The following is a 57,254-nucleotide window of genomic DNA, read 5'->3' on the forward strand; positions in this document are numbered from 1 at the left end:
TTTCCTGCCAACTGCTAAGTCTCTTCGACTCGCCACATTTTAGCCCCGTCTTTATGGCTGCCCGCCAGCTCTGGCGAATGCTGGTAACTGACTCCCACGACTTGTGATCAATGTCACAGGATTTAATTATAATAAAAGCAAAATACTGCGGATGCTGGAAATCTGAAATAATTATTATATCACAGGATTTCATGTCGCGTTTGCAGATGTCTTTAAAGCGGAGACATGGACGGCCGGTGGGTCTGATAACAGTGGCGAGCTCGCTGTACAATGTGTCTTTGGGGATCCTGCCATCTTCCATGCGGCTCACATGGCCAAGCCAACTCAAGCGTCGCTGACTCAGTAGTGTGTATAAGCTGGGGATGTTGGCCGCCTCGAGGACTTCTGTGTTGGAGATACGGTCCTGCCACCTGATGCCAAGTATTCTCCGGAGGCAGCGAAGATGGAATGAATTGAGACGTCGCTCTTGGCTGACATACGTTGTCCAGGCCTCGCTGCCATAGAGCAAGGTACTGAGGACACAGGCCTGATACACTCGGACTTTTGTGTTCCGTGTCAGTGCGCCACACTCTCTTGGCCAGTCTGGACATAGCAGTGGAAGCCTTTCCCATGCGCTTGTTGATTTCTGCATCTAGGGACAGGTTACTGGTGATAGTTGAGCCTAGGTAGGTGAACTCTTGAACCACTTCCAGAGCGTGGTCGCCAATATTGATGGATGGAGCATTTCTGACGTCCTGCCCCATGATGTTCGTTTTCTTGAGGCTGATGGTTAGGCCAAATTCATTGCAGGCAGCCGCAAACCTGTCGATGAGACTCTGCAGGCAGTCTTCAGTGTGAGATGTTAAAGCAGCATCGTCAGCAAAGAGGAGTTCCCTGATGAGGACTTTCCGTACTTTGGACTTCGCTCTTAGACGGGCAAGGTTGAACAACCTGCCCCCTGATCTTGTGTGGAGGAAAATTCCTTCTTCAGAGGACTTGAACGCATGTGAAAGCAGCAGGGAGAAGAAAATCCCAAAAAGTGTGGGTGCGAGAACACAGCCCTGTTTCACGCCACTCAGGAAAGGGCTCTGATGAGGAGCCACCATGTTGAATTGTGCCTTTCATATTGTCATGGAATGAGGTGATGATACTTAGTAGCTTTGGTGGGCATCCAATCTTTTCTAGTAGTCTGAAGAGACCACGTCTGCTGACGAGGTCAAAGGCTTTGGTGAGATCAATGAAAGCAATGTAGAGGGGCATCTGTTGTTCACGGCATTTCTCCTGTATATGACGAAAGGAGAACAGCATGTCAACGGTCGATCTATCTGCACGAAAGCCACACTGTGCCTCAGGGTAGACGCGCTCGGCCAGCTTCTGGAGCCTGTTCAGAGCGACTCGAGCAAAGACTTTCCCCACTATGCTGAGCAGGGAGATTCCACGGTAGTTGTTGCAGTCACCGCGGTCACTGGAATGAACCGGACCGGAATGAACATCATTGCAGGGAGATTTGCTAGTGCTGTCGAGGAGGGTTTAAACTAGCTTGTCAGGGGGATGGGAACCTGAGGGGTAGCTCAAATTGGAAGGAAGCTGATAACGGGAGGTAGAAAAGTAGCAAGCGACATTAGAAGGCAGGCGAAACAGAGGTGAGCATCAACTAGGCTAAAAATGCAGAATGTCAAGAAGACAAGGTTAAGGGCACTCTAACTGAATTCACGCAGCATTCGCAACAAGGTAGATGATTTTAAGGCCCGAATAGAAGTAAATGGGTATGATCTAATTTGCCTGTCCTTCCTAAATGTCAAATATCCTTGAATATTCAGTTCCCAGTCCTGGTCACCGTGTAACCACGTTTCTGTTATGGCAATTAGATCATACCTATTGGTGCTAAGAAACAGCAAGAGGCAGAAAACATTGGTAGGAGTTGTTTATAGGCCAAACAGTAGGGGTTGTGTGGGGCATGGTATTAATCAGGAGATTAGAGAAGCATGTAGTATGGGTAGCATAATAATCATGGGTGACTTCAATCTGCATATAGACTGGGTAAACCTAATGAGCACTAATCCTGTGGAGGACGAGTTTCTACAGTGCGTTAGGGATGGTTTTCTGGAGCAGTATGTTGAGGAACCGACTACAGAACAGGCTATTTTAGATCCAGTTTTATGTAATGAGAAAGGGCCAATTAATAATCTTGTTGTAAAAGAACCTTTAGGGATGAGTGACCATAATATGATGGAATTTTACATTCTGGTTGAAAGTGAGGTGGTTCAGTATGAAGCCAGGGTGTTAAATTTGAACAAAGGAAATTATGAAGGTATGGGGGGCAAATTGCTAAGGTGGATTGGGAAAATACATTAAAAGGTATGACAATACATAGACAATGGACAGTCTTAAGAATTATTACATAGTTTACAGCAACTATACATTCCTTCAAGGTACAAAAACCCCAAAAGTTAAGGCAGTCAACCGTGGATAACAAAGGAAGTTAAGGATTATATAAGATTAAAAGAAAGGCTACAAAGTAACCAGAAATAGTAGCAAACCTGAGGATTGGGATTATTTTAAGAATACAGCAAAGAAGGACCAAGAGACTGATAAAGGGAGAATAGAATATGAATGTAAACTAGAAAAAAATATAAAAACGGACTGTAAAAGCTTCTATAGGTATGTAAAAATGAAACGTTTGGCCAAGACAAATGTGAGTCTATTACAGGCAGAGTCAGGATAATTTATAATGGGGAATAGAGAAATGGCAGGGAAGCTAAATTACTTTGTGTCCGTCTTCACTGAGGAAGATACAAGAAATCTCCCAGAATTAGAGATCCAAGGGATTAGGGAGAATGAGGAATTGAAGGAAATTTGTATTTGTAAGAAGGTTGTATTGGAGAAATTAATGGGGCTGAAGGTTGTTAAGTCCCCAGGACCTGATATTCTACATCCCAGAGCATTGAAAGAGGTAGCTATGGAGATAGTGGATGCATTGGTGATTATCTTCCAGAATTCTATAGATTCTGGAGTGGTTCCCGCAGATTGGAAGGTAGCAAATGTCATCCCACTATTTAAGAGAGGGAGAGAGAAAACAGGGAATTAGAGACCTGTTAACCTGACATCAGTCGTTGGGAAAATGCTTGAATCTATTTTAAAGGATGTGATAAATGGACACTTGGATAATAATGATCTGATTGGGCATTGCCAACATGAATTTATGAATGGTAAATCATGTTTGACGAATCTGTTGGAGTTTTTTGAGGACGTTACTAACAGAATTGATAAATGGGAGTTGGTGGACATTGCATACTTGGATTTTCAGAAGGCTTTTGATAAAGTCCTCCACAGGAGGTTAGTTAGCAAAATTAAATGGGATAGGAGGTAATAGACTGACCTGGATTAAGGATTGGTTAACAGGCAGAAAACAAAGTAGGAATAAATGGGTCATTCTCACATTGGCAGGCTGTGACTTGTGGGGTACCACAGGGATCAGTGTTTAAGCCCCAACTGTTCACTATATCAATGATTTGGACGTGGGGACCATATGTAGTATTTCCAAGTTCTTGGATGACACAAAACTAGGTGGGATTGTGTGTTGTGAAAAAGTTACAAAGCGGCTTCAAGGGGATTTGGACAGCCTTAGAGAGTGGGCAAGAACATGGCAGATGGAATATAATGAGGAAAAATGTGAGGTTATCCACTTTGGTAGGAGGAACAGATGTGCAGAGTATTTCTTAAATGGTAAGAGATTAGAAAGTGCAGATGTACAAAGGGACCTGGCTGTCCTGGTCAATACGTCACTGAAAGCTAACATGCAGGTGCAGCAAGCAATTAAGAAAGCTAATGGTATTTATTTTTATTATTATTCATTCATGGAATGTGGGTATCGCTGGCTATGCCAGCATTTATTGCCCATCCCTAATTGCCCTTGAGAAGGTGGTGGTGAGCTGCCTTCTTGAACCACTGCAGTCCATGTGAGGTAGGTACACCCAAAGTGCTGTTAGGAAGGGAGTTCCAGGATTTTGACCCAGCGGCAGTGAAGGAACAGCGATATAGTTCCAAGTCAGGGTGGTGTGTGACTTGGGAGAAGAATTTGCAGGTGGTGGTGTTCCGATGCATTTGCTGCTCTTGTCCTTCTAGTTGGTAGAGGTCACAAGTTTGGAAGGTGCTGTCGAAGGAGCCTTGGTGAATTGCTGCAGTGCATCTTGTAGACGGTACACACTGTTGCCACTGTGTGTTGGTGGTGGAGGGAGTGAATGTTTGTGGATGGGGTGCCAGTCAAGTGGGCTGTTTTGTCCTGGATGGTGTCAAGCTTCTTGAGTGTTGTTGGAGCTGCACCCATCCAGGCAAGTGGAGTATTCTATCATACTCCTGACTTGTGCCTTGTAGATGGTGGACAGGCTTTGGGGAGTCAGGTGGTGAGTTACTTGCCACAGGATTCCTAGCCTCGGACCTGCTCTTGTAGCCACGGTATTTATATGGCTACTCCAGTTCAGTTTCTGGTCAATGGTAATCCCTAGATGTTGATAGTGAGGGGGGTTCAGTGATCATAATGCCATTGAATGTCAAGGGGAGATGGTTAGATTCTCTCTTGTTGGAGATGGTCACTGCCTGGCACTTGTGTAGTGCAAATGTTACTGCCAGCCCAAACCTGGATATGGTCCAGGTCTTCCTGCTTTTCTACACGGACTACTTCAGTATCTGAGGAGTCACAAATGGTGCTGAACATTGTGCAATCATCAGCGAACATCCTCACTTCTGACCTTATGATTGAAGGAAGGTCATTGATGAAGCAACTGAAGGTGGTTGGGCCTCGGACACTACCCTGAGGAACTCCTGCAGTGATGTCCTGGAGCTGAGATGATTGACTTCCAACAACCACAACCACCTTCCTTTGCGCTAGGTATGAATCCAACCAGCGGAGTTTTCCACCTGATTCCCATTGACTTCAATTTTGCTCAGGCTCTTTGATGCCATAACTCTGTCAAATGCTGCCTTGATGTCAAGGCCAGTCAGTCTCACCTCTTGAGTTCAGCTCTTTTGTCTATCTTTGAACCAAGGCTGTAATGACGTCAGGAGCTGAGTGGACCTGGCAGAACCCAAACTGAGCGTCACTGAGCAGGTTATTGCTAAGCAAGTGCCGTTTGACAGCATGGTCAGTGACACGTTCCATCACTTTACTGATGACTGACAGCAGACTGATGGGGCGGTAATTGGCCGGGTTGGACTTGTCCTGCTTTTCGTGCACAGGACATACCTGGGCAATTTTGCACATTGCCGGGTAGATGCCAGTGCCGTCGCTGTACTGGAGCACTGGTCTTCAGTACTATTGCCAGAATGTTGTTGGGGCCCGTAGCCTTTGCAGTATCCACTGCCTTCAGTCGTTTCTTGATATCACACGGAGTGAATCGCATTGGCTGAAGTCTAGCATCTGTGATGCTGGGGACTTCAGGAGGAGGCCGAGATGGATCATCAACTTGGCACTTCTGGTTAAAGAGTGTTGCAAATGCTTCAGCCTTAACTTTCACACTGAAGTGCTGGGCTCCCCCATCATTGAGCATGGAGATATTTGTGGAGCCACTTCCTCCAGTTAGTTGTTTAATTGCCCACCACCATTCACAGCTGGATGTGGCAGGACTGCAGAGCTTAGTTGGTTATGGGATCGCTTAGCTCGGTCTATTGCATGCTGCTTACGCAGTTTGGCATGCAAGTAGTCCTGTGATGTAGCTTCACCAGGTTGACACCTCATTTTGGCATGCCCTCCTGCACTCTTCATGGAACCAGGGTTGGTCGCCAGGCTTGATGGTAATCATAGAGTGTGGAATATGCCAGGCCATGAGGTTACTGATGGTGGTTGAGTACAATTCTGCTGCTGTTGATGGCCCACAGTGTCTCAGTGCTTCCTCCAAGTGGTGTTCAACATGGAGGAGTACTGATTCATCAGCTGAGGGAGGGCAATAGGTGGTAATCAGCAGGAGGTTGCCTTGCCCATGTTTGACCTGATACCATGAGACTTCATGGGATGTGGAGTCGATATTGAGGATTCCCAGGGCAACTTCCTCCTGACTGTATACCACTGTGCTGAGTTTGTCCTGCCTGTGGGACAAGAAATACCCGGGGATGGTGATTGCAGTGTCTGGGACATTGTTTGTCAGGTGATGCCATGAGTATGGCTATGTCAGGCTGTTGCTTGACTAGTCTGTGGGACAGCTCTCCCAACTTTGGCATAAGTCCACAGATGTTAGCAAGGAGGACTTTGCAGGGTCGATAGGACTCGGTTTGCCATTGTTGGCTCTGGTGCCTAATTCGATGCTGGGTGGTCCTTCTGGTTTCATTACGTTTTAGATACAACTGTGTGGCTTGTTAAGCTATGCCAGATAAGGACAGCAGATTTCCTTCCCTAAAGGAGATTAGTGAACCGGATGCATTATTTACAACAAATTGACAATAGTTTCATGGCCATTAGACTAGCGTTTAATTCCAGATTTGTTAATTGATTTCAAATTCCACCTTCTGCTGTGGTGCGATTTAAACCCATGTCCCCAGAGCAATACCCTGGGTTTCTGGGTTACTAGTCCAGTGACAATACCACTACGCCACCACGTTCATTGCAAGGGGATTTGAGTACAGCAGTAGTGAAGTCATGCTTCAATTGTATAGAAGCTTGGTTAGATTACACCAGGAGTACTGTGTGCAGTTCAGATCCCCTTACCTTAGAAAGGATAATGTTGCAGTTGAGGGAGTAATACGCAGGTTCACCAGACTTGTTCCGGGATGGCAGAACTGTCCTATGAAGAGAGATTGGGGAAACTGGAGCTGTATTCTCTAATTTCGAAGAATGAGAGGCGATCTCATTGAAATCTACAAAATACTTAAAGGGATAGACAGGGTAGGTGCAGCTAAGATGTTTCCCCTGGTTGGAGAGTCTAAAACCAGGGGACACAATTTCAAAATAAGGGGGAAGCCACTTAGGACAGAGGTGGAGAGAAATTTCTTTACTCAGAGGGTTGTGAATCTTTGGCATTCTCTACCCGAGGGCTGTGGAAGCTCAGTCATCAAGTATGTTTAAAGCAGAGTTTGACAGATTTCTAAATGCAAATGACATAAGGGGATATGAGGATAGTGTGGGGAAAAAATGCATTGAAGTGGAAGATCAGCCATGATTGTATTGAATGGCGGGGCAGGCTTGATGGGCTGAATGGCCTACTCCTGCTCCTATGTTCCTACAAGGGTGACTAGGGAAAAAAAAAAACTCAAGCTCTGGTTGGTGACTTTATCTATGAAATTCAAGGTTAGGTACACATCTTAAGGCAAGATGGACACTCAACTATAAGGTAATCCAAAAGAATAATTCAGTTCTTCGTCCAGAAATTGGTCTTTAAAAAAAAAAATTGTTTGTTTCTTTCTTCTTTCCCAGAGGAGAAACCTTAGATCTTCAGGGAAAGATAGCTTGGCTCAAGCAATCTAGACAAAAGAACCACTACCTCGGGTTACTCAAAAGTCATCAATGCCTTGGTTGACAATTTAACACCAGAGCTAAAGTTGGGCATACAGAAACAAACATTGTAATTGTGGTTAATGAAAAAAAAATACTGCCACATTTTAAGAAAGCCTCAATGACCAACAAAAAACAAAATTTTATTCAGGCTAGCATGTGTGCTGACAAGCAGGGCCTTGATTTGAACAGTCCTTGTATGAGGATGGCCTGGATCAACACTGCCCTACAATAGATTTTTTTTTAAAAAAAGGCTCCATCCAAAAAAAAAAATCAAAATGTCCATCAGAAAGCAGTTCTAATTAAAGTTGGAGGTTAAGTTGAAGTTGTACAAGGCTGTATTTCCTTTAAAAGTCTCTCATGCCATACAAGCCAACATGAAACCAAACTGACCAGTGAATCCTTGCAAACAAAATTGTGCCAACAGTTGCTTATACTATGTTTTCTCTGAGGCTGAAGTCTACTGTACTGTCTCTGCACAAGGATAAAGAGTTTCTAAGAGGGGATCCTGGTAATTTTCCAGGGATTGTTTTAAGACTTCGAGCTGAACCCAGAAGTGTCCTCAGAGAGATTGCATAACATTAGTGAACACCAGAGTTAAACAGTCCTGGGCAAATTTTGAAATCAGTAGTGTTGACATCCAACAGAAGTTGCGAGTGTAAGATTAGACTGGGCATTCTTGGCTCATGTTGGCACTGGATTAGCATAAAACTTTTTAAAGAAAATTAGAAAAATTCCCTTTGCATTAAACTTCAAGTTATCCCCCCTGTATGCTCAAGAACTTGAAGGAAAACATCAAACTAGTTCAAAGCAAATCAAACATTCCTGGTCTGAGGTAGCAGAGCACTACCTTCTATCTAAAACCAGAAAACAGACTGCATACGTCAAGCTGGGGCTGGTTGGGTGGTGGTAGGGGACAGGGGCCGGGGGGGGGGGGGGGTGGAAATAGGGAGACGTGGGCAATGAGCAGATGGTTACCCAATGGCTAAAGTAAAATTTTCTACACAAGGTAGAGTGCCACTAATGACAATCCCTATCTTCATAAGTAACAGTCAACAAATGAAAATGAATAGAAAACAGTAAGAATACAAATCAAATGCTTTTTGCAGTATTTCCACGAGTAACCATGCCTAAAAGTAACACTGCATTTTTTTTGTTGAAAAAAAACACCCTTACTTCCCTCACAGTAGGATGTTAAAGTGCAATTAAACTGGTATTCTTTGCCAGCTCAAGAGGAAAGCATCTCACTTTATAAGAGGCAGACATCCCTCCCGTTTAGTATTAAAGGATTTCTAAAATATTTGCTCTAAATCTTTAATGTAGTACTTTATTCAGAAATAAATTTTCATAGTTGAAAAAACAGAATTGCCTTCAAGCCAATATATTTAGTTATGACAGTCAACTGATTCTGCAGACCACTCCGAATAGTTACAATGGGCCAAAAATCTAAATAGGACAGAAATGTACACTGAACCACATAAAATATCTGACAGTGCTAAACAACTTCAGTATAAACAGACAACAAAAGTACACAACATTTACAAAGTATGAAAAACTTGTAAAATTGAGTCATATTTTTAACATGCAAAGCATTCTGAAACAATAAGACATTTATTCCACATTTTAACTAGGGACAAAACTCAAATTTAAAAATAAAACTTCATACATATATTATCTTAAACCAACAAAATTTACTGTCTTCGTGACAACTTGCTTTTATCAATATGGAAGGCGGCTTCTTTTAGTTTTACAAAATGTTTTACTAAGTTTCACTACTAACAAAGTTTAAGACTTTTTTTTAATAAGTTTATATTTTTCATTGATTTTATACTAGATAACATGAAGGAAGTACTGACCCTGCTGAACTCTGGAAAATGTGATCCCTAATTCAAAGTTAAAATTGGAATTGTCATTAATATTTTCTATACACAAATGATTTTGGTTTTGGTGTCACAGTATTAAATCACAAGCCCAAGTTGGTGCCAGATTACCAAACAAGGTCCAGCATGGTTAAAACACACTTTAAAGAAAAGCTCCAATTAACCTATATTTTACAGAGCAGAGAACTCCAATATTCAGTTCACAGTAGATTCACCATTTTAACTAAAAATATTCTTCAAAATGAGTATTTTCCTCCTGAATGTTTGTTTTAAAGAAAATCAGTTGTAAGCTTTGAAACCAATTACTTGAATTTGATGGGCAAGTCAGAAGCATAAAGTGTTTTAGTTAAAATTAGGAACTTTCAGGAAAGATTTTAATTAAGTCAGATTAAAAACCTATGCAAGATGGCTTTTCACTGGGAAAAAAAAAAACTTTAAATCTCCTAACATTTTCAGGTATTTCAGGCAGCCTAAAGTAGCCAAACATAAGTTACAAACAAAAAGAGGCCTATAAATTTACAAAAAAATGGTTAGCTAAGTAGAAAAAAAAATGTGGATTAAATAATTTCAAATCAAAACCAATGTTGCTTGCAACTAAATATTGGACATATACTCTGGAAAAAATACAGGTTGCTGGTAGCCTCTAGTTTCATTTGTGAGTAAAGCTGTTATTAGTTTACAGTGGCTAAATTAAAAAGATATAATTTCAACATATTAAAAACAGACCCATTAAATTACTGTGGGTCACAGTTCAAAATTGCTTTTTTTGTGAAACTAAGACACTGTAAAACAGAATGTTAAAAATGTTTGTTGGATAGAACTGAGTTTTAAATGAGAGCTTATAGGTGATTTTTCAAGTGTTTAGCCCATCAATAGCAAAAGTCAACTCATCCATATAAAATGGTGTGCATATAAAATACAGGATCAGAATCACATGATTTGTAGTGAAATCTCAATATTTGGTCAAGAGAACCTTAAGTATTTTAATATGCATTTTTCTTGTTTAACAAATAATGAAATTCTACTACAATATGTGATATCTACCACGATGATAAAATCTATATTTCCTACAGTTATGGTAAAGCTTCATTTAAACTGTTCTGTAGCTGCTTATAGACATGAATTTTTAAATAAGAGTATTGCTCATAAGCAAGTTGACACCACTATATTTCTCTTTGGGAACCATAAAAAACAAATTTGTAAGGGGATTAAAGAGAAAAATATTGCAAATCTAAAAAAAAAATGAAGCAAATGGCTGTTCCCTCCACAGATGCTGGTTGGCATGCTGCATGTTTCTTTGACTTTCTGAAATTTGCAAACTTTTGTTTAAAATGGGGGTTTCAAAACAACAAATTTATACCAGGATTTTACATTTTCTTATAATTTAGCTTTGGGTGCTAAAAATTATATTCGAGAATCATGACAATCTGAAGGTATCACAATCAATTTTACCACTTTTAACTGTCATTAGCACTCTCATTTAATTCAGACTCAACTATGTCATAGAAAAGACAGACTAATAGGAAAGTAATTTAATCTTGTGGTTTATGATATTCATAAACCAGCTAAGCTTCGCTATTATAGCTAATGTCATCAAAACATAAAATAAATTACAGTATTATTTCACACTGACCCCAAGTTTGTACATTAGAATTTAGAAACATCAGAGAAATATAAAGTGGGTCTACTATCAATCAATCAAGTAGATAAAGAGTGATTCAACTGGAATGTGACCAGGAACACACTTATTAGTGCTTCCAGTAGGAAAATGGATTTTAGTTTTACATGATCAAAAGTGCTGTATGACAAGACCAACAATAATAATGTAGCCCAGCCTTAAGGATCAACAGTATTGATATTAGCAAAGATCAGATTTGAACATCAGTTAGTTTCATCCATCCTGTAAACAGGACCAGTTACTTCACTTCAGATGCTGCTGGACTACTTTTAAACTGTAAACCTGTGTACTCTTTTCTCCTGAAAAGGAAATAGCAAAACAAAAATTAGCAAATTTAAAGTTTGCTTTGACACTATCTTTTTGCAATGATTTATTAAGCATAACTGAACATTTGGCTAACTCGAAGACCCATTAATACTATAAAATGGAAGAAATTACTTCAGACTTATTACCCTTGCAATAATAATTACCTGTAAAGTCTAGTTTGCAATTTTACATAACTCAAGAAGTTGAATGATTTCATTATACCAGAAGTTGCAGTGATAAACAAAGGCAAGTAATAACATCTATATAGTGCTGTTAACTTAATGAAATATTCCAAGGCACTTCACAGGAGCATTATAAAACAAAACACAGGACAGTCACAGAATGAACTATTAGGTCAGATGACCAAAAGTTTGGCCAGAGGTAGGTTTTTAAGGAGTGCCTTAAAAGGAGGAGAATGAGGTAGCCTGACAGAGAGGTTTATGGCAGGAATTCCAGAGCAATGGGCCTAGGCCACTGAAGGCACAGCCATTACTGGTAGGTGGGGGGGAAAGGAGACAGAGAGAGAGAGACAGAGAGAGACAGAGAGAGAGAGAAAGAAAAAGAGAAAGAGGTGCGCCATGGAGGGATCTGAACACAAGGATGAAAATTTTAAAATCAAGAACGTGCTTGACCAGGAGCCACTGTAGGTCAGCAAGCACTAGGGTGATCGGTGAATGGTACTTGGTGAGAGTTGAGACACAAGCAGCAGAGTGGGTTGGATGACAAGTTAATGGATAATGAAATATGAGACCAGCTCGGATTGCATTGGAATAGTCAAGTCTTGAGGTAACAAAAGCACGAATGAGTGTTTCAGCAGCAGATGAGATAAGAAAATAACCCTGTTTATATTGTGAAGTGCATCACCACTAGATTAATTAATTTTATATGCATCAAAAGGTGTTAAGCTTTCAAAATATTGAAAGTTTTTGTTTACATTTGAAAAGGAAAGAGTCCATAATTTTTCTTTTTAAAGATATACATATAAAATAGTGGACAATGCATTCATTTCCTGTCCACAAACCAACTCCCCATTAGGACTTTAGAGTCAACCTTTCCTATTCTAAATGTCATATTGCGCATGCAATTTCACATTGCCACGAAGTGCCTTTGTGGTATAAAGGCCAAGAGATTCTGAACCACTGTCCAACACCAGCCACCAACGTGTCATCTTCTTTGTTGTTGTTCACAGCCTATTCACGGACAGAGATGAGGAGAAATTACTACACTCAAAAGCGTTGTGAATCTTTGGAATTCTCTACCCCAGAGGGTAGATGCTCCATTGTTGAATACATTTAAGGCTGGCAGAGAGATAGATTATGGGGAGCAGGCAGGAAAGTAGAATTGAAGCCCAAGATCAGCCAAGATCATATTGAATGGTGGAGCAGGCTCAATGGGCCATATGGTCTACTTCTGCTCCTATTTCTTTTGTTCTTGTATTCATTTAAGTGCGTGGGACCCTTTAAAAAATTTTCCACGGCTGTGCACAGTAACTTAAAGGGGCCAATAAGCTCGACCTGCGCAAGAACTTCCATGTTGCTGCGGAGCTTGTGGAGACCATTGCTGGACACAATTTCTTTGTTATACTTCTCAGATGGCAATTCATCTTTAATTTAGTCTGAGTACTGGCCTGGTTCCTGGGGATGTGGCCAGCTTCCAGCTCTATTCCTTTGCCTGCAGTCTTTGGCCTCCTCCCACCCCTCAACAGTTGGTTATGCCTGGGCACTGCACATATACTGGGATGCTTGGCATCTGCCCACTTTCCTTGATGGCCAACATATGCTCTCAATCTAACGCAGACCTTTTAACAGCCTTGCAGCTCAGCCTCCATCTCCATTCTGGTCTTTGCTATGGTTATTTCTAATGTGGTTGCTTTTCTTGCTGGCTTCAATCCTCTGAACCCCTCAGTAGCCTTGGAACCGACATTCCCTTGAGCTGTCGTTAATAGTTGCTGCCTACTTATAATCAGGTTTTCAATAAAACAAACTTTATTTAATTATATTAATAAAAGCAAAATACTGCAGATGCTGGAAATTGGAAATAAAAAAAAAAAATACTCAGCAGGTCTGGCAGCTTCTGTGGAGAGAAGAGCAGATTTAACATTTTAAGTCAACGACCTTCCATCAGAACTGGCAAAGGTTAGAAATGTAATAGCTTTTAAGTAAATAAAGTGGGGGTAGGACAAGAGATAACAAAAGGGAAGACGTTGATAGTATTCTTTGTGACCCTCTGTCCTGACAAGACAGTCATGGAGCAAAGGCAAAGGGTGCATTAATGGTGTGCTGAAAGACAAAGCATTAGTGCAGAGCGGGTGTTGATTGACAGAAAAATGAACAGCCCTGGCCAAAAGCACAAACATGAAAACAAACAGTGGGCAGGCACATGGTAAAAAAGTGAACAATGAAACAAAAAAAATATTCTGTCATGCTCTGAAATTATTGAACTCAATGTTCATCTGGTAGGCTGTAGCGTGCCTAATCAGTAAATGAGATGGTGTTCCTCGAGTTGCGTTAATGTTCACTGGAACACTGCAGCAAGCCCAGGATGGATATGTGGGCAGGACAGCAGGGGCGTGTTTTGAAATGGTAAGCAATCGGAAGCTTGGGGTCATGCTTTTGGACTGAGTGGAGGTGTTCCGCAAAGCAGTCACCCAATCTGCGTTTGGTCTCCCCAATGTAGAGGAGACCACATTGTGAGCGGCGAACACAGTAAACTAAATTCAAAGTGAAGCAGCGATTTTACTTGTACTTTCAAGGAGTGTTTAGGGCCTTGGATAGTGAGGAGAGAGGAGGTAAAAGGGCAGGTATTACACCTCCTGCGATTGCAATGGGAAGGTGCCGAGGATAATGGAGGAGTGAACCAGGGTGTCGCGGCGGGAATGATCCCTTTGGAAGGTTGATGGGGCGGGGGAAGATGTGTTTGGTAGTGGCATCACGCTGGATGTGGCAGAAATGGCAGAGGGTGATCCTTTGGATGTGGAGGCTGGTGGGGTGGAAAGTGAGGACAAGGGGAACCCTGTTGTGGTTCTGGGAGGCAGGGCAAGGGGTGAGGGTAGAGGTGCGGGAAATGGGCTGGACACAGTTGAGGGTCATGAACCACAATGGGGCGGGAATCCTCGGTTGAGGAAATAAGGCATATCAGAAGCGCTGTTGTGGAAGGTTATCAGAGCATATGCGCCAGAGATGGAGGAACTGGGAGAATGCTTTACTTATATAGTACCTTTAACATGAAAAAAAAATATTTTGATCATCCTTATGCCTTGTGAACACAGACAAAGGAAGATAAATTAGGAAAGGTGACAAAAAGCTTGATCAAGGTGAATTTTAAGGAGGGCCTTAAAAAGGAGAAAGAGACGGTAAGTACCAGGAAGGAATTCCTGATCAGAGCAGAGATGACTGAAGACACAACCAACAGTGGGGCAAAAAGGTCTGCAGGTGGTAGGGGGCAGGTGCTAGAGAATGCACATAGGCCAGAACCACTAAGAGTTCAATGGATGCTGTGGTGGTGTTGTAGGGCTGGAGGAGGGATGAAGCAGTGATTGACAATATTAGAGCAAGTAGACAGTCTGTGATGGACAGTAAATGGGATCAGAAGCTCAGCTTGAGGTCAAATAGGATACCACGATTGTGAACAGTCTGGTTCAGCCTGAGATAACAGTTGAGGGGCGGGGGTGGAGAGGAAAAAGACAGAATTGATAGCAAGGGTATGAAAATTGTGGTGAAATTATGGTTTTGGTCTTCTCAATCTTTAACTGAAGCTCATTCATGACTGATATCAGTCAAGCAGTTATGGCTTCCAGGGAGCAGAGGGAATCAAGAAAGGCAGTGGAGAGATAAAGCTGGGTGCTGTCAACAGAAGATCAATGGGCAGCATGTATATGAACAGGAGGGGGCTAAGGACAGATCCTTTGGGGGACTCTGTGGGGGGAGAAGCAAAGCCATTTCTGGAAAGGTGACTAGGATTGGATACGCAAAAGGTAGAACAAAGCAAAAGCAATTCCACTGATTTGGGAGAGAACAGACATTGGTGAAGGATGGCGTGATCAACTAAACCAAAAGACTGCTGAGATCGAGGTTAGAGTCACACAAAGGACGGCACAGTGGTGCAACGGTTAGCACCGCAGCCTCATGGCTCCAGCGACCAGAGTTCGGTTCTGGGTACCGCCTGTGCGGAGTTTGCAAGTTCTCCCAGCGATCGAGAGAGTTTCCTCCGGGTGCTCCGGTTTCCTCCCACATGCCAAAGACTTGCAGGTTGATAGGTAATTTGGCCATTGTAAATAAATTGCCCCTAGTGTAGGTAGGTGGTAGGAGAATTGAGGGAAGGTGGGGATGCGAGGGGGAAAAAAATGGGATTAATATAGGATTAGTATAAATGGGTGGTTGATGGTCAGCACGGACTCGTTGGGCCAAAGGGCCTGTTTCGGTGCTGTATCTCTCTACGACTCAGAGGATAACACTTATCATATTAGTAGGCCATTTCAGTGCTGTGACTGGGGTTGAAATCTGACTGAAGCAATTCAAACATGGGCACAGATTTTGGAAGTGACAACATATCCTTGAACTTTGGAGTAGAAAGTTTTGAAAGAAACAAGGACAGTACCTGAAAATAATTTACAATGTCAGTTAGCATGGAGGCCAGGAAGGTGGGTGGTCAGCAGTTTAGTGGGAATGGGTTCAAGAGACCATGAGACGAGTCCCTCAGACAAGATGGGCTGAATTTTACCAGCCCTCCGAGGGTTGTGGCGGAGAGGTCCAGAAAATACTTCCGGAGAAGCCCACCACAATCCGCGATGCCGGGTAGGTCCCAGCCTATTGTACCGACGGCGGGACTTTGGTGCGGCCCACCCCCAGCACCCCAATTAACATATGTAAAGCACTAATTACCTTGCCTGATTATGCATCTTGCTGCCTCTCATTCCACAGTTCTGCATTTTTCATTGAATGGGCAGCTGTCATGTGCCATCCTGTTGACTAAGGAGAAAACCCAGCAGGACAGAAGTAGGAGTCAGACAGTGCAGACAAGTCTGGATGTACTGGGGTCTCAAAACTGCAGGCATGAAGGAGGTGTGGGAGGATGGTATTATTGGGGGCACAGCTCTGCAGGCCTGAAAGGAGGTACTGCGTACCCTCCCTCTGTAAACAGTGGCCGCTCTATGCCTTTGTTTGAGAGTGTGAAGGAGCAATAGCACTCCAGACACCCTGTGTGAGATGAGGATGCCAGAAACAGTAGGCGTGCAAAGGTTATCTGGCTGGTGGGGCAATCAATGCAGCTGTTACAATCTTAATGTTGTCATGTTGTGCCACTTAGTAGGAACCAAGACGTGCAATGCCATGCCATAGTTGATGCATGAAAGCACCTGATGTATCAGTCAACATCAATGGCTGCCCTGTTGGGAACCTTCAAAGAATTGAAGGAACACAGAGTTTATCACTTGGAGATGGGTATGGTTCATCCTACATTATCTGATCCGCTTCTAGTGAGGATCCATATGCGCCGCAGGCAAAACTAACAGGCAGGTGCAGCCCACAGAGGCCCCCGGTCGTGAGCAGCAGCTACCCCCAAGGACAGCTTGCCACTACAGATTGCCGCGCATCTATATACCTGCAGATGTCGAAGCGGCAATGTCAGAGGCGACTGCAGATATCAAGAGGTTTAGTTTAGTTTAGAGATACAGCACTGAAACAGGCCCTTCGGCCCACCGAGTCTGTGCCGACCATCAACCACCCATTTATACTAATCCTACACTAATCCCATATTCCTACCACATCCCCACCTGTTCCTAAATTTCCCTACCACCTACCTATACTAGGGGCAATTTATAATGGCCAATTAACCTACCAACCTGCAAGTCTTTTGGCTTGTGGGAGGAAACCGGAGCACCCGGAGAAAACCCACGCAGACACAGGGAGAACTTGCAAACTCCACACAGGCAGTACCCAGAATTGAACCCGGGTCGCTGCAGCTGTGAGGCTGCGGTGCTAACCACTGCGCTGTGCCCTGCTCAACGTTGGCCTGCAGCCCATGGGCTTCAGTGGACATCCTATGCCTGTGGTCTAAGTGACAGTGGCTTTTAACTTTTAAGCCTCTGCATCATTTCAGGGGCCCACCGGAGACCATTGTGGGGTGACACAGTCAGCAGTGCACCGCTACCTCAGGAAGGTCACCGATGCCCTGTACCGATGGGCCGGTGACCATGTCCGCTTCACGACGGACCCTGGGAGCCAGAGGGCCATCGGTTTTGGCTCCATTGCGGGATTCCCACAGATGCAAGGGGTCAGACTTCACTCATGTGGCCAACAAGGCTCCTACCGGGCAACCAGCTGCATTAGTAAACCATAAGCGCTTCCACTCGCTCAATGTAGTTAATATGTGATCACTGTAACTGCTTTGTGCAACTCTGCACCCACTTTCCTGGCAGCTACCATGACGCCTTCATCCTGCGCCAGTCCCAGCTGTACACTGAACTGGCTCAGATGGAGGTGTGGCTTCTTGGAGACACAGCTCCTGACACCAGTGAGACACCCCACCATGCAGAGATACAACGCCAGCCACGGAGCTACAAGAGTCATCATTGAGCAGGCAATTGGCATGCTGAAAATGCACTTCTGCTGCCTGAATAGATCAGGCATTGCCCTGCAGTACAAGCCAGAAAAGGGTAGCTCATATTATTGCTGTTTGCTATGCTCCGCACAACTATGCACTCGATTGGGGGGGAGGGGCCCTTGCAGGATGAGGAAGACATGAGCAGGATTCCTCCACAGACGATGAGGACTTACAGCAGGAAAGGTGCATGGGAGGACTGAGCGCATCCAGGCATTGCATGCAGGGCGAGCAGCGAGCAAGGGATGCACGACAATGCCTTATCAAAAGGTTCTCCACACCATAGGCTCTGCAAACCACATAGCTCCCTCATTCACCTGTTATGTTGCAGATGCAGACTGCTGCCTCTTTGCGTCCACCATTACTGGCAGCAGCATACTGAACCATTGTCCATGTTACTGCATCCGTGGAGACTCACATGAGTAATACTGGCATGGCAATGATGTTATTCCATACTTTGGCAGTTCTGAAAGGCCAATGATGTAATGGGAGGAGACACGATCAGTACATGCTGGCACACTTCATTCACACACTAAAAGCAACAGGTTATGAAGATTTAGAGATTGAACTTTTTACAGTGTTGCGTCACCTGTGCAGACCCATTTGTGTAATGGTGTTTTTTGGAAACACTTGCAGGTGCTCCGTTGCAATGCCACTTCTGTGCTAGCAGCCAGACTGGAGGAAGGCTGATCAGATTGCCCTTTGGTTGTGGATAACTTTGGCAGTTGTCCTCTGTGCATACAAGGCCTGGAGGGCCAGGCTGGCTGGGGGAAATGATCGTTCACCCGCTTCTAGCATCCTTTGACGCCAGATGGCCCCACAGCTATTTACCTCCTCTGCCACCTCCAGCTCGGCGGGAGGGCCTCTTATCATCACCTTGCCCGAGATAGAGCTGTGAAGCATCGCTGAACCATGGGGCCACCCTGGAGCACCCCTCTGCCATCTTCAGTTTTTTGTCTGGTCCTTTAAATGGAAAAGGTTTTTCCAGTGTAACTGCTCTAACGTCTGGCTGCAAGTTTTAAAACTAACGCACAGCTAGTGAGGAAATCTGTACTGTTGCCCTGGTTTTTCACCTGGCAGATAGACACAGAAATAAGTGTTCACATACACTTTGCTTCTGCACCAGTTGATCATAATTCTTCTTTGGCCTCCTGGTCTCAGGAGACAATGGGTAAGCGCCTGGAAGTGGTCAGTGGTTTGTGGAGCAGCGCCTGGAGTGGCTATAAAGGCCAATACTAGAGTGACAGACTCTTCCACAGGTGCTGCAGAAAAAATTGGTCGTCAGGGCTGTTACACAGTTGGCTCTCCCCTTGCGCTTCTATCTTTTTTCCTGCCAACTGCTAAGTCTCTTTGACTTGTAATTATAATTATTGATGCAATATTTCAGGTCTGCAATGCAGCTAGAAGGGAAGCAATTTCCTGGTTCTTTAAAAAAAAAGTTTCAATTCTAGTTGCATGTCTTCTCACTTAACAGTTAGCTACGAAATGAATAATTCCAAATGCATGTTAGTTTGCAGCTTTTCACATTCAGAAAGTTAAAAGCCCATAGTATGCAGATATTATTAAATGATGCTTCTATTTATGAGAGTGTATTTGCCTTTTATGATACAATTCAGTCCCACTTTCTGGTATGTGCAGATTTTCACCCAGGTGCAGCAAGCCTACAAGAACAAATGTTACACTTGAGTGGAAGAGGATCTCAACTGCACAGGACTCTGGGACAAAGCAGAGTAAGTATTTGGTAGAAAAACAGAAAATGCTGGTCACAGACCTGAAAGTTAACTCTGCTACTCTCTCCACAGATGCTGACAGTATTTCCAGCACTTTCTGCTTTTTTGCCAGATTGTCAGTATCCACAGTATCTGCAATGAGCTAAGTATTTGGCCCCAGCAGCTGCTCCTCAGCTGAGCCAATGCCGATCATGGCACTGGACGTCCCGCCCCTGCCACGTATTTTTTTTTGGGGGGGGGGGGGGGGGGGTGGAGGTGGAAAAAGGGGGTAGTTGCAGCATGTCTCCGTGATAATGAGCCGCCATGCAGAATATCACGGTGGCTTCGCAACGGGCGATCTGCCAAGTGCGCCACCTAAAATTCAGCCCGAAATGTGACTGCAAGACTGGTGAGACAAGGAGGGGTTCCATTTCATGGGACACTGGCAACAGCACTGTGACAGTAAAGAGATATTTCACTGGGACAGATCTCATTGGAACCAGCGGGACAACTATCCTAGCAGAGAAGGACAAATGAGTCTTTTTATATGACTTTAAACTAGTAAGATGTGGAGGGATCTGGTGAAAATAAGTCTGAAAATATAAAATGTCAGTGAGCAAATACAGTTACAAGACAGAAGCATAAAAGTAAAAACAAATTTAACATCTGTATAGCAATGTATACAGCGTTCATTATAAAATGAGGGAACTGGAAGTAATAATGCGTGGTGAGGAACCAGATGTAGTAGGAGCACCTCAAATATGGCTACATAAAGAAAAGGACTAGCAACTAAATACTAAAGATTACAACATAAATCAGAAAGGAAAGTGGGGTAGCTGCACTATTTAAAGATGACAATGGCAATAGAAAAAAGGAACTTAAAAATCAGAAACAATTTTGTTGAAATAAAAGATAAGGGATTGGTCATGCTAATAGGGGGATAGTACAGACCATGTAATAGTGAAAAGGAAGTGAAAAAAAACTATGCAAAATTAGTAAAGGATATAGAATCATGGAAGATTACAACAACCCACAAATAAAGTGGCAAGAGATAGCGAAAGGGATACAGGACATCGGGGGTCATGGCAGGGGGAAAACATCTCCTGGAGAGGCATGCCACAGGCCTCAACAGTGGGCACGCCCTGCCCCATTTTACTGGGGGCAACAAGGCCTCAGGGCAACTCCCCGCCACTCGGCAAAAAAAAAAACAATTTAAACATGCTAATAAAGATGAATGAATTAATACTTACCTTGTAGCGACAGCCGTCCCACGACAATATACCGGCCGTTGGCCGTAAGTCCTGCGCCTTCAGATCTCCTTTCAGAGAACCAAAGTGCAACACTGGTGGTGGGGGGGGGGAAAAGAGAGAAAACGAGTGAAGTTTTCAGGGCGGGGAGCAGGGAAAACTATTACTATTGGCTGAGGAGATGGTGAAGGGGTTGAAGGGCAAAGATGTCTACGTTTGGGGGTGAAAGTTCGGGATGGGGCAGGGAAATAAATAACTTGTTAGGCCATTGGGGTGGGGGGGGGGGGGTTTGAGGGTGAAAGAGGGGCTTCATTCGTTTATTGAATGTGTAAATTTAAAATCACACTTATAGTTCTCTTAAAAATGTAAGTGTCTTGTAAGGACTTGAAGCCCTTTAAAAATGGCACCAGCGCCTGCACGCCTCCACCCCCTCCATGTTCACGAGCCGCCACGCAAAATATTGTGGCAGCTCTGCTGCGCACATCTCGTGCGCCACGCCAATCTGGAAGCTCACCGGGAAGCTATAAGAATTCAGCCCAATGTGTGCAGGACTCCTTTCTTTACCGAGCATTTAAAAAGCACGAGAGGGAGGGCTGCTGGATCTAATAATGAAAAGCAAATGTAGGAGAACATCTAGGTAATAGCTATCACACTGAATAAGATTGAAGATAAAGGTGAAGGACATAAGACATACAAGAACCAAAGTAAACATTTGAAAAAATGATGATTTTTAAGGACATGAAATGGAATTTGGAAAAGTAAACTGGAAAAGTTTACGTAGAAAAACAACAGCAGTGGGAAACATTGAAAACAGAGTCCAGGAGAAAAATATCCCACTGAAAAAGAACAAGCCAGCAAAGACACATCATGGATGAAAAAGGTAGTAAGGGAAAAATTAAAAGGTAAAGGCATTCACTATGTACAGAGACAATAGTGGGGAATGAGGTTAGGAAAGAAATCGAAAATAGGAATGCAAAAGGGAAACTGAATTATGAAAAAATGTATTCTGCAGACACATACAAGAATAGGTCCGCTAAGGGATACACACAAACTCAGGTAATGACAGCTAAATGGCAGAAATATTAAGACATTACTTAGCCGCATTATTTACCAGGGAGACTAATCAAACATAAGGATAAAAGTTCATTAAATGTCACAGACCTGAAATGTTAACTGTTTCTCTCTCCACAGATGCTGCCAGAGTATTTCCCAGCACTTTGTTTTTATTTCAGATTTTCAGCATCCACAGTATTTTGCTTTTATTAAAAGATAAAACCCCTGCTCCAGATGGACTGTATCCTTGCATATTAAAAAGTTAAGAAATACCAGAGGCACTATTACACATATTAAAATTAATTATGAAAGGGAATCATGCCGGAGGACAGCAGACAGCTAACACGATTCCTATATTTTAAGAAGGGAGACAGAATAAGTCCAGGGAACTATAGACCAATTAACAAGTCAGTGGTAGGCAAGATATGTGAATCCTTACTCAGATGTATAGAAAAACATTTCAAAACTGAAGATATAATAAAAGTAGTCAGCATGGATTCCAAAAGGGAAGGTCATGCTTCACCAACCTTTTGGAATTCTCTGAAGCAGTAACAGAAGGGTACATAAGGGTAAAGCAGCACACATAATAAGCTTGCATTTTCAAAAGGCATTTGATAAGATACTGCAGAGTAGACTCACGACCAAGGTCAGAGCCAAGCGATTAGTAGCAGAATAGATAACAAGGCAGTTATTCAGACTGGCGGAAGGCAGGAAGTGGTGCTCTACCAGGAGTGGTGCAAAGACCACTGTTACTCACAACTTACATAAACAAAGAACAAAGAAAATTACAGCACAGGAACAGGCCCTTCGGCCCTCCAAGCCTGCGCCGATCCAGATCCTCGATCTAAACATGTCGCCCATTTTCTAAGGGTCTGTATCTCTTTGCTTCCTGCCCATTCATGTATCTGTCCAGATACATCTTAAAAGACGCTATCGTGCCCGCATCTACCACCTCCGCTGGCAACGCGTTCCAGGCACCCACCACCCTCTGCGTAAAGAACTTTCCACGCATATCCCCCCTAAACTTTTCCCCTCTCACTTTGAACTCGTGACCCCTAGTAATTGAATCCCCCACTCTGGGGGAAAAAGCTTCTTGCTGTCCACCCTGTCTATACCTCTCATGATTTTGTACACCTCAATCAGGTCCCCCCTCAACCTCCGTCTTTCTAAATGAAAATAATCCTAATCTACTCAACCTCTCTTCATAGCTAGCGCCCTCCATACCAGGCAACATCCTGGTGAACCTCCTCTGCACCCTCTCCAAAGCATCGACATCCTTTTGGTAATGTGGCAACCAGAACTGCACGCAGTATTCCAAATGTGGCCGAACCAAAGTCTTATACAACTGTAACATGACCTGCCAACTCTTGTACTCAATACCCCGTCCGATGAAGGAAAGCATGCCGTAAGCCTTCTTGACCACTCTATTGACTTGCGCTGCCACCTTCAGGGAACAATGGACATGAACACCCAAATCTAACAATTTCGACTCAGCAACAATTTCAAAATTTGTGGACGACACCAGATTTGGGGGTGTAGCTAATGCAGAGGACTGCATCAATATACTAGAGGACAATAAACTTGTGGAATGGGCATGTAATTGACAAATGAATTTAATTATAGGTAAATGAGAGGTGCTACATAGTGGTAGGAATAATAAGGTGGCTATATACTCCTTGAAAAGTATGGGTCTAAATGCTGGTAGAGGAGTAGAGGCATCTCAGGGCATTGATACACAAATCACTAAAAATGGTGACAGGTCAGTAAGGTCACAAAAATAAAATCAAGGTCCATTAGCAGAGGGACAGAATTGAAAAGCAGGCAAGTTATGTTAAACTAATACAGGATTATATAGGAATGCAGAAACAGGAATAGGCCATTTAGCCCTTCGAGCCAGCTATGCCATTTGATATCATGGCTGATCTGACTGTGGTCTCAAATTCACTTTCCTGTCTGCCCCCCATAATCCTGGACTCCCTTGTCTATCAAAAATCTATCTAACTCAGCCTGAATAAATTCAATGACCCAGCCTCCACTGTTTTCTGGGGAAGAGAATTCTGCAGACCAACAACCTTCAGATACAAATTTCTCCTCATCTGTTTTAAAAGGGAGATCTCTTATTCTTAATCTGTGTCTCCCTAGTTCTAGTCTCCCCACACAAGAGGAAAAATCTTCCTTGTATCCATATAAAGTCCCCCCAGGATCTTATGTTTTAATAAGATCACTTTTCATTCTTAGGAGGGTAAAGGCCCAACCTGTCCAACCTTTTTTCCCCCATAAGAAAAGCCCTTCATCCCAGGAAGGAGTCAAGTGAGTCTTCTCTGAATTGCCTCTAATGCAATTAGATCCTTTTTCAAAAAAGACAAGCAAAACTGTACACAGTATTCCTAATGTGTAATTACCAAGGCACTGTACAGCTGCAGGAAAATTTCCCTTTTATATTTCACTCCACCTGTATTTGCATACTAACTTTGTGATTCAGGTACCAAGACACCCAGATCCCTCTGTACCACAAAGTTCTGCAATCTCTCTCCATTTAGATAATATACTGCTTTTCTATTCTTACTCCCAAGCGGACAAGTTCACATGTTCCCATATTATTTTCCACTGCCAAATTTTTGCCCACTCACTTAACCTATCTATATCCTTTCGTAGACGCTTTACCTCCTCGACAATTTACTTTTCTACCTATCTTGGTGTCACTGGCAAATTTAGCTACCATACATTTTGGTCCCTTCATCCAAGTAATTTATACAGGTTGTAAAAAGTTGAGGCCCCAGCACTAATCCCTGCAGTACTCCAGTAGATACAACTTACCAACCCAAAAAAGACCCATTTATCCCTACTCTCTGCTTCCTGTTAGCCAACCTGTCCTTTATTTATGCCAATACGTTACACCCCCCACCCCCTTACACCATGCACTCTTATTTTGTGTCGTAACCTTTGATGTGGCTTATCAAATACCTTTTGGAAATCCAAGTACACCACATCTACAAGTTCCCTTTATCCACCTTGCTTGTTACGTCCTCAAAGAACTCTAACAAATTAAACACTACTTCCTTTTCACAAAATCATGCTGGCTTTGCCTGATCCCCTTATGATTTTCTAAGTATCCTGATATAGCCTCCTTATCAATAGATTCTAGCAATTTCTCTGACAGATTTTAGGCCAACAGGCCTATAGTTTCCTGCTTCTGTCTCCTTTCATTTTCCAATTGGCTGGGATCCTTCCAGAATCTAAGGCATTTTGGAAGATTATAACCAATGCCTCTAATCATCACCGCACCAATATAATTTAAGTCCCTAGCATGCAAGTTTCCAGGTCCTAGGGACTTGTTAGCCTTTAGGTCTAAGTTTTACCAGTACCTTATCCCTGGTGATGGTGATAGTTTTAAGTTCCTCTGTCCCTTTCACCTCTTGATTTTCCAGTACCTTTGGGAAGTTTTCCAAGTCTTCCACAGTGAAGACAGACAAAAAACCTGTTCAACATTTCAGCCATTTCCTTGTTTTCCATTATTAATTCCCCAGACACTCTCTCTAGAGGAGATACTATAGGAGTAACTTGCAATAGTTACTCTTTTCATTTTTAAATACTTGTAAAACTCTTACTACAGAACCTTTTAGGCATCAGCAATCATATGATGATTGAATTTTACATTTAATTTGAAAAGAGTGGGTCCAAGACTAGTATTTTAAACTTTAAGGGCAATTATGAGGGCATGAAAGCAGAGCTAGCTAAAGTGAACTGGCAAAGTAGGTTAAGGGACAGGTCAATAGAGATGCAGTGGCAGACATTTAAGGGGATATCTCAAAATACACAATAGATATATTCCAACGAGAAAGAAAAATTCTAAGGGGAGGAACACCATCCATCGCTAACTAGAAAAAAGTTAAAGCTAGTATCAAACTTAAAGAAAAAGCATATAATTGGGCAAGGATGGGTGGCAGGTCAGAAGATTGGACAGAATATAAAAGGCAGCCAAGAACGACAGATTAATAAAGGAGGGAAAAATTAGAGTACGAGAGAAAGCTGGACAGAAATATAAAAACAGATGGTAAGAGTTTCTACAGATATTTAAAAGAGTTAACAAAGTGAGTGTTGGTCCTATAGAAATTGAGTCTGGGGAATTAATAAAGGGAAAATAAGGAGATGGCAGATAAATTGAACAGCTATTTTGCATCAGTCTTCACCATAGACGATACAAGTAACATCCCAGAAATAGCTGTAAATCAGGAAATGGAAGGAAGAGAGGAATTCAAGAAAATTACAATCACCAGTGCAGACTCGATGGGTCGCTTCTGCACTGTATTATTCTGTGATTCTGATTCTGTGAATCCCTAAAACCATGGAAGTGGTACTGAGCAAATCGTTGGAGCGGTGGGCTGACAAATCCCCAGGTCCTGATGGACATCATCCTAGAGTCTTAAAAAAAAAAGTAGCTAGTGAGATCGTTGATGCACTGGTTTTAATTTTCCAGAATTCCTACATTCGCCAGGTTCCATTAGATTGGAAAATAGTCAATGTAACTCCTTTACTCAAAAAGGGAGGGAGAAAGAAAGCAGGAAACTACAGGCCAGTTAGCTCAACATCTGTCACAGGGAAAATGTTAGAAGCTATTATTAAAGATATTATAGCAGGGCACTTCTAAAAATTCAAGATAATCATGTAGAGTCAACGTGGTTTTGAGAAAGGGAAATCATATTTAACCAATTAATTGGAGTTCTTTGAAGTAGTAACACGTGCTCTGGATAAAAGGGAACCAGTGGATGTATTGTACTTAGACTCCCAGAAGGCATTTGATAAGGTGCCACATCAAAGGTTATTGCTGAAAATAAAAGCTCATAGTGTAGGGGGCAACATTTTGGCATGGATAAAAGATTGGCTAGCTGACAGGGAACAGTAGGCATAAATGGGTCATTTTCTGGTTGGCAAGATGTACCAAGTGGTGTGCCACAGGGATCAGTGCTGGGGAATCAACTTTTTACAATTTATATAAATGACTTGGATGAAGGGACTGAAGATATGGTTGCTAAGTTTGCTGATGACAAAGATTGGTAGGAAAGTAACTTGTGAAGAGGACATAAGGACAAAGGGATACAGATAGGTTAAGTGAAGAGGACAAAGATCTGGCAAATGGAGCATAATGTGGAAAAATGTGAAATTGTCTATTTTGGCAGGAAGAATAAATAAAGCATATCTAAATGAGATTGCAGAGGGATCTTGATGTCCTAGTGCATGATTTGCAAAAAGGTTAGTTTGGGGGTTCAGCAAGTAATTAAGAAAGCTAATAGAATGTTGTCATTTATTGCAAAGGGAATTGAATACAAAAGTAGGGAGGTTATGCTTCAGTTATACAGGGCATTGGTGAGACAACATCCAGAATACTGTGTACAGTATTGGTCTCCTTATTTAAGAAAGGATGTAAATGCATTGGAAGCAGTTCAGAGAAGGTTTACTAGACTAACACCTGGAATGGGCAGCTTGTCATATGCAGAAAGGTTGGACAAGCCAGGCTTATATCCACTGGAATTTAAAACAGTAAGAGGCGACTTGATTGAAACACAAGATCCTGAGGTGTCTTGACGGGCTGGGGGTGGGGGGGGGGGGGGGGGGGGGGGGGGAGAAATGTGGAAAGGATGTTGTTTCTTCTTGTGGAAGAATCTAAAACTAGGGGTCCTCTGAGGGTTGAGAGTCCTTGGAACTCTCTTCCTCAAAAAGGCAGTGGAAGCAGAGTCTTTGAATATTTTTAAGGCCGAGGTTATTGGGGGGGAGGCAGGAATGTGGAGTTGGAGGTTACAATCAGATCAGCCATGATCTTACTGAATGGCACAGCAGGCTTAAGGGGCTGAGTGGCTTACTCCTGTTCAAAAATGTAACCTTGGTTAGACCACACATGCAGTTCTGGGCTCCATATTATGAAAAGGATATAGAGAAGCACTGGAGAAGCTGGCAAAATATATTTACTAGAATGATACTAGAACTGAATAATCTTTCCTGAAAGAACATACATGAGGCCTTTTTTCTAGAAAAAAAAAAGACTACGAGATGACCTGATAGAGACGAGAACTGGAGGCCATAAGTATAAGATAGTCATAAATCGGATATGAAATTCAGGAGAAACTTCTTTCTCCAGAGTGGTTAGAACATAGAACTTGCTACCACACAGGAGTAGCTGTATTTAAGGGGAAGACAAATAAACATGAGGGAGACAGGAACAGACGGGTATGTGGGATGGGGTTAGATAAGATGCGTGGGAGATGGCTTGTGTGCAGCATGGACAATGGCATGAACGTGCTGGGCCAAATGGCTGGTTTCTATGCTGTAAGCATTTTGTAATACTATGCAACGACCTTGGAGAGGGAATTAGGGGAGATAAAAGAAAGATGCAGGCAGAAAGAAAGCCAAGTGGAGATGTGGCCTGGTGGAGAAGGGAAAGGAAGCAAGCAGCGGAGACAGCTAAACAGATAGTTTCAATTTTAGTAACAAAGAAATTGATGAAAGGCATTTAAGGTGGTGGATGGTAGCAGACAGAAGGCTGCAAGGGTTATATTTATTTTACACTATTAAGGAAAACCACACCTGCCAAGAATGAGGCCTATTAATTTTGTCATATGGAATATTAATTTTAAACTTACTGGACTGAAAACATGGCACCTACATTGTATAAGGGCAGTGGCTGGAAACATTTGCATTTTAAGAGACAGTTGCCTGGAGAAGACAATGGAACTGCTCCCTGATTCAATTAACCAAATAGATTTTGATCAAAAGGTATTGCATGTGTGAAGGTCAACATTCCAGCCCTCTACTGAGGATGTCTACTAAGATTGAAAGAATCCACAGAACAAGCTGGGCAGGTTATCCCGAGAAAAATGAGCTAGTCTCATGACTGGCCTGCTGGCCCAGGTTTGGTTTGAATTGTGTTCACAGAACAGTTTGAGGTCAGACTGCAACTGAAACTTGAAGGAAAACAGCATCTCCCTGTCTTGCTCTCTTAGGAAAAGCAGAGACTGCAACTGGATTACATGAAGACAGAAAACCATCGAAACAAGTTTGAAAGTGTAATGGGCCCTAACAAAACTGCAAGATTTAACTGCAACCAAAGAAGACATCGAACTCAAAAGACAGTAAATGAACTCCAGCTATTGCTTCAAACTTTTCCCCTTGATTCTTTCTCCTTTTCTGTCTCTATCTGCTTGTGTATTCATCGCGTATGCATGCTAGTGTGGTTGCGTTGTCTATTTTTAGTAGTTTTAACCGAATGTGAGTTTTAAGGTTAATAGATTTAAACAAGAATGGTGTAAGCTTAAGAAAACCTGTCTGGCTGATTTCTTTGCCATTACAATTGGACAGCAGGGAACAAGGATTCACAGAGGGGAAGCTAAAAACAATGTTTTAAACATTAAACCTTGTTACGGTCAAACCAGGAAAAGGCTGAGATGGAACCCCTAGACCCCTTTCTCACCTGGTAGTAACTATTCTGGAGCTGTTCGGGTAGAGGAGAGTGAAGCCAGATAGGGCTCGACATGGTCCATTCAGACTTAGTGATGGATAGCTAAATCAGTACATTATCCGAATGCAGAAAACATTTGTAAGATAGATTAATTACTGGCACAGAGAGAGATAAATGGTTTACATCTCATCGCCATTACAGAGACATGGTTACAAGGTGGCCAAGGTTGGGAAATAAATATTCCAGGGTACACATTTCAAAAAGACAGGCAAAATGGAAAAGGAGTAGCCGCCCCGATAGTAAGGGATGACATAAGTGAGAAAAGGATCTTGGCTCCGAAAAATCAAAAGTAGAATCAGTATGGATGCAGCAAGGGTCAGAAAACGCGGGTGGGAGTAGTTTGTAGGCCCCCTTTACTATTGGAGAGCATTAAAGAAGAAATTATTGGAGCTTGTAACAAAGACAATGTAATAGTTGTGTCCATATAGACTGGACCAAATTGACAAATGAGGTCTGGAAGATGAGTTTGTAGAATGCTTTCATGACAGGTTCCACAACACGTTGCTCCAGGAAATAACTAGGGATAAAGCGATTTTACATCTAGCATTGTGCAATGAAGCAGGGTTAATTAGTCATGTCACAGCAAAAAATCCACTAGCACATAATACAATTGAATTCCACATTAAGTTTGAAAATGACATACTCCAATCATAAACAAGAATCTTAAAGCCAATTAAGTAGGTATGAGGGGAGAGCTGGCTAAGGTTGATTGGGTAAATAGACTAAAAAGGTATGGTAGTAAACAAACAGTGGGAAACATTTAAAGAAACAATTCAAAATGTTCAACAAAACTACATTCCATTGAAAAATAAAAACTCAGGTGAAAGATCCATCCATGGCTTACGAAAGAGGTTAAGGATAGTATTAGATTAAAAGAGGCTCACATTGTTGCAAAGAACAGTAGTAAGTCTTGAGGATTGGAAGTGTTTTAGAAACGAGCAAAGGGCCACCAAAAAGTTGATAAAAGGGAGGCAATAGAATGAGTGCAAACTGGCCAGGAATATAAAAAGAGATTGCAAGAGCTTTTACAAGAATATAAAAAGGGAGATAGTAGCTAAATAAAAGTAAACATTGGTCCCTTAGAAACAGGAACAGGAGAAATCATCATGGAGAATGAAGAAATGACAGACATTGAACAAATATTTTGTATCTGTTTTCACAGAAGAGGACACCAGTTGCATACCAGAAAGAGAGTAACCTATGGGCTAATAAGAGTGAAGAAAATAAAGGTAATTAATATCGAGAAAAAAATATTGGAGAAACTTAAGGGATTAAAATCTGACAAATCCCCAGGATCTGATTGCCTACACCAGAGGGACTGGATTTTTTAGTCTGGGAGAGGTGGCGGCCGTCCTCCACGCCGCCCCAAATACGCGGTGGGCGGCTACTTCACATATTGATAGCAGTCACCACCCCCAATCACGTGGTGGGGGCAGCCTTGGCGACGCTGTTCATGACGTCACCTGTTGAAGGAGCAGGTGCTGGCGCCATATTTAAAAGGTTGCCAGCACTGCAAATAGCACACCATAAAGCGGAGTTCACCCTGCCCCCACCCACCACCCCCCCATATCCAATAGAGTGCCGAGTTCACCCCTTCCCCCCCAAATACCAAACAGAGCGCAGAGTTCACTCATTACACCCGCCACCCACCACCACCCACCCCCCCCCTCCGCAATATAGAGTGCAGTGCAGAGTTCATCCCTCCACACCAAACCCCCCCCCCCCCCCCCACCCTTTGCCCAAAAGACTGTGGAGTTCACCCCTTCCCCACCTCAGTGGCACCAGTTTTCCCTGGACAGGAAAGTGAAGGCATGTGAGTGCCGCGCGTTGTGAAGATTGGGAACTGAAGGCAAGATCACTGCAGTTTACATTTTAATTCATGCAAAGATGCAATTTAAATATGCTAACTCAGGTCCCATCACACAGCGGCAGCTATGCCACTGGGAAGATCGGGCTAGGTAATCCCGGCGTCGGGTTCAGCAGTGGCTGCTGTTGCCAAAATTCCCTAGATTCTAGAATGGTCCCAGCAGATTGTAAGGTAGTAAATATAACCGCTATTCAAGAAAGGAGGGTGAGAAAACCAGGAACTACAAGCCAGTTAGCCTGACATCAGTAATCAGGATAGTGCTGGAAATTATTAAGGAAGTATTAAAAATGCACTTAAAGCATAGTATGATCAGAATAAGTCAACATGGTTTTTACGAAAGGGAAATATTATTTGAAAAATTGAGTGAGAATCTAACTAGTACAGGTAGACAAAAAGGAGCCAGCAGATTCAGTATACTTGGATTTCTAAAAGGCATTCAATAAGGTGCCATACAAAAGATTAATAAGCAATGGCTCATGGAGTTAGCAGTAATACATTAGCATGGATAGAAGATTAATGGACAGGAAGCAGAGAGTAGGGATAAAGTTGACAGGCTGTGACTACTGGAGTGCCGCAAGGATCAGTGCTGGGGTCTCAGCTATTTAGAATCCATATTAATGATTTAGATGAAGACACAGTAATGTATCTAAGTTTGATGATGGGGAGGGGGATGCAAGCTGTGAGGAGGACACAAAGAGGCTGCAAAGAGGTGTAGACAGGTTCAGTGAGTGGGCAACAAGATCGTAAGAATAGAAAATAATTTTTTTTAAAAAATAGGTGTGAAATGTTGATATTCAGAGACTTGGGTGTACTCGCACCCATCACAAAGTTAGCATGCAGGTACAGCAAGCAATTAGGAAAGCAAATGGTATGTGGCCTTTATTGTGAGATTGGAGGACAGAGATAAAGTCGTCTTGCTACAATTGTGTAGGGCTTTGTTGAGACTCCACCAGGAGCACGGTCTACAGTTCTGGTCGCCATATTTAAAGGAAGGATATGTAGTTGCATTGGAGGCAGAACAGTGAAGGTTCGCTAGATTGGTCCCTGGGAAGAGAGGGTTATCCTAAGACGAGGGGCTTGGTTAACTGGGTCTAAATTCTCTGGAGTTTAGAAGAAAGGAGAGGTGATCTCATTGAAACATTCAAGATTTTGAAGGAGTTTGACAGGGTAGATAGAGACATTGTTCTAGATTCCCCAGCCGGGGGAAACAAAGGAGGCACAGTTTCAGGATAAGGGGCCGATCACTTAGGACTGAGATGGGGAGAAATTTCTTTACTCAAAAGGGTTTTTGTAATTCTCTACCCCAAAGGGTTGTGAATGCATCATTGAATAGATCCAAGGCTGAGACACAAATTTTTGGTCTTTCAGGGAATCAATGGATATGGGGAGCCAGTGGGAATGTGCAGTTGAAGCCCAAGGTCAGCCATGATCATCCTGAATGGCCAACAAGCTCAAAAGGGCCATATGGTCTACTCCAGTTCCTATTTCTTATGTTATATATTATAACGCGAGGGGGAAAAAAAAACTACTTGGACTCTGCCTCAATAACCCACCTGTCACAGATGCATCTATCCATGACCATATTGGTAACAGTTACCACAGTCATAGGCTGAGTCCCATCTTCACACCGAGGACACCATCAATTGTGTTGGGTGGCACTACCACCATGCTAAATGGGACAGATTCAGAACAGATCCAGCAGCTCAAAACTGGGCATCCACAAGCTGCCATGGACCATCAGTAGAATTGTATCCCACCTCAATCTGTAAAATCATAGCCTGACATATCCCCCTCTCTACCATTACCACCAAGCCACGTGACCAACCCTGGTTCAATGAGCTGTGCAGGAGAGCATGCCAGGAGCAGCACCAGACAAACCTGAAAATGAGGTACCAATATAATATAATTACAAAGGAATACATGCATTCTAAACAGAAGCAGCATGCTACAGACAGACCCAAGGTATCCCAAAACCACTATCAGATCAAAGCTCTATAGTCATCCCATATCCAGTTATGAAGGTTGGTGGACAATTAAACAACTAACGGGAAGAGGATGTTCCACAAACATCCATTCCTCAATGATGGAGCAGCCCAGTACACCAATGCCAAAGACTGAAGGTTTTGCAACTATCTTCAGTCAGAATTACTGAGTGGATGATACACCTCAGCCTCCTCTCAGTCCCCACCATTGCAGATGCCAGTCTTTAGCCAATTAGATTCACTCCATGTGATAAAGAAATGGCTGAGTGCATTGGATACAGCAGAGACTACAGACCCTGACAACATCCTGGCTGTGGTGCTGTAAACTTGTGCTCCAGAACTAGCTGCATCCGAGCCAAGCTGATCCAGGACAGCTACAACATTGGTAGTTACTCAAAGTGGAAAATTGCCCAGGTAGATCCTGCCCACAAGAAGCAGGACAAATTCAATCACCATCCCAGACTACTCTCAAATCAGCAGCAAAGTAATGAAGTAAAGCAGCACCAACTCACCCAATAACCTGCTCACTGATGTTCAGTTTGGGTTCCATCAGGACCACCTAGCTCCAGACCTCATAAAAGTCTTGGTCCAAACATGGACAAAGGAGCTAAATTCAAGAAGTGAGGTGAAAGTGACCACCCTTGACATCAAAGCAGTATTTGACCAAGTGTGGCATCAAGGAGCCCTAGTAAAACTGAAGTCAAGGGAAATCGGGGGAAAAACTCTCCACTGACTGGAGTCAGCAGCAAGAGCGGCGGCAGCGAGAGTGGGAACAGGCGAGAGGAGCCAGGAGATAAAAGGAGCTGAAGCCAGAGACCAGAAGCAGCAGCGAGAGCGCTCTGTTCTATTCTGTGGACCTGCTTGACCAGCAAAAATTGAAGTGTGACGTCACAGGAGAGCTGGTAAGTGATTGGTGGTTATTTCTTTCTTGCATTTGAGCAGCGGGAGTGGTGAGAGCGCAAGCCAGGGGGCAGCCGGGAAGGTAAGCGGACACAGGGACTGCTGGGTAAGTGAACTTATATATTCGGGCAGTGGCTAAACCCGAAACACTACACGTGTAGTATCTCCCACCCATCCTCCTCCTCTAACCAAAAAAAAAAAGGACTCTTGTGTGGAGGGTTTGGTAAGGTAAGGTTTTCCTTTTTTTTTAAATCTCTTTTGTCAATTTAGAGCAGAGGGGATGGAAGCTAGGGCAGTTGCATACTCCTCTTGCAGGATGTGGGAGGTAAGTGTCACCACTTGTCCCTGCTGACTTCACCTGTGAGAAGTGCACCCAACTCCAGCTCCTCACAGACCGCGTTAGGGAACTGGAGCTGGATGAACTTCGGATCATTCAGGAGGCTGAGGGGGTGATAGAGAGCAGTTATAGGGAAGTAGTGACATCCAAGTTACAGGATAAAGGTAGCTGGGTGACCGTCAGGGGAGGGAAAGGGAATAGGCGCACAGTGCAGGGATCCCCTGTGGCTGTTCCCCTCAATAAGTATACAGTTTTGGATACGGTTGGGGGGGGAAACCTACCAGGGGAAAGCCACAGCAGCCAGGTCTCTGGCACTGAGCCTGACTCTGTGGCTCAGAAGGGAAGTGGGGGAGAATAGGAGCGCGATAGTGATAGGAGATTCAATGGTTAGAGGAACAGACAGGAGATTCTGTGGTCGCGAACGAGACTCCCCAATGGTATGTTGCCTCCCGGGTGCCAGGGTCAGGGAACTCTCCGAACGAGTCTACAGGATTCTTAAGGGGGAGGGGGAGCAGCCAGAAGTCGTGGTACACATCGGGACCAATGACAGCTAGGAAAAGGGATGAGGACTTGACAAGCGAATATAGGGAGTTAGGTTGGAAGCTAAAAGGCAGGACAAGCAGAGTAGTAATCTCAGGATTGAAACCAGTGCCACGTGCTAGTGAGGCTAGAAACAGAGAGCGAGTGCAGCTGAACACGCGGCTACAGAGCCGGTGTAGGAGGGAGGGCTTCAGATATGTGGATCATTGGGATACCTTCTGGGGAAGGTGGGACCTGTACAAGAAGGACTGGTTGCATCTGAACTGGAGGGGCACCAATATCCTGGGCGGGAGGTTTGCTAGAGCTCTTCGGGAGGGTTTAAACTAGTTTGGCAGGGGGATGGGAACCGGAGCTACGGATCAGTGGATGGGGTAGCTGTTGAACAGGCAGATACCGAGTGCAGAGAGTCTGTGAGGTAGGTTAGACAGTTGACAGGGCAAAGTTGCAGCCAGTATGATGGGTTGAAGTGTGTCTATTTTAAACACAAGAAGTGTCAGGAATAAGGGTGATGAACTTAGAGCATGGATCAGTACTTGGAGCTACGATGTTGTGGCCATTACGGAGACTTGGATACCACAGGGGTAGGAATGGATGTTGGATGTTCCGGGGTTTAGAGGTTTCAAAAGGAATAGGAAGGGAGGTTAAAGAGGTGGGGGAGTGGCATTGCTAATCAGGGATAGTATCACAGCTGCAGAAAGGGAGGTCGTCAAGGAGGGTTTGTCTACTGAGTCAGTATGGGTGGAAGTCAGAAACAGGAAAGGAGCAGTCACTTTATTGGGAGTTTTCTATAGACCCCCCAATAGCAACAGAGACACGGAGGAACAGATTTGGAGGCAGATTTTGGAAAGGTGCAGAAGTAACAGGGTTGTTGTCATGGGTGACTTCAACTTCCCTAATATTGATTGGAACCTCCTTAGTGCAAATAGTTTGGATGGAGCAGATTTTGTCAGCTATGTCCAGGAAGGTTTCCTGACTCAATATGTAGATAGGCCGACTAGAGGGGAGGCTATGTTGGATTTGGCGCTTGGAAACGAACCAGGCCAGGTGGCAGATCTCTCGGTGGGAGAGCATTTTGGTGATAGTGATCACAACTCCCTGACCTTTACTATAGTCATGGAGAGGGACAGGAGCAGACGGGATGGGAAAATATTTAATTGGGGGAGGGGGAATTACAATGCTATTAGGCAGGAACTGGGGAGCTTAAAAATTGGGAACAGATGTTGTCAGGGAAATGCACGACAGAAATTTTTTTTTTTTTAAAAAAGAGATACAGCACTGAAACAGGCCCTTCGGCCCACCAAGTCTGTGCCGACCATCAACCACCCACTTATACTACTCCTACACTAATCCCATATTCCTACCACATCCCCACCTGTCCCTATATTTTCCCTACCACCTACCTATACTAGGGGCAATTTATAATGGCCAATTTACCTATCAACCTGCAAGTCTTTGGCATGTGGGAGGAAACCGGAGCACCCGGAGGAAACCCACGCAGACACAGGGAGAACTTGCAAACTCCACACAGGCAGTACCCGGAATTGAACCCGGGTCGCAGGAGCTGTGAGGCTGCGGTGCTAACCACTGCGCCACTGTGCAGTGGTTGTTGTGGAGGTTGTTTAGGGAGCACTTGCTGCGACTGCTGGATAGGTTTGTCCCGACGAGGCAAGGAAGGGATGGTAGGATGAAGGAACCTTGGATGACAAGAGATGTGGAACAGCTAGTCAAGAGGAAGAAGGAAGCTTACTTAAGGTTGAGGAAGCAAGGATCAGACAGGGCTCTAGAGGGTTACAAGTTAGCCAGGAAGGAACTGAAGAATGGACTTAGGAGAGCTAGAAGGGGACATGAAAAAGTCTTGGCGGGTAGGATTAAGGAAAATCCCAAGGCGTTCTACACTTGTGAGGAACAAGAGGATGGCCAGAGTGAGGGTAGGGCCGATCAGGGATAGTGGAGGGAGCTTGTGCCTGGAGTCAGAGGAGGTAGGGGAGGTCCTAAATGAATACTTTGCTTCAGTATTCACGAGTGAGAGGGACCTGGTCGTTTGTGAGGACAGCGTGAAACAGGCTGATATGCTCGAACAGGTTGATGTTAAGAAGGAGGATGTGCTGGAAATTTTGAAAGACATGAAGATAGATAAGTCCCCGGGGCCAGACGGGATATACCCAAGGTTATTACGGGAAGCGAGGGAAGAGATTGCTGAGCCTTTGGCGATGATCTTTGCGTCCTCACTGTCCACTGGAGTAGTACCAGATGATTGGAGGGTGGCAAATGTTATTCCCTTGTTCAAGAAAGGGAATAGGAATAACTCTGGGAATTACAGACCAGTCAGTCTTACGTCAGTGGTGGGCAAATTATTGGAGAGGATTCCGAGAGACAGGATTTATGATTATTTGGAAAAGCATAGTTTGATTAGAGATAGTCAGCATGGCTTTGTAAGGGGCAGGTCATGCCTCACAAGCCTTATTGAATTCTTTGAGGATGTGACAAAACACATTGATGAAGGAAGAGCAGTGGATATGATGTATATGGATTTTAGCAAGGCGTTTGATGAGGTTCCCCATGGTAGGCTCATTCAGAAAGTAAGGAGGCATGGCATACAGGGATATTTGGCTGTCTGGATACAGAATTGGCTGGCCCATAGAAGACAGAGGATGGTAGTGGATGGAAAGTATTCAGCCTGGAGCTCGGTGACCAGTGGTGTTCCACAGGGATCTGTTCTGGGACCTCTGCTCTTTGTGATTTTTATAAATGACTTGGATGAGGAAGTGGAAGGCTGGGTTAGTAAGTTTGCCGATGACACAAAGGTTGCAGAGTTGTGGATAGCGTGGAGGGCTGTTGTAGGTTGCAACGGGACATCGACAGGATGCAGAGCTGGGCTAAGTGGCAAATGGAGTTCAACCTGGAAAAGTGTGAAGTGATTCATTTTGGAAGGTCGAATTTGAATACAGGCTTAAAGACAGGATTCTTGGCAGTGTGGAGGAACAGAGGGATCTTGGGGTCCACGTCCATAGATCCCTCAAAGTTGCCATTCAAGTTGATAGGGTTGTTAAGAAGGCGTATGGTGTGTTGGCTTTTATTAACAGGGGGATTGAGTTTAAGAGCCACGAGGTTATGCTGCAGCTCTATAAAGCCCTGGTTAGACCACACTTGAAATATTGTGTTCAGTTCTGGTCGCCTCATTATAGGAAGGATGTGGAAGCTTTAGAGAGGGTGCAGAGGAGATTTACCAGGATGCTGCCTGGACTGGAGGGCATGTCTTATGAAGAAAGATTGAGGGAGCTAGGGCTTTTCTCATTGGAGCGAAGAAGGATGAGAGGTGACTTGATAGAGGGGTACAAGATGATGAGAGGCATAGAGCGGATAGCCAGAGACTTTTTCCCAGGGCGGAAAGGGCTATCACCAGGGGGTATAATTTTAAGGTGATTGGAGGAAGGTTTCGGGGAGATGTCAGAGGTAGGTTCTTTACACAGAGAGTGGTGGGAGCGTGGAATGCACTGCCAGCAGTGGTAGTAGAAGCAGATACATTAGGGACATTTAAGCGACTCTTGGATAGGTACATGGATGATAGTAGAATGAAGGGTATGTAGGTAGTTTGATCTTAGAGTAGGTTAAAGGGTTGGCACATCGTGGGCCGAAGGGCCTGTACTGTTCTATGTTCTATACCTAGCATAAAAAGGAAAGTGGCTGTGGCTATTGGGGGCCAAATCATCCCGGCCCCAGAATATTGCTGCTGGGGCTCCTCAGTGCAATATCCTAAGTCCAATCATCTTCAACTGCTTCAATTACCTTCCATCGTAAAAGGTCAGAAGTGGGGATGTTCACTGATGATTGCAGCGTTCTGTACCATTCACCTGCATATAGCAAGACCTGGGTGACATTCAGACATGGACGAAGTGGCAAGGAATGTTCATATGACAAGTGCTGGCAATGACTATCTCCAACAGGAGAGTCTAACCATCTTTTGACATTCCATAGCATTACCACCATTGAATCTCCCATCACCAACTTCCTGCAGGTCACCAATAATCAGAAACCTAACTGGACCAGTCACGCAAATACTGCGGCTACAAGAGCAGGTTAGAGGCTGTGTATTCTGTGGCAAGTAACCCGCCTCCTGGCTCCCCAAAGCCTTTCAGCCTTTCCATCATCTAGACAAGGCAGGTTAGGGGTATGATGGATACTCTCCAGTTGCCTAAATGAGTGTAGTTCCAACACTCAAGAAGCTCATCATCCAGGACAAAACACACTGCTTGACTGACACCCCATCCACCACTTTAAACATTCACTCCCTCCACTACCAGCACACCATGGCTGCAGTGTATAACATCGATAAGATACACTACAGCAACTCGCCAAAGCTTCTTCGACAGCACCTTTCAAACCCGGTGATCTCTACCGCCTAGAACAAGGGCAGCTGGATCATGGAACCACCACCTCCAAGTTTCCCTCCTAGTCACACACCATCCTGACTTGGAAATTTATCACTACGCCTTCATTGCAGTTAGGTAAAGAGTTCCAGGATTTTGACCCAACACCACTGTGCACATAGCTACACCACAAAGACTGCAGCAGTTCAAAGAGGCTTTTACAACCACCTTAAATGCTAGTCTTGCCAGTGAAGCAGACATCCGGTGAACGAATTAAAAAGCACAATAAGCAGTTTTGAAACAAGTCCTCAATTGGCTGTTTAATGTTTGGAACTGCTTGTTACAGCATGAGTAGCACTGGCACCAAGGACATGTAGGGAGTTGAGTGGACAAGGCACACGCTGCTGTCGTCACAATTCCAACCCCTCATGGCCTACTTACTAACCTCCCACTACTGCTTTTTACAATGCTTCCACCCACCTCTGCCACAAGTGTTCTCCTCTTTGCCAGTTCAAACACCAAACTTGGAAACTATTCACTCAAAAGATGAGAAAACAAAAATGACAAGAACAGACGACAGGAATTTAAAAAAACAAAAGCACAGAAAAATAGACAAAGAAAAAAAACTGGCAACACGATAATCACAAACATATAGCATATCCTCCGAGTCACTGAACAACGGAATGGGAGATTTACACATTTTGCTCTCCATTTGTAAGTTGCAGGGTGGGGGCGAGAAAACAGTCAGGAAAAAGATTGGGTTAAGATCTTGAAAAATCAAAATCCTGCCTCCAACCTGTGTTCCCAGTCACAATTAACAATTCAGGCCATTGACAAGGATCCTGCTAAAAGTAGGCAAGAGCCTACTTAGCATGCAAAAGTCTGGGTCCAATGCAATATTAACGTCACCTGGGGGGTGGGCGGGGAGGGAGGAAAGAGGGAATCCTGTACTGTTTGCTATCCAACAGGAGAACTATGGTGAGGAGCTTACTGGCCACATGAGGGCATGATAAGTTTTTTAAAAATCCTCTGAACTACTTGTGGGCCAGAAGGAGCTAGAGTACTCTCCCCTCTGCCCCCCCCCAGCCCATACCCCAGTCTCTTCCCCATCGCAAGGCCCTGGAACCTATCCTCCCACTAACTACTTAGGGATGTTCCCATAGATCCCCAGCTATGGCCTGTTGTTAAAATTCCCACTCCCACCTGCTGGTGTTTGACATGACTGGAAAGTTTTATTTAAAATGAGGCCCTGCCGTCAAGATCGGCTGTGTCTCCAGGTGCACCGTCTACTACTTAGGTCACACACAGTTCCCACCACAGCACCTTGCTCCCCGGTAGAAAATCTAGGCAATGATTTACAATGATGTTGCACAGAGGTCCTGTACAAACACTGCCACAGTAATATCTATTTACAAAAAGAAAATGGCATGTGGGTCATGTGCTTCGTTGAAAACATTTTCTGAGGACTCCAATGTTAAGTCGTCCAAATTCACCTGTTAAATTTCCATAGCATCAGTAGCTGACACTAATAGGAATTTCAATGTAAAATAGGCAATTCACTATCAAATCAGTGTTCTGAAATCTGTTAACCCCGTACTTAAACACCCCTCTAGCTCCATCTGCTGCTTTAAACTGATTTCCTCCAATTTAAATTACTATTACTGCTAAAAATAAAGCAAAATTCTTCCCATCAACCTCTGGTCCTGCTATTGAATTCACTGTCTGGCTCTGTTTCATACCCAGTTCCCTACTTGTTAATTTTTCCCCAATTCACTGGTCAAGTCCTGAACTTATGTCTGGTACATGTTGAGCTGATGTTTCTTTTGAGCAAGGCCATCCAGGTCTCCAAAGTCCCTGGCATGGACATCTGAAACATTAAGCACTTGAAGGATGGCGCCACTTTCTGCATCTGAGGTGAATTCAAACAATCTAAATTGCAATCCTTGTCGAAGGCCATGAAACCTATCAACACCACCAGCTTCTTTTGTCTTGCTAGCTGCTGCCAAGTGTGAAATAAAATAGTCTTGTTGGATCAGGACTTGCAGTAACCTGCTGCTGTTGCCCTGGCTTCTGCTGAAGACGCTCTGCTATGACCTCCAGACAGTGTTGTGAACATCTAGCCAACTACAACCCAACACTGATAACACTTCCAAAACGTGAGAATAAATTTATGCTCCAGAATTCTTTTCTCCTATTGCTGGAGCAGAGTCCATAATGGTAACGGAAATTTAAATTTGAGGAAATATACAACTATTTCAACCACTTCCCACCCCAAAAAAGGCAACAGAAATGAAAACAAAAAATTCAAAAGCAGAAGCCAACAGAGGGACAAAGAAACAAACATCAATACACAGAAGTTAGGCAAATTAGAGGCAATGTAAACTAAACTACTGTGAGCCATGACATGACACTCCAGTGAAGATTTAAAAATGCAATAAACTTGAGAATTTAATATGAGTAAATGTGTTATTCTCTTATTGACAACACTCAACTAATAGGAAAATTGATGTCACAGAAGTCAACACAACCACATGTATCATAACTAACTGACAAAAGGATACAGATGAACACTGCAACCCAGCTAAGCAGGAACCAATGCGTGCATAAACTCAAGAAAATCAAGTCAATTAATGGAGCAGTAAACAGCAATCAATAACTTTAGAGCAGCAGACTAAATCATATATTCATAAAGCAGTAGATACATCAAAATCAAATTACTGGAGTGCCAGACACCAATGGAAACAAAATGTTAAACAAAGCAGACACCTGAACATCTCCCAGCCTGACATTAGGCAGGCAGAAAATTTACAAAAGTCTACAAATGAGGCAGCTGAAAACCCCTTAACAAGAGAAAGAAAAATGTGCTTGAGTTTTAAACATCTGATAAACAGCAAAGAACACTCAAAAATATGGGGTTGTGGAGGCAATGACTGCCTATTAGACAGAGTTCATAAATTAAATCCACTGTGCCACCAGTATCTGTAAATCTATAATTACAATGATAGGCAATTCCTGTTTACATAAAATTTATAGATTCTCATTAGCACTATGAACATAACCTTTCTTTTTAAAAAAGTCATATAAGCCATGAATCAAAAGCGTGTCGCAAGTAGTTAAGGTTTATAGACAAAGTGTAAACCAATGCAAGATTTGTAATATATTCAGGTATCAGCCTTGGTTTAATACCAAAGGACTATACACGGAAGTGCCATCTTTCGAATGAGATGTTAAACTATCTGCCCTCTCTAGCATATGGGAACATTTATGTTCACCTGTTCAAGAGCAGGGGTGTTCTCCTGGTATCTTGGACAACATTAAGCCTTCAACCAATCTCAACAAAAAGAGATTATCTGGTTATTTTTCCCATTGCTGTTTGCGGCCCAAGCTTTGTGCAAATTTGCTGCTGTGTTTCTGTACATTATAACAGTGACTTCAAAAGCAATTCATTGGCTTTGGGATATCCTGAGGCTAGGAAAGGTACTATATAAATGCAAGTTCTTTTCTTTGTGATCTGACACTGCACATGCTAAGTCAGAGAACATGATCGTAGTCTTACCCATCTTGGCTGTCTTCCAGTTGTTGCTTCTATGTCTGAGTCTTCCTTTCTGTTCTGCCTCCCTGTTCATTTTTCAGTTCCGTCTCTGCCCTCTTCTGCTTCTCATTTTCTGTTAGGTGGGACGCAGTGGGTGGTATGGCATGGGAGCGTGATGGGGAAAGGAGCCACCACAGCTACAGACTTCATTCAGTCTGTTCTGGGCAGGGGGGTTGGGGCAGGCAAAATGTGGCCCTCAGATCACTTTCCACAGCACATGCTTCCCAACTCCTTGTTCCCATCACATTCACCTTCCCACTATCTCCAATCTTTCTCACCAATCCCTTATTCTCATCACAACCTCTGTTTCCTTTTGAATTCCCCACTCCACATCTGTCCTTCCTTTCTCCTTGTTCCATCAGCACTTTACCCTCAACCCTTCATCCATTTCTCACGGCTTCCTCTCAAGTCTGCATGGCAAGAAGTCCCTTCACCAATCAACCAGTTTCCCCACCTTCCCTATCACATTGATTTTCCTTCAAGAGGCTTTGCTTACTTTCAAAATTCAGCATTAAAAAATTAAATTACGATGAGAAGATGAGAAACACCACCTTTGACTCTTCGGTAGAATAGGCAATTAGAATCTTTTTCTGCCACCATCTATGGAGAGAGTTCATATTTCAGGTCGATGACCTTCATCAGGGGCATTGACCTGAAACACACACTCCACTGACGGTGCCAGACCTGCTGAGTATTTCAAGTATTTTCTGTTTTTAATTTCAAGTTTCCAGCATCTGCAGCATTTTACTTGTGTATAAAAATTAGCATTTACCTTTTCTAACAGTCAATGGAACAAGGGAGATAGTTATATAAAAGCAAAATACTACGGATGTTGGAAATCTGAAACAAAAACAAGAAATGCTGGAATCACTCAGCAGGTCTGGCAGCATCTGTGGAAAGAGAAGCAGAGTTAACGTTTCGGGTCAGTGACCCGAAGAAGGGTCACTGACCCGAAACATTAACTCTGCTTCTCTTTCCACAGATGCTGCCAGACCTGCTGAGTGATTCCAGCATTTCTTGTTTTTGTGTGAAGGGAGATAGTTAGTTCACTTTAAAATTTTCAAAACCTGAATTAACATTGATAGAAAACCAGATTCTTTTCTCTGACCCTGGTCTACATCTTACCTTAATATACTTCCTGAAGCGTATACGCATATACACCAGGAACCACAAAATTCAGTGTTTTCAGAAATTCCTTAGAAAGTACAAACCAGTACTACTGGGCCTGGGAAACTCAACCCCCTCCCAGGCCCATGCTTTCCCCCTCCCCTCTCTGTTGACATATCAGGAATCAAAACCTCATATTCCAGAACTTCAGGTTTCCCTTCCAGTTTTGCCCAACTTCAGATTCCCCCTCTGCAGTGGCATCCCCCCCCGCCAATGCTGCCAGGTTACTGCAGCTTTATTGCAATACTACCAAATTCCAGGACTATTCCCCTCCCCAATGCTGTTTCAGACATTTGCCTCTAAATGATGCATCTTGCTGCATATTCTAATTTTTTAAAATGGTAGTGGATGAAAAATTAAAGACATATGTACATCAATTTGACACTAATCAGTGATGTTATCCTCTAAATGGAATTAGCACAGTGGCGCAGCGGTTAGTGGCGCAGCGGTTAGCACCGCAGCCTCACAGCTCCAGGGACCCGGGTTCGATTCTGGGTACTGCCTGTGTGGAGTTTGCAAGTTCTCCCTGTGTCTGCGTGGGTTTCCTCCGGGTGCTCCGGTTTCCTCCCACATGCCAAAGACTTGCAGGTTGATAGGTTAATTGGCCATCATAAAATTGCCCCTAGTATAGGTAGGTGGTAGGGAAATATATAGGGACAGGTGGGGATGTGATAGGAATACGGGATTAGTGTAGGATTAGTATAAATGGGTTGTTGATGGTCGGCACAGACTCGGTGGGCCGAAGGGCCTGTTTAAGTGCTGTATCTCTAAACTAAACAAAAAAATCCAGAGGCCCAGGCTAATGCCCTGGGTTCAAATCCCACCATGGCAGCCGGTGGAATTTAAAATCAATTAATTAATTAAAAATCTGGAATTCAAAGCTTGTCTCAGTAATAGTGCCACGAAACGATCATTGATTGTCATAAAAGCCCATCGGTTTCACGAATACCCTTTTAGGGAAGGAAATCTGCCATCCTTACCTGGTCTGGCCTACATGCGACTCCAGACTCACAGCAATGAGTTTGCCCCTTAACTGCCCTCGGAAATGGCCATGCAAGCCACTCAGTTGTCAAGTGCAAATAGGGATGAACAAATGCTGGACTTGCCCGATATGCTCATATATAATTTGGGGACTGGTGTCTTTAAGAACTTTAGGACATGAGGTTCACAAGATATGCATACTTTTTTTTTTAAGATAATATAATTTCAGTCTGGTTCGGAATGGGATTGAAAGTTAGATACAAGTATAACAGAAAGTGTCCTATTTTATGGAAAAAATTCAATTTACTGCTGGGACCAAATGTCCTCAATAGAGAACCATCGAGCATGATTAAGCAATGTACATACACGACCATTTTCATCTCTCTGGATAAGACCATTCAGTCCCACCCTTTATTACTCAGTAATTCATAGCCCAATTCTCTCTCCAACTCTAAGAAAGGAGAGAAGCACTACTCAAACTGATTCACTGATTCCGGCTAATGGAGGTGGAAAAAGGTTGTTACCTAAAAAGAGGGAAACATTAGTAAGAGTATAACTGAGTTTAATGTAATAACGGAAGCCAAAGTCAAAGTTAAGTAAATTGTACTGGAAAAATAAAGATTAAAAAAAGGATCTTTTCAATTTAGAAGAAAAAATGGGCAAGTCAATCAGCAGTTCAGAAAGGAGAAAATATTAAAGCAAGGGTACAAATGACACGAAACAAGAAAGCATGCTGAAGACTGGGAATTGATGGATGAAAGGGATAATTGAAGGAGGAAGGTGGAATTAGACCAGGTAGCTCACAAAAGGAAAACATCTGCATGGACTTTGCAGGTCAAGTGCATGATTTAAGTGTTGTTACATTCTATGCAAGTTTTTCATGAAAGGTTATCTTAAAATTTCACTCTTCACAGGTGCTATTTGACCTGCCGAGTCTTTATAGCATTTTCTGTTGCTATTTTATTTTCTATACAAGTCTGTTGTGCAGAGATGTATAAATATTCTGTTTCCTTTGGTTACTTCTGGGTGTTAGTAAGAGATCATACAAAACTGTCAAGAGCTTAAATAGGTGGAGCAGAATCTACAATTTTGGTGGATTGCACAAGGTGTGAAACATACAAGCTTGATAAGCTGAATGGTCTTTTTTCTCCAGCTATGGTTTATATTCTTAAAATTCAAGAAATACAAATCCACAAGGGGTTCTGAACATCCTTTACAAGTCATGCATGTCAAGTCTTTTGATTTAAAAAAAATTATACATTTATTACAAGACTAAAACCATTATTTCATAAAACAAAAGTGGGGTGAAAACAGTTTTAAGAGAACCTTTATCCTTACTCCACTTGTTACGTGGAGAGACTAGAGAAGCTGGGACTGTTCTCCTCAGAGCAGAGAAGGTTAAGAGAAGATTTCATAGAGATGTTCAAAATTATGAAGGGTTTTGATGAGTAAATAAGGAGAAACTGTTTCTACTAGCAGGAAAGAAGACAGATTTAAATATAATTGGCAAAAGAACCAGAGGGGAGCAAAACAAAAATGTTTTATGCAGCGAGTTATGATGCTCTGGAATGCACTGCTTTAAACAGAGTGATGAAAGCAGATTAAATAGCAACCTTCCAAAGGGAATTAGATATGTACTTGACATTTTTCAGGGCTATGGAGGTAAAAGCAAGGTAGTGGAAATAACTGAACTAATTCTTTGAAGGAGCAGGCACAGGTATGGCCTCCTTTCGTGCTGTACTATTCTTAAAAACTTGATAAATCCTCATTTACATCCTTTTCACCACTGATTAGACATCAGAATACCCTAGGCTCTACAGCATGCAATACAACAAAAATAAATTTCATCAGTGTGAGGCTCCTGAATACAGTTCCAGCAGAAAACATCATTTCAGCTACATTTTTCATCATATCAGTAACCGCCAAGATAGATGGCAGTTCAGGGTGTCAATGTTAAACCAGGTTCCAAGAAAACTAGCGAATCAGGACAAGATGCCACCACAAAGCCATTACCTTAAGAGGTGGGGAAAACAGAAGATACGTTAAAACTTTACATAGAACCATGGTTCGGCCACACTTGGGAGTACTGTGAACAGTTCTGGTCTCCATATTATAAAAATAAACCTGCGAGGCACTGGAGAAGGCACAAAAAATTTATATCATAAATGAGAGGTTTTACCCATCAGGAAAAACTGAACAGGCTGGGGTTCTTTTCTCTAGAAACTGAACCAATAGTGACCCAATAGAAGTCTTTAAAATTATGAAGAGGTTTGACAGGGTAAACAGAGAGGTGAGGTTTCTTTCTACTTGTTGGTAGTCCAAAACTAGGGGTCATAAAGTACAAGATATTCACCAATAAATCCAATAAGCAATTGAGGAGAAACTTCTTTACCCGAAAAGCTGTTAGAATGTGGAAACTGCGATCGCACGGACAGGTTGAAACAAATAGCACAGATGCATTTAAAGGGAAGCCAGGTAAGCATAAGAATAAATATGAATAGAAAGGTGTGCTTTTAGGGTTACAAGTAGTAAAGAGCATGAGGAGGCTCATGTGAAGCATAAACACCAGCAAAGACCAGTTGGGCCAAATGGCCTGTTTCTGTGCTGTAATTACTTTATAATTTTATGTAAACAGTCTTATGTAACTCCATAGTTACACAAATGTATAAGAAAATTAATATTCCCCATAAATAGATTAAAAACAATGTCTATACATCACATTGTAAATACAACATGCCTTTACATAATCATCTGATGCTCGACGATGGGTTCTGTGCCTATTCATTGGCAAATAAGTCCATGACTGCGTTTGCACCCCACGATCAACATAGTTCTGAAAAATAAATGTTCAGAGCAAAGCACTTATTTTTGGGTGGAGTGTAAAGACAAAAAAGTATCTTTCTGGTATTGAAATAAAACAAATATTAACAAATATTGATTCCATCAAGGAGCATTTGATCATTGATGGCTCAGCAGCTGGTGTCTATATTTGTAAAGAATGGATCAGTGAATAAAAATATTCCTAGCAAACAGAAGAATGATGGATTACTTATTTTAGGTGGCATGTTATCAGTCATAGAATAGTACAGCATAGAAACAGGCCCTTCAGCCCACCGCGTCCATAATGCCTATCTATACTAATCCCACCTGCCTGCATTAATTCCATATCCCTCTATGCCTTGCTCATTCAAGTACCTGTCCAGATGCCTCTTAAATGTCGCTACTGTTCCTGCCTCCACCACCTCCTCTAGCAGCTCATTCCAGATACCCACAATTCTTTGTGAAAAATTTACCCCTTTGATCCCCTTTAAACCTCCTCCCTCTCACCTTAAATCTATGCCCTCTAGTTTTAATTCTTCATTCTTTGAAAGAAATTCGACCTTCAAACACTCGTGTCCCTGGGAGATATGCCACTTATGTTTTCACACCAGTAGAAGGTATAAAACTATTCTCTTTCATAGAATCATGCAGCAAGGAGGTGGTTACTCAGGCCATTATGCCTGTGCCAGCTCTTTCAGTCATCCAAGTAGTCTCAATCCCCTGATCTTACCACATAACTGTGCAAATGTTTCTTTTTTCAAGCATATATCCAATTCTACTTGAAGGTTAGTATTCAATCTGCTACCACCACTTTTTCAGACAGTGCATTTCCAGATCAGGTGGCTAAAAGAAAAACTCATAAGTGATACTTAGCCTCGTAAATAGGGGCACCGAATTAGAAAAAAAGGCAAGTCATGCTAAACCTGTACAAATCTGTGTTTAGGCCTCAGTTGGGAGTATTGCATACAATTAAGGGAACCATACTTTAGGAAGGGTGTCAATGGCCTGCAGAAGATATACAGGAGGTTTACCAGGATGATACCAAGGAAGAGGGACTTCAGTTAAATGGAGAAGCTGGGATTGTTCACTTTAGGAGAAAAAAAAGGTTAAGGCAAGATCCAATATAAGTATTTAAAATTAAGGGGTTTTGATAGTTTCTTCCCTATTTGCTCTGTTCCCTCTGGCAAGTAGGTCAGTAACCAAAAGATCACAGATTTTTAAAAAATCATTAGCAAAGCAAGTAGACTAGAAATGAGAAAATTTCACAGGTTTATGATGATCTAGAACACACTGCCTGAAAGGATGGTGGAAACAGATTCCACAGGAACTTTCAAAAAAGCAAGTGAACATGTACTTGAAGAGGACTAATATGCAGTGTTATAGGGGGAAAAGCTGGAATACAGAACTAAATCTGACAGCCCTTTCAAAACAGCTAGCATAGGCATGAGGCAACAAATGGCCACTTTCTGGGCTAAGAATCTATTATAATCACTCACTGTCTAAAAACTTTCGCCTCCTCTCACCTCTGGTTCTTTTGCCAATTACCTTAAACCGGTTTCCTCTGATTACTAACCCTCCTACCTTTGGAAACAGTTTCTACTTATTTAGTCTATTAAAACCTTTCATGATTTTGAATGTCTATTAAATATCACGTTAATCTTCTCTGCTTTAAAGGAGAACAATCCTAGCTTCTCATCTTTCGACATACCTGAAGTCCCTTATCCTTAATACCATTCTAAGTAAATCTCCCCTCCACACCCTCTCCAAGGCCTGGGCATCCTTCCTGAAGTGCAACCACCATAGATGGAAACAATATTCTTAACCAATGATTTACACCAGAACTTCCTTACTTTGTACTTGTGTCTCTATTTATATCGAGTCTAGGGCCCAGTATGCTTTAACAGCCTTCTCAACTTACCCTGCCACTGTCAAAGATTTGTGCAGGTCTCTCTGTTCCGGCATTCCCTTTTAAATAGTAGTTTAATTTATATCGCCTCTCATTATTCCTTCCAAAATGTATCACTTCACATTTCTCATTAAATTTCCTCTGCCACATGCCTACCTATTTCACCTATGCCCATTTGACATCTACTACTATCCTTCTCACTGTGAAATTATGCCCCTATACTCACTCATTCAGGTCATTAATATATTTTAAAGAGGAGCAGTGGTCCTAAATGTAGACCTCTGGAGAATGCCACTGTATACTTCCAGAGTCCGGAAAAAAAAAAAATTCACCACTGCTCTCAGCTTTCCATCTTTTCACCAATTTCATATCCACGCTGCCATTGCCATTTTAATTCCATTGGCTTCAATTGTGTTAAAGTGCAACATAATAGACTTTTTAAATAACTTCTGAAATTCTATATACACCTTAAAAAAAAAAATCAGCCCTTTCCATTATTTCATTGAAAAACTCAAATTTTTCAGACATGATTTGCCTTTAACAAATTCATAAATGCAGTAACATTTATTAACCTGTGTTTATCCATGGGATAAATGTTGCCACAGAATATGGTCTCCAGAACTTTCCTCACTACTGACATTAGTTACCTGGTTTATCTCAGTCTCCAAATGTATTTATTTTTTTTAAAAACAGGGGTATATCATTTACAACCCTCCAGTACTCTGGCACCACTCATAACCAAGGATGACTGAATGATTGCAGCCATATTTCCATCCTTCAACCAACTGGATCAGGTGACTTTTCTACTTTGAGCATCACCAACCTTTACTTTTGTCCTATCCAATTTCTCCTCCTTTACAATGGCATTGGCAGTAACGCCCTCTTTAGCGAAGATGGATGCAAAGTACTCATTTAATACCTTAGCCATGCTTTTTGCCTCCACGAGATGATTTCCTTTTTGGTCCCTAATCAACCCCATCCTTCTTTGACTATCAAAGATCATAGGAGGTGGCTAATTGGCTTATCATGCCTATTCTGGCTCTGAAAGAGCAGTCATGCTTAATCCCATACTTCTGCTTTTTGCCCATAACCCTATGAGTTCCTCATCTGAGCAGATTTACAACTCGGAAAATTATCTATGGAATCAGCTTCCATCACATTTGTTAAAAAGTTCCAAAACCCAACTCTCATCTCCACTCTAGATCTTTTGCCAATGATTTTAAATTTATGACCTCTGCCTATTGACCCACTCATCAAAGGGAACAACCTTTATCTATTCTATCAAAACCCCCAAATCATCTTGAAAACCTCCATTAGGTCACCTCTCAACCTTCTCTATCCCAAGGAGAACAATCCAAACTTTTCCAACCCTTCATGAAGTTCTTCATCCCTGATACCATCTTGGTAAACTTCCTCTGTAGCCTTTGAGGGCTTTACATCTTTCCTTAAGCGTGGTGCCCCCAGAATTATCCATAACATTCGAGCTGAGGCCAACTAGAGATTTATAAAGTTAGAGTATGATCTCTACCTTTATATTCTATGCCTCGATTTATAAACCCAAGTAACCAATATGCTTTCTTAACCACTTAATCAACTTGCCCTGTCAGCTTTATGGATTGAAGTATATGGACATCAAGATGTCTCTATTCACCTACACTTTTCAAAATCAGGCCACTTAGAGTATATGGTCTTTCCATATTAGTCTTCCCAAAGTGCATCACTTCACACTTCTCTGCATTAAACTCCATCTGTCATGCTTCAAGCTCGCTTTATTATCCAATGTCATCCTAAGTTACCCCCATCAATATCTACTACATTGCCAAGTTTTGCATCAGCTACAAACATTATAATACTACTCCCTAAACTTGACTCTAGGTCCTTTATGAAAATTGAAGAGCAATGGACTCAAAACTAATCCTTGGGGATCACTGCAAACTACCTCCCTGTCTGAAAAATATCCATCTACCACCACTCACTGCTCCCAGTCACAGACAATTCAGGATCCATACCACAACTTTCCCCTCAATTCCGCAACTTCCATCTTCTCAACAAGTCTGTGTAGCAACTGGCCATAAGTCTTCCAAAAGTCCATATATACATCTATTACACTACCTTGATCAAACTTCTCTATTACCTTAAAAGAATTCAAATCAAGTTAGTCACACAAAATATGCCTTTAATAGGTTGTTGGCTGTGTCCATGTTGGCTTTCCATGCCTTTCCAAACAAGTATATTTTGTCCCTGAATGGTTGCCAATAACTTCCCCAACCACTGATGTTAGGCCAACTGGCCTATAGTTTCCTGGTTTATTCCACTCCCTTTTCTTGAATAGTGGTACAGCATTGCAACCCTCTAGTCACAGAACCACAGAATGGTTATAGCACAGATTCGTTCCATTGTGTTCATGCCAAGAGCATTCTGCAAGAGCTAGTCCCACTACCTCACCCGTCCTCCCCTTTCCCCCCATAGCTCTGCAATTCTTTTCCCCTTCAAGTGCTTATCCAATTCTCTTTTGAAAACCCCGAATGAATCTTTCTCCACCACCCTCTCAGGCAGTGCATTCCAGATCTTAACCACTCACTGTATAAAAAAGCTTTTCTTCATGTAGCTGTTTGCCAATCACTTTCAATCGGAGACCTCTGGTTCGCAACCTTTCTGCCAATAGGAACAATTCCTCTCTACCTACTCGGTCTTGTTCCCTCATGATTGAGTACCTCAATCAAATCTCCTCGCAACCATCTCTTCTCTGAAAACAGGCTCAGCTTCTCCAATCTATCTACAACCTGAACTCCCTCAACGCTGGAACCATTCTTGTAAACTTTTGCTGCACCCTCACATCATTCCTGAAGTGCGGTACCCAGAATTGGACACAATGCTGCAGATGAAGGCAAACTAGAATTTTAAAGGTTTATCATAACTTCCTTGCTTTTGTACTCTACGCCTCAATTTATAAAGCCCAGGATCCTGTAAGCCATTGAAAGCACTCTCTCAACCTGCTCTGCCACCTTCAATGATCTGTGCACATATAGCCCCAAGTCTCTGTTCCTGCATCCCCTTTAGATGTGTACCCTTTAGTTTAGTCCTCAAAGCACTTACACCTGTATCCAATGAAATACTGACCAATGCCTCTGCTACTTCTACCTTTGCTTTTTTCCAGCAACCTAGGATGCATTCCATCTGGACCAAATACATGACCTCTACCGAGAAGGACAAGGGCAGCAGATGCATGGGAACACTACCACCTGCAAGTTCCCCTCCAAGCCACACACCATCTGAATTGGAACCATCGCCGTTCCTTCACGGACGCTGGGTCAAAATCCTGGAACTCCCTCCTTAACAGCACTGTTGTTTACCCACCCCACATGGACTGCAGCAGTTCAAGAAGGCAGCTCACCACCATCTTCAAGGGCAATTAGGGATGGGCAATAAATGCTGGCCTAGCCAGCAACGCCCAGATCCCATGAACGAATAAACAATTACCCACCTTCTGTAGTGCTAATTTTTTTTAGTACATTTTCTCTTATCCTGTCCATAACTTCCCTCTCCTCTTTTACTGTAACATTCACATCATCTGCTTACTTTGTGACAGCAGATACAAACTAGTTTTAAACTTTAGCCATGTCTTCCACCTTTATTTGAAGATTTCCCTTGGGTCCTTAATGGGCCCAACTCTTTCCCTAACCAACCTTTTACATTTTGTTTCTATAAAATGTTTTAAGGGCTCAATTTAATGCTACCTGCTAATCTTCTCCATCTCTCATTGCCTCCAGTCTTAACTTTTCCAATGCTGCCCTGTGCTTTCCATAATCTTCCTGGTTATTAAATTGAATCCTTTTACTCATTATAAGTTTATAAAATACTTTAGTGCTTCCTTTTGTGCAAACACACCAAGCCTTTCTTTCCCACCCCACCCACACCCCCCCCCCCCCCAAACATTCTTTGCCCTCATTCCCTTTCAGTTCTCCACTGCACATTCTGCTATGCACAATTCTCTACTGTATTACAAATCTGATATTTATCATCCGGCTTTTCTGGTTTCATTTTAATCCCAATTTCTTTAGTCAGAGAGCTCTAGCTTTGGATGCCCTTCCTTTCCCCCTCATAGCAATGTGTCTAGTCTCTGAATTATGTCCTCCTTGAAGCCTCCCACTCCACCTGGACCAGATCTCTTTTCAACTTACTGAAATTAACCTTCAATTGTTCCTTGTCCTTTTCCATAAATACTCTAAACCTAATGATATTGTGATCACTGTTTCCCAAATGCTCTCCCACTGAAAAATGTTCCACTTGCCCTGGCTCATTGTCCAGAACTGGATCCGGCACGGTTTGTTTATTAGGTTTGTTATGAAGGTGCTTCCATGTTTTAACTTTTTTTTGAGGGCTTGTATGTAAAAGTCTGGAAATCTGAAGAGCTGCTGGACTTTTTTTTTTTAAAAAATCACTGGAAGGACTTTGGTTCTTGGCTTAAAAACACGCTTACTGGAAGTCATAAGTCTTTAGCTAAGTAAATCAGGAGCGTTGGTGACTAGGGGGAGTTGCTCAGAGAGGTGACATGACAAGATTTATGGCTAAAGAAATGGTTTCATTTTGGATATTGTTTTGATTCAGCGAGGGGTCAGCCTGCTAAGAAAGACGACACCAGTTCATCCTTTCTCCACCTCAGAGAAACCCTGAGAATTCAGTGGGATAGCTGAAACCCATGATGCTGCATTTCTCCCAGGAAGCCTGAGAGACCAATCCTTGACGTCGCCTGAAGAGAACTGCTCCAAAAAGATCCGTGACAGCTGTCTACACATATTTGGGATGCCAGAATAAAAGGGCCAACAGTTACCATTCCATATCTTCTTTTCAAGAATTAATATTTGGCCAAAGTTTTTTTTTGTCTTTGTGTTAATGTTGGACAAGGTTGCAGCAAGGCCTTCATTTCCCACCACCTGGTCTCTGACCATTCCACCACCCATGCAATAGGTCTTGGATGATTTAATAGAGCTCTGTATCAAGACTGCTCAACACAAAATCTCGGGCCTCAAATGAATCTTACCAAACTGAATCCTGTAGATTCCTTGTGCCAGAGTGAATCAAACATAAGCAACATAATCCAGGAATCCTTTTCAACCATCTCTGTAGTACTTGTAGACTGTAAAGCAGTTCTGTAGAGCCAAAATTATGACTTAGAATAGAGGTGGCTGAAAGAACAGTCATGGGTGCCCAAAATATAGAACACTACTGAAAACAGTGGAAAGTAGATGTTTGCTCGGCACAGCACCAGGCATATCATACAAGGAAATCAGAGTAAAGCTACAATACAGGGCTATTTGCATGCTAAACACTAAATGCAGCAAGCTTCAGACAGAGCCAAGAGGACCCCCAAATCAACAGATTACAGCAAAGCTCTAAACCCTTACCAAATGCAGTCAAGGTGGTGGATAAGCATGCAACTAACAGCAGAAGGGGATCTTTCATCATCCCCATACTCAACACTGTACACAGCACATGAGCACAAGAGATCAGGCTGAAGTGTTTCCAAGTGTGTACACCAAAAATAAGAGTGGCCTCCAATCAAGGTCTGCACAATGTCAGCCCAACCAAATTTGTTCACCAAGTAACATTAAATAAGTGTACTGGATACAGCAAGAGTTACAGGTACAGTGTCATGCAAAAAGGCGGCAGTGAGAGCAAGGGGAGGGTCAGGCAAGGGACCAATCAGGCAGGCTGTTCCCCTTTGTCTTAGCTGGAGTACACTTTAGTGTTTGTCAGTTCACTTAGATTCTCTTTGCTGTTTAGGAACAGTTACCTACCAGTTCCAGAAAGATGTATTTACAAGTCCAATATATTAGGGCAAGGAGTAAAAGACCAAGTTAACTTGTTAAGGCTGTTAAAGCTAATTGCAGGCAAAGTGCCATAAAACTTTTTGTATCCAGTCATTGAGGCCAGCTCCCGCAATTGTACATGTGCAAGGTAGGCTCCGTTGGAACCAAAGATCCAAATGGAAATAACCTCGTTGCCAAAATGGGGCCAAATGACTCAACACTTCAAAAGACATGCCTCCCAGGGATGAAAAAAGACAGACTTAACCATGCCACTCATGAGGCCATGTAAACTTGGAACATTGTTAATCACAGACTTGAGCTATTCAGTAGACTGGTTATTGAAAGCTGCTAAGTTAACTTATCTATGTAATTATTCACAATAATTTTACAAATTTATAACCTCAAACTCTGATCTGTAGTTTAATACTTAGCATCCAGTGCTGATTTACAGTGATACACTGAATTGCCTGCATATATATTCTTTAACCTTTTGTTAAGTACCTCTGTCCATTAAATTATTTCTACTCAACTGCTAGATAATGCTGGCTATACTTGTGCATGTCTATTAAGTCAGTGCATACCAAACTTAAACTATATGCTGTGATTTGCTACCAATAAATACTGTTTAGCGCATCACTTGTGGTCTGGCTTCTTTTTTACCCTGTGAGTTGGCAACAAAGGGTTTCACTCGCTCAGCAGCTTGAGGGCATCCTAACCAAGTGTCAAGTCAATTAAGTCAGGCATCACTCGTCGTCAGACCCATGCTGGGAGGTAAAACTACAGATGATCCCTTGATGTCGAGCTAGAGGGAATTAAGGATCTGTTCGAATCCTTGGCATATATCAAGATAACAAAAACCCAGCTTTCTTACAGCCCCAATCACATCCCAGCTGTAGCACCATAGACTTGAGTGTCAGAATTAACAGCTCTCTACCAGTCTGACTGCAGTGAAGTTGTTCCAGCACAGTAGCATGGACATCCCCCGACAATGTGCCAAATTGCCTAGCTATGTCCTATTCATACAAAAATAATCTAACCCATCCAAATACTCCCCTAAACCTTGAATCAGGCTCCTCCTAATTATCAGTAATGAAAGGGGGTTCTCAATAGTGCCATCAACCAGCACCTACTTGCTAACACCAAGTCCAGATTCCACCAGAACTTCAGCTTCAGACCTCACCATAGTCTTGATCCAAATATGGATGCAAGAGCAAATGCCAGAGGAGAGATGGGAGTAGCTGCGCTTGACATCAAGGCAGCATTTGAACAAACATGGCACCAAGGAACCCCAGAAAAACTGAAGTCAATGAGACTTGAAAGGAAAAACCCTCTGGTGGTTAAAGTTAAATAACTGCCATCAAAAATGACATGGCAGTCAGAGGTCAATTATCAAAGCCCAGGACATAGTTGCAGAAAGTCCTCAAGGCAGCATCTTTGGCCTAAGCATCAGCAGCTTCAATGACATTCACTCCATCACGAAGGGCAGAAGTGGGCCATTTAATCTCTTCGCAACTCCTCAGGCCAACATGGACTACTTCATTATTTA

The 57,254-nt window shown here is 42.8% G+C and overlaps 1 long non-coding RNA gene across 1 annotated transcript; it reads left to right on the forward strand.

The window, feature by feature from the left end:
- The first annotated feature begins 28,985 nt into the window (after positions 1 to 28,985).
- On the forward strand, positions 28,986 to 56,299 carry LOC137347344 (uncharacterized). Its single transcript, XR_010968936.1, has 4 exons — positions 28,986 to 29,053; positions 30,602 to 30,668; positions 32,675 to 34,190; positions 53,056 to 56,299. It is a non-coding gene; the product is annotated as an uncharacterized lncRNA (long non-coding RNA).
- The last annotated feature ends 955 nt before the right edge of the window (positions 56,300 to 57,254 follow it).

Source organism: Heterodontus francisci, chromosome 2 (genome assembly GCF_036365525.1).
Source record: "Heterodontus francisci isolate sHetFra1 chromosome 2, sHetFra1.hap1, whole genome shotgun sequence".
NCBI lineage: Eukaryota > Metazoa > Chordata > Chondrichthyes > Heterodontiformes > Heterodontidae > Heterodontus > Heterodontus francisci.